Source organism: Pyrus communis, chromosome 1 (assembly GCF_041283825.1).
Source record: "Pyrus communis isolate YQ-2024b chromosome 1, ASM4128382v1, whole genome shotgun sequence".
Classification (NCBI taxonomy): domain Eukaryota; kingdom Viridiplantae; phylum Streptophyta; class Magnoliopsida; order Rosales; family Rosaceae; genus Pyrus; species Pyrus communis.
The window spans coordinates 13,627,852-13,699,411 of NC_142565.1; the positions used below are offsets into that span (position 1 = coordinate 13,627,852).

Sequence of the window (71,560 nt, forward strand, 5' to 3'; positions counted from 1 at the left end):
GGCGTGCCACTGCTATCTCAATATAGCAGATGTAGAACAAGTGTGTTTTAGTCGATTACTTGCGCTCCAAGTTACTCGAACTTCTTGTTATCAAAGGATTGTCGTGGATGGGTTAAGTCCACATTAAGTTCTTTTTCTTGCCTTGTGACCAAGGACTTTTAGTTCGTAGTCTTGTATGTTCAAGTGAAGGAAGTCCAGATCCCCTTAAGTCATCTACTTGGTTATTGATTGGTTTTTAATGAAGGCATATTCATTTAGGTAACCAGATCCGGGCACAAATGAGACTCTTAAAGTAGGAAAGCAGATGGATATGACTTGAATACATGCTGGAGAATACATTAAGCAGTAGATCTATTAACTTATAAAACAAACAAAGAGCTTTGAGCAAGACTTCACCTTGTCGGGTGAGGTTGAACTTCTTACAATCACTTCTTTTTTGAGTTTACAGGGTTTATATGCTAAGAAGGGATGGATGGTAAACAAGTTTACACGAGAGAATCGATATTATGCCACTGGGGGTGCTAGCTGAGCTTCTAAACTAGACAAAAGATGGCTTTTGTGGGGAATGATCCTGAAAAGGATTTAGATCTGGGCTGATTATAGCTTTTAGATGCAAATCTGGCTTGAGAGCAGAGTTTGTATGTTTGTTTGCTTGATTGGTTGCGTGTCATTATCTCTGGGGCTTCTTCCTCATTTTATAGGCAAGTTAGCGGAAGCATTGTTTTCCACAGCTGTGGTAAGGCACCGGTGCTTCTAAACGGAAGCAGCCGTTGCGGGCTTTAGCACCAGTCGAGGATGGTTGAAAACACTGGGAGACAACCGCGGCCACTTGTCACTGTGAAACTTGGCAATGACAAAAAAAACACTTTAACTAGTAGGCGGCGTAGCCTTTAGAAATGCCACATACTCGGGTTCGATTGGTGATATATTGGAAAAGATGAAAACATGCCAGAGGCTCATACATAGAACTCTACAACAGATTGTTGAAAGAGGTCTTAGCTTCAGTAGGGAAAGATATTTGCATACCTTGATCAAAACCCAGTTGTCATCACACTCGAAAATGAGAGTAAACTGCACTCCTTTCTTCACTATCTTCCCTTTTGAAAGGGACCGAGGGAGCCAACATAGCTAATGATTTTTGGCGAGTGAGGGAAAATCCAAATTCTCGAAGAGAGAGATTGATGTCACACTTGGATCATCATCACAGGCAACATCGGTAAAGATCATCACAGAGGCAACACCTTCTAGAACTGACATGTATTGATGAAAAATAAAATTGTTCACATCATCTAGAAGCTCTAAGAAGTCCTGCTTCTTCACCAGAATCTTCCCAAACCAATGATAAGCCAGTGGGAGCTTCTCAGGTAAAAAATAAGCGGAGTCAATAATGTAACGGCTCTTCGCTGCTTCAGAGCGGTAAGGAGTTATCTTCAAACCTTTGATGCACTCCCATAAGAAATTTGAAGAAAGCTAACACAGATAAAACTTTTCAACGAGGCACTACCCGCGACCTACCCCTTTAGGGTGTGAAGCTAGTCCAGTTCGTGGTAGAGGAGCTCGAGAACAGCGAGGCTAGCGGAACCACTTAGCCACGTGCAATTGCCATGGCCCAAAGAATCACTTGGCGACTAAAGGTATCCTTGCTATCACAGAAGATGAAACGGGCTAGCCATAAGCACAACATGGCTTCAAACCTGCAGTTCGATTCTTGCTTCTTCAGCCAAAAATGTTTGATCCATTCATTGAAACGAAAAACTTTGCTCGGAGAAGTAGGAGCACCCTTCTTCAAAACATTAAAAATCTCAATGTCGGCAGAGAGAATAACATAATGGAAGGGACCCGCGTTACTCGCAATTGGAAGATGCATGATATTAGCAACATCTTCCATAGTGAGGGTAAACTTTCCCCAGGCACAGACGAAACTATGGGCCTATGTACTCCACCTCCTAACCAAGTGGCAAAGAAACTCAAGCTCGAGGCGAACAACCTACTTCTTGGTCATGAAGACAGCGTCCAAAACCTTGGCCCTTGTCAAGGTGGCACAATGGTTGGCGAAGCTGAGCTCAACGTCCACCCAATATGCCCAACCGGTGGCCTCACCACAAGAAAATTCAAAATGGATTGGCACAGCAGGAAATAACCCACTCTTGATGCAGCACTAGGAAATACACAAGAGATCAATAAGAGGCACCTCCTTGAAAATCTTGCTTTGGGGGCCAAGAGAAGGTGGCGGCCTACCTCGTCGAAGACGACCCTTAGTAAGAAAAGACTCGTCCACCACAGTTGAGCGTTCTGGTGATTTCGCATCCATAATGCACCTATAGAAAGCAAGTGCCAAGCCATAGGTATTACAAGCCAGTGCATCATGAAAGAAGAAAAGTACAAAGCAAAATACGATAAAGAATCTATCCCGAGAAAGCAAGCGAGCGCGCCCCGGGAAAGCAAAAGGGTACGTGCATAAAATTCAAAGTCTTTGATGCAAAAGTTTAAGACTTCAACATAGGACTATTTTTCCAATATGCTTTCACGCTGAGCACATGCTTCTTTCCCTGCACATGCCATGTTATCAAAGCCCTAAAAGATCTAGCCAAGGAAAGCATGCCATACGCACACCCAAGCAAAATGGCAAGTTATATGTAATCAAGCTAATCATGCCAAGTAGATCAATGCAATTGATCAATCAATCTCACTCAAGCATGCACCAACATGCAAAAAGGCTAGACTAAATGACAATTGCACAAGCATACATGAACAACAAGAGAGAAATCGCAAAGGGGCAAACACACATGATTTTGAAGCAGCAAGGTTGCCCAAAGAGTGGAGTTTGATTTCCCAAAGGAAAGATCCACACCCCTTGTGTGCCCTTGCTAAACCCCAAAATATTTAAAACGCAGAAGAAAGATGCATGCCTAATCTCATCATCATGCCAAACACAGAAGACAAAAGAAAGAAAGAAAAAAATTTGAAAAAAAGGTCAAGGGAAGAATTTCCTTACTTGGACAAAGCTTTGTTGCAGAACTCGAAGAAGTATGAACGAGGTAACATAGCCCAGCGCAGAAAGCAGAGAAGAAGTTAGAGAGAAAATCAATTATGAAAATTTTGAAGAAGGAAGGAGAATTAAAGGAGGAGAAAAAGAGCAAGGACAAATTAAATACTTGTCCTAGGGAGAAGAGTAGTTTGTAACAGTTACCAAGTGGAGGCAGGGGAATACCCAGAGTTTCTTTATGTGATTGGACATGCACGGGAAGTAAGGGCACATAACGGTAGGGAGTGATCAACTGCCATGTGGGAAGAGCAAGAGTCACATCAGGAAGCCCACGTTTAAAATAAAAAAAATAAGGGAAAAAAATCCCTTGGGCCTGAGGTTGTTTATTTAGGGCCCAAAAATGTCACATTCCAACCCAACCAAGTCTCAAGGCCCAATTGTCATGCAAAGCCTATATTCAAGCTCGTCAAGGCACAGGGGTGACAAAGAATATATTTACAAACATGCCATGCTCCAATGATTAAGCCGGAGATTCATGCCATGCTCAAGCTTATTCATCATGCCATGCTTCCTTAGCCACAATTCATGCTAAGCCCAAGTCACATATTCGGTGCTTGCCAAGTGGGTTGTGGTGTGGATGATTACGGAAGGTTATCGAGCCTACGTGGAATCGGGGTCATGGAAGACTTTAGGCTGCTTGGGAGTCCAAAGATCCAAGCCCATACCTTTTGTATTCCGTTTATCCTTTTCCCTAGCAAGCTAACCCCCTTCGTTAGGATTAAACTAGATTCTTGCATTAAATGCATGTTAAGCCCAGCAAGTCAGGAATTTAATGCTAATTCTCACCTACACAGACAGCCAGCGCTCAAAAGCCATGAAGTGTGCTACCAGTTTTAGCGTCTGCGAAATTCGTCTCGAGAAGAAACAATATGCAGCTCTCAACAGTGCATCTAGTTTACACCAAAAGGGGAATAATATGATAACTAGGGAGAAAATGAGGGAAAACCAAGCCACAAAGGGATATTCCCTTGAAATCTAGAAAAGAACCCGTCACCTACATAAGGAGGGAGAGAAGTTATTACAGAGAGATTGAGAGGAACACACAGAGAGAAATAAAGAAAACACAATAAGATAGAACCACCCAGGAAGAAGCTAGGGAGCTCCATTTTTATCCAGAAGCTTACTCCAAGCCTCAAGAATCACCATTCATGTAACCTTAACAATTTCCACAGCCTTCTATCAAACATCTTAACCATTAAAAGCATTGCTATTACCCTAGGAAAGCCCAAAACATGCAGCTAAGAATGCCATGCAACCATGCTAACCTTCTCTCTCATGTAAATTGATAATCTTCTAGCTTCCACACCATGCTTCACTTGGGCAAGTCATTATCTTGATCTTTCACATTATCTTTGAGTCGTTGATGATGTTACCGGGGTATTTTCTAAGATAAGCTATCTCTTTTGAGATATCCCCGAACTTGTTACAAATTTGTACTAAGGGAGACAAGAGGACGTTCTCAAAGCCCAAGTCTACCTTGACCTAAAAGTCTCCTAACAACTTGCAAAGGCATAGAAGAATCATAATCGACATTGATTCACATGCTTTTTGTGAGGACCCATAGTAGCACATTACAGCGGCACAATTAGCACGAAACTTCAGGTTTGTACGTAGTTACCAATTGTAATGCCAATAATAGGATTGGGTGGCATGGTCATCAAACAGACCAACATAGCCGCATGAAGTAGTCCATGTTCCCAAGCAAAGGTCGGAAGTTTGGTACATATAAGCAACGGTTGAGCAATTAAAATGAACGATTCTGCTATGCCATTTTGGGGCGAACATGGGAATTTGATGTTCAATTATAAACTCAAAAGACATCAATACTTATTGAAGCATGTTCGATATAAACCGAGGATTATCTAGTCTTCCAAACTTTATGGGATTTTTAGGTTTGTAAGCCCATAAAATCAGCTAGGAGGTTTCGCAGCAATGTGTGTGGACAAACATGTGACTAGGGTGAGCATGTTTGGAAAGGTACCCTACCAAGTACTAATGTCCTTACTTTTGGTAAATGAATGCCCTATATGGTGCACCACTGGTCAATCTGGATGTCCCAAATGTTCGTGCCACAACAAAAATTCCCTTAGAATCTCGGACTTCTGGCTAGCCACATAGTGGGCCTGAATGGTTATAATCCATTTAGTAGGCATTCTATCTTTTGTAGAATACATTTCTGGCTATATTCCTAGGACGCTAGAGGAATTTTACTCCATTTTCTATAGTCGTTTCAATATGGTAATAGTTCTCTTGAATATTCTCAAAGCTTAAAAGCATTCTTTTGGAACAAAGTAAGTATGAGGATCATTTATGGTAAAATTAGTACCATTGGACAACATGATATAAGCAGTCCAAGGTTGGTTAAGAGAGAGTGATAGACCCAAACTTGGTTTAAGAAGTTTCCAGCTGCAGTTGGAGGGGTCAATTTGGTACACCTCTGACAAAGCAAAGCATACCTTTCAGTGCACCTCTGCCTAAGCAAAGCATGCATGTTGGTGCTTCCCATTTAAAGCAGGGTACCACCATTGGGTAGACTCTAACCGAAACTGGGTCTACACTATTCGGTGTGTCCCATTTAAATCACTAGGGTACCTTTCTTCCATAAGTGAGATAGTAATCAGATCCAAGAGTTTTAGAAGACGTCCACTCTCTACATTGCTGCTTCAAGAGCAAGTTAGAGATAAGGAAGGACGAGAAAAATCTTCTACAATCGAAATTTGATTGGATATAAACTTCAAAATTGTACCGATTCATGAACGTAAAGGTTTCAATCATGTCTTGCTTCGGACAAAAAAATCATCTTTTTATGACTAGAACGGGCCATATAAGCGAGTCAAAGAGTCGTAGAATCCTAATTAGTGAGTTACTTCTATTTGTAATGTTTCAGGTATAAGTCTTTGAATGAAGATTATAGTGAAGGCTTATTCAGCTCTTCCACACCATAGTTGGCTACAATGGTTTCACAACTCTTCATAGTTAAGCGGAGCATCGCATCTTGCATCCATATAAAGTAGTTTTTGTTTGAAACTTCCAAATCAGTGAAATCGAACTTGTTATGGTTCAACAATTCATTGAATGGACGGAACAAGATTGTGATTGGTGCTATTGGAAATAAAACTTCCATAAGTATCAAAGTTAGAATGTTCGGGTACTAGGACATAATTTGGTTTAAACAGATTAATCATGGAGAACTTGTGGTCCCAACATAAGTAGAGCACGTTAAGAAACTTCAGGTTCATAATACATGCAAAGAATTGCAATATATACAGAAAAATATGCAACAAATATATGCATGTAGGTCTTTAAGCCATACACCAATAATTAATGAATCGATAATTTTCGTTATTGAACTTCCGGCCAATAAGGAAAAACACAGGCAAAATTAATAAACCCGATGAACAATGCCTAACAAAAATCAGGCGTTGAAATTTTGGTGGTCCAAAACTAGACCAAAGCCAAAACAAGCCTAGGCCCAAAAGCTGGGTTGGGATGAGGTGCGGCCGAAATAGGGGCTGCAGGCCCTGTTTCACTTGAGTGGCCTGCATGATGCAATCCCGAGTGACAGAGGCCCAAAACTGGGCTCTGTGCATCATAGGCCACGTGCTAAAGGGCAGCAGTAGTGGGTTGCGCTGCAGCGGGCAGTCCAAGGGAGCAACCTAGGTGGGTGCTGCTGCGGGCCGAGTTCATTGGGGCGAGGCATGGGTTTATTTAACTAGAACCCTCGATTTTTGGATGAAAAATTATTTTCAATGACAGGGTGCGAAAACCATATGGACTGGATTGGATCCCTCGAAAAATCAAAGAAATTCTTCCGAAAATTTCTAATAACATCGTCGAAGATGAAGGATTCAGTCCAAAAAATATGACTGCAGTCATGATTTCCAGAGAAATGGCAAGGATGTGGGTTGGGGTTGATGCTAAGAACGGCGTCGTGTTCTTGGTTTTTAGACGGCGCAATTTTGCTCTAGTGCATCCCGACTTGCGGCTCGTGACTCGGGGGTTCATGGCTCTATTCCAACGGCGCAAGCTGCTGGCTCACAAGCTGGCGGCTCGCCAGGGTTTTTCAAACCCTAGTTTTTTTTCCTCTTCATAATATCAATTCGCATAATATGGCAATATTTTGAGTGTGAGGCATGCACAATTTACGTAGAATTTAAAATTCGTAAATCTTAAAGTTAGGTGATGCATTATAGTGAATGTTCATGCAATCAAGACTAAAAAAATATCAAAATAAACACCATTGGTTTGGAAGAACCTGAATTGTATAATGAATATTGTGAACGGGTTTGTAAGAGTTGCTCCTCCGGATTCGAATTTCGATCTTCAAAACTTGTATCACATCAACGCAAGAAAAATAAATTGAATCAATAAAAGTATATGAATTCGATAAAATAAAAATTTATTCAAATAATAATAATTGAAATGTGGTATTCTCTTAATTGAAGATGAACGCATTCTCGTCATCGCAACATCAATAGCATGATGATAACGTGTTGTGGCCTATAATTAGCTGAAGGAAAGAGAGGGGATGCACAACATAGAGAAGAAAGATGGAGGAGGGCTTGAAGAATTCTGTGTTATTCCGCAAACCTTGTGCCTTTATTTATAGTAATAGTGAGGAGAGAAATTTGCTCTCCAAGTAATGCAAAGTTTGATAGGAAAGATCTATAAGATCTCAAAGGATTTCTAATTTATCTCTACTTAGAATTTACACAACTGCACATATATTAGAAGAGTAATGCTAAGGAGACTAAATTTACAAACTAAATGATGCGTCACTAATATGAATAAATACATTTATTAACGTTTAAGTAATAAACTAATCATTAACTTCCATGTCTTTTAGATTTTAAAATTTTTCTTTAAATTTAATCTCCCTAACATTACCTATAATAGAATGTATGTCAAAACAATTATAGCAGTCGTGTCGTCTACATAAGGGAAAATTGTTGTGTTGGCAGAATTTTTTTATATAGTTCCGGAGCAATACTATAACATTTTAATGGTAAGATTTTTGCTTAGATTTTTGTAAGACAAACTATAAGCGCGTCATGCATAATGCTAATTAGGGTTTATTTTGGGGTTTAATTTTCTGATATTATTCTTCTCACCAAGGAGGGAAATATATATTGTACAAGATTAATTGACAAGGAAAGAAACACCAAATAATATCTATCCTAATTACATCCTGATTACAAGGACCCAAACAGGTAACTAAGCTAATTACAAAGGTCAACTCTCCAACACTCCCCCTCAAGTTGGTGTATAAATGTCGTTCATGCCCAACTTGATGAGAGAGTTGTAGAACGCTAGACTGGCAACAACTTTAGTTAAGATGTCCGCTAATTGATCCTTTGACTTTACGAACGGGAATTGAATAATATTCCCATCCAACTTCTCCTTAATGAAGTGTCTGTCAACTTCCACATGTTTTGTGCGATCATGCTGGATTGGGTTGTGTGAGATATCAATCGTTGCTTTATTATCACAAAACAAATTCGAAGCCGACATTGAAGGACACTCGAGTTCTTCGAGTAACCTCCGAAGCCATAATAATTCACATACTCCTTTTGCCATACCTTTGTATTCCGCCTCTGCACTTGATAAAGCAACCATTTTCTGTTTCTTACTTCGCCAAGTCACTAAATTCCTCCCCCCCCCCCCCCACAAATGTAAAGTAACCCGATGTGGACCATCGATCAGTAATATTCCCTGTCCAATATGCATCGGTATAACCTTCTATCTGGCAATGACCATTCTTAGAAAACATGATGCCTCTAACGTATTAATCTTTGCTACCGGAGCAAATGTTTCTGTATAATCAACACCATATGTCTAAGTGTATCCCTTGGCCACCAATCGTCCTTTGTATCGTTCAATCGACGCATCAACTTTGTTCTTGATGGTGTACACCCATCGACATCCCACTTTCTTCTTTCCTCGGGGTAGCAAAACTAAATCCCATGTTTGATTTTTCTGAAGTGCATCCATTTCTTCCTCCATTGCCTTGGTCCATCGATCATCAGATAGTGCCTCCTTCAATGAACTTGGTGTGCTATCATTGGATATTTGTTGTACAAAAGCTTTGCTGGGTTTTGATAATTTATGTGATGACACATAGTTGGTAATGGGATATTTAAAGCCTTTTGTTGTTTCCGGTGAATATCGATTGGGTGGCTTTCCCCAGTTGTGCCTGAAAGGTAATTGATAATTCTAAACATCGGATACATCAATAGACATAGTAAATCTTACCTCAGGAATACTCTATGGAGTATGGTCATCTGAAGGTACTATATTTTGAGACGAGAGGGAAGAGGAGTAGTATTAGTAAAAGTCTCAAGATCGACAAGTGGTAGTACTGTTGCCGTGGGTGAGGATGGCACTACCGTGCCTGTTGCTGTTTCTGTGGGCAGTGATGCTGCTTCTGTTGGCTGGGCTGGCACCGTAGCCACTGCGGCCTCGACTAATAGTGGCAGCGGAAGATCAGTGGTAGCAACCATGGTCCAAACCTGCTCGTCATGTAATGTCTCCCCCTTAAGATGAGGGTTGGAAGAAGCCGGAGAGTAATATATCTCAGACTTAGAAAAAGTAACATCCATGGTAGTATACATCCGACGTGAAGAAGGGTGGTAGCAACGGTACCCTTTCTGATGTAGTCCATACCCCATGAAAACACAATGGAGAACACATGGTTCAAGTTTTGTTCGTTGATTTTTATGTAGATGAACAAAGGCAACACATCCAAAAACTCGCAGTGGGACCACCAAAACGGACGGTAGAGGCACGAATGTAGCAAGAACTTGCAAAGGTGTAAGAAAATTCAATACTTTGGATGGCATGCGGTTGATAAGGTAAGTGGTAAGTTAAAAAGCAACATCCCAAGATGAGCGGGGAACATCCGCCCCAATCAATAACGATTGAGCCGTTTCTAATAGATGGCGATTTTTGCACTCAGCCACCCCATTCTGTTGAGGAGTCTGAGGACAAATAGTTTCGTGGAGTGTTCCGTGATTAGTTAAATAATGTGTAAAATCATTATTAACATATTCACCACCATTATCAGAACGCAAAATCTGGATTTTAGTAGAAAACTGTGTCTGAACCATGGTGTGGAATATCTTAAACGCCAGAAACACATCACTTTTATGCTTAAGAAGGCATAACCATGTCATCTGTATGCAATCATCTATAAACATTACAAACCACCTAAAACCAGATGAAGTAGTAATTGAAGATGGTCCCCAAACATCCGAATGAACAAGACCAAAAGGAATATCACTTTTATTAGAATTCAATGGATAAGAAACATAGTGACTCTTGGCAGGTACGCAAGTGTCACATTTAAAGTCTGAAACCGAACAACCAACAAATAAATCCGGAAACATATGTTGTAAATAACTGAAAGACGGATGACCCAAATAGCGATGCCATAACCATATCTGACGCCGTTTGTGATCAACGGCTCCTTGGGCGAGATTAACCTGTCCTGCACTGACATCATCCAAAAAATAAAGATCCCCCCTCTTAGTACCACGACCAATTATCTCTTTCGTGAGAATATCCTGAATAAGACAAAACTTCGGATACAATAGTACACAACAGTTCAATTGCTCAGTAGCTTGGCCAAGAGACATCAATTTATGCTTTAGTGAAGGTACAAGTAGTGTACGCGGCAAAGAGAGGGTAGGCGTGAGGTGTACAGTGCCAGTTATCGGTGAGATGACACCATTAGCATTAGTAATATTTTGTTGAAGTGGAACAGTATCACAAACTAAATCAGTGGGGTCATAGGTCATATGGTATGTGGTACCAGAGTCAATGATCCAATCAGACCGAGAATCAAAATTATTCATATTAAAAGCATAACCACAATTACCTGAGAACTCCGAAGGCATGTTGCAAGAACTTGAAACATGAGGATTCATGGTAAGGTCAGTTAGGGTAGTAGTGTTTAGTATAGGGGTAGGATCGATTAGGATGAAATTGTTTCCATCGTGGAGTGGTGGTAGGTTCTCCATGGGAGGGCTGAGTTTGTTTGAGGGAACGGGCAGAGCAGAAATCCTAGGATCTCTACTCTGATACCATGCTAATTAGGGCTTATTTTGAGGTTTAATTTTCTGATATTATTCTTCTCACCAAGGAGGGGAAATATATATTGTACAAGATTGATTTACAAGGAAAGAAACACCAAAAAATATCTATCATAATTACATCCTGATTACAAGGACCCAAATAGGTAACTAAGCTAATTATAAAGGTCAACTCTCCAACACATAAGACTGTTGACACGTGGCACTGCTTTATTTTCACGGGCTCGAGCTCATTCCTTTTTCCAGAATTTTTATTTGGAGTGGAACCTTTTTTGTCCAGAGTAATTGTTTCACAGTTGCGGCCAACATATCATAGTAATCAGAAAAGGTTCCTGTGATCGCCGCATAGATTCGTGAGTACAACCAACCTTGTTTTCTTGTGCAGTGGGTTAGTTTGAAGGACGGCTTTGGTAAAGAAAGTTCTTTAAAGCAAAAGAAGATAATTACAATAGCATTGTTTTGGAAAATGGTTGAGTGGCTATCTTTTAGATTGTATTTTATAAATAGAATAGTTGATGGTTAAATTTTATTTTTAATAATTTAACGAAAGAATTCAATTAACAATCACTAGGTTATATTAATTTATAAAATATAAGTTAAAAAAATAATCTTCCTAGCATCATGCGTTTTAGGAAATAAATGCTAAATATTTAATATTTTCATTATTTTGCATTGGTCGTAGAAGGTTTGAGAATATTATTATTCGGGGACATGCATCCATTTAGACTACCTCCAAGTAATTAAAGGCGTTTCAGCTTAAGAAGCGGGTGAGCCCGTGTCAGGAAGGAGTTCTACTGCTGGGATGGGCAATATCCCACTTGAAGCACGTCTTGGGGTTGCAAAGTCTTAAAATTCAGCCCTGTATTTTTAATTACTCACCTATACATATCCGGTTAGACACTTTTTCCTCCAACAGTGCGGAACATATATAATTTGTACTCCCAACTTTATAAATTGTTAAACTTTTATATTTTATTTGTTTTTGCTAATAGTTTTGGAATTAGTTTTTGTCTAGTCTGTCTTGTTTTATAATCTATCTTGTTTTGTTTTCTTAGTAACAATAATGTTGTCAATAAAAAACAAAAATACACCAGCACTTTGGATATTTTTCACTATTTTTGCATTATACCAGCATCATTGTTACTCCAATTATCCAATAGCAGCTCTGATGATTAAATAAAAATTAGTCTATGGTTTTTCTTTTTGGCAGTGGAGAAAGTAGGTTCAGCATTTGAAAATTGGAATGACATAGTTGCATATTTTATTGAACTTCAAGAAATAATTGGGTGTTGAATAAAAAATTAATTCAGTTAGTCAAAAGAGCTAGCTACCTTAACCATAAAGGTAATCTAGCTAGGTTAAAACCAGAAGAGTTGTTATTAAAACCAAAAGGGTTGTTAATAATTAAACAAGATTAGCTGAGGAGTTAGTAGATCAAGTGAGCTCACACTGTTTCAAGTATAAAAGGATAGGAAAATAGTAAATATAGAGAGCTATGTTGTTGAAGGAGCAAGCCCAAAGAAGAACAAGAAGCTAGTGCAAAATGCATGCGTCAATATTATTCCTCTTTATCCATAAACTTTTTAAAAGGTAAACGTCCTTTTCTTTCCTCCCACCATATATAGAAGTTAGAAACCATATGATTAATCCCAACTCCTTTAGCTTTTAGTCCATACTCTCTTGTCTCTCTCCCATTTGGGGTACACATATCAACATTGGAAGCGTGCAAGTGCACCGGGTTGGGAGAGGTAGTTTTTATACAATGTTACAATTAGCATTTCGTATTAATAATGCAGGAACATGCAGAGAAATTAATATAAGTAGTCTTTGTGTATTGACACAGAACGCTTTATGTATTAATAGACGTATGATAGAGTTTGGTTTATGATTGAATGGTGGTGATTGGTCTACTAAGAGTTTGTTAGAATGTTAGAGTTAGTTACTTTGTAGGCTAGTATAAATTGTAAATTCTTTCTCATTTTCTGTAATCTGTTCAACTATCCACACAAGCTTTGATTTCGTTCTAAACCTTCATCTTCCAATGCAGTTAATATTATGTACCATAAAAGTCCTTACAATATTAGGTTGGAGGCCACATATGCAATTATCAAACTACAGATATAAAACATTTATATTCTCATATGCAACATTTGGATCCCAATATTGTTTTAACTTATGTTTTACTGCTACTAGAAATGCATTAAAACTTTCTATTTGAGGGACTACGCATGATATATGCAAAAGTAGTGGTTCAAAGCAAAGTGTGTTCAGATCAATGTCACGGGCGGGGCTTTCTGTGAAACTACATGTACGTGGTTCCCATGTTCAATGTCGTTTGGAGTCACATGAGGGTGGATTTTTTCTCTGATTTGTTATTCCTGACCTGGCGTGTCATAGGCGGATTCTTTGTTGGATTTTTTTCTACGGTTTTGACTGTGTGAGGATATTTTTATTGGGTTTTGGGGTCAAATTATAATGGGGGCGGACTTCAACAAAGGTGAGAAGTAAAGAAATCGAACAACTTAGCAATAAATAATGAAAACTGGATTAGCAACTATGACTTTAGTTGGTTTATTAGTTCCTGGTTTAGAAGTTATTTGACATCGGATTTAAAGGTCTAGGATCACATATTATTGAATTTTTATGTCACTTAGTATTACAGTTTAATAGTATTCTTCTTCATTTGTAAGTGAAAGGTTTTCAGTTCGATTTTCACCAAAAGCAAATTTGAATCACATTAATGTAGATAATATCATTTAATAAAAATTAAAAAAAAATGTGAGAAGATTCGAGAACTGAAATAACTCCATTTTCTTTCGCAATTATTCTTTATATAATAATATGTATGTGTGTAGTTGTATAAACCAACAAGAAAAATAAACCTTTGATCGATCGGTTCTCAAAAATTCAAACGTTGATTTATTATTGGAAAGAGTACTAAAATTGTTTAAGGCACGACAAAATCATTTTACAGGCTTTTTCGAGGTACGCTTTATGTTCTGTATTATACAACACTTGGTCATGGTGTTCTAGAATGTGGCACATATTGCGCCTTAACCGGTTTCAATTTTGACACTGTAGAAATTTTGTTAATCGTGTATTCTATGAGTTGGCTTTTCATAGCCAATAGAAAAATACTGAGGATTTTTGAGTCTCAAGTTTTGACAACCTAACCCAACGTCCAAGTAACAGTATTGAAAACTTGGGAATTGTTCTTTACCAAAAATAAATAAATAATGGGTTGTGTGCTTTGTGACTTCATATGGCTCAAATGCTACATCACATGGGCAATAGATTTTTTATTTTCAAGTGTACACGGAACATTGTCACATGTTATAATTTTTGCCAAATTCTAACATGTGTTTATTTCTATTAATATATTAAGTAGTATCTATCAATCATGTTGTGCACCTATATTATTATGTGAGAAATATACACCATGCAACAAATGACTCATCATACACAAAATTTTTGCCCACTCAAACATCTATTTGCTAGTCATTATTAGAGGCGAAACTAGAAAGTTAGTTCATCAAGATTACAATTAAGTAGTGGTGGGTGCAGAACTATCCTCATTGCATCCTTACAATTGCACTCATAGTGGCAAAAAAAAAAAAAAAAAAAAAAATTCCCACTGTTTTCAGTAAAGTATTTTGTCGAGCACTTGGCTGACCCATGCCCTTGCGTGCTTAGCGTACATTCCCGCCCTTTAATGCTCTTTTAATTATGTCTTTAGGTAAATACTTGTTATAGGTCAAACAAAGAGTAATATCATATATGTATATGGCCCAGAGCTCAAATTTATAAGACAATTGGGAGGAGGGAGGGTTAATGGGTCCTTTATTATTTTAAGAAAAAATGACTAACTTTAAACTTTACAAAAAAAAGGGTGTCGTTGTGCTAAAAACATATATTGTTTTCCTTGGTGGTCTTAGACGAGGATCAAGGTATAGAGTTGCACCAGAAAGATGTCAATGTTGTTTAACTTTTTTTGAACTCATTGGTTTCACACAAAAAAAAAAAAATTTAAAAAAAAATTTTAAAGGTAGTTTTAGCAAGGTGTATATAAACTTAATTAGAAAACTGAGAGGGAGCACGGCCTCCCCCTTCCTCAAATTCGGCCCCGCTAGCCACGGACCCAACCACAAATACTGCCGGAGGTTGAGCTTTCTAGGCGGTAGGGTTAGCGGGATTAGGTTAAGTGCTCAACCTAGTTACGGTGGATACATTTTCTAATCGTAGCACACACCAAAGATAATTACCAGATGTAATGGTATTTCTATTCACTCATAAGTGAGAAGTCTTAAGTTTGATTTTTGCTAAAAGTCAAGTTGAACCACATTATTATAGCTGGCTAGTGTGAACTTAGTTCACCCCTAAATGTAGATACTATTGTTTATTAAAACAAAAAAAAAAATAATAATTAGCAGATGTAAGCAGTCGTTGAAGTGACAAAAACACATCTGGGGGATTAGTTTCACCTGATAACGTGATTGTTAATTACTTCCTAAAAATTAGGCGCACACACTTTGCCACCTTTCTTGACGCCCTTAAACGGAAAATACCCCTCATTATGCTTTTGCTCTACCAAATACCAATAGGAAATTATAATGTCAAACTTTGGTATAACAGCATAAACAGCTCCGTAGAAATAAAACCGAATTGAAAATTCAACAATATTTTAGTTTACAAATCCTCGAAATTTGTCAAAATTTAGGCACAAAATACTCAAATTTGTCAATAATTACAGGTCACCTTACCATCCTGTGCCCACATAACATTATTGCATGACAAAATTGTCCTTTCCTTTCCGAACTAGAATAGTAGGTGGGTTGCCTTAATAGAAGCTGTGATACATAAAGAATCAAGGAGGTGATTGTTGGAAATTCATGCACCAAAATTGCCAAGTGTAACATGCCAAAAGGGAGCAGAACTCATTCTCCACCTGCGGTTATATAAAGCTCATTCATTCACTTGGAGGCATTATATATTTGTTTGTCTGCACGTTTTTGAAGCCTTAAGGATCCAAAAAGGAATTTAGTAATGCCCAGAGAAGAGAGAGAAAGAGAGAGAGAGAGAGATATATATATATAGAGAGAGAGAGAGGGAGAGAGAGAGAGGGAGAGAGGTACGTTCTAACAAGATAAACTCTGTTGTGCTTTGTCCCACTTTATAGTTTTGCTTTTGCTTCCAAAAGAAAAGACGGCCATAAATATATAGGAGTTTATCCTAGAACTCGAATAATTTGCGTTAATCAAGGTGCATAAACCATTTTCTTTGGAACTTTGCTAGCCAGCTCGTGTTTTGTGATTAAATTCTGGTGCAGTTAATTTCCATTAACCATGCATATATTTGTGTCATTAACACAAAAATATGCATATATCTTTTGAATATATGCTGTTTAAAAATTTTCAGGTTGGTCGAAAATGGAGACGGTACGGCAATGGAGTTGGGTCCTTGGGATATTGGCAATGCTCGCTTTGCTCTTCTTCTTGCCTGATGATGGTAACTTCGCGAAGATTTCCGTAAGGTTCGTTCGTCCTCTACCTTCCGCTTTCTTTTTTTCTTTGAATTCGTGGTGATCGGAAAAATTTAGATTCCAAAACTTCGTTGAGAGGAAAAGGCAAGCTCTTTCTGCAAAAGAGAGACAGGGTCGTGCATTGCCTTTTAAATGGTGAGACCTCTCAGAGAGGGCGACCAGCTCTGATCGAGTTGAGTTGCTACCTGTTTTATTTTGTGGCCTATAAATAACGGTCCCTTGAATTTTTTTTGCTCTGTTGAAGAAGCAGATTATTGCTATAGAGAACCGACGACGTCCCAAATAATTTTTTTGTTTTGTTTACAGAAATATTTTATTGAATTTAATGCTTTTGATATTCCCATATTTTTAAAATATAAAGGGTATTCCTATATTTTTAATGCTACGTTCTAATGGTATTTCCCTTTACTTGTAAGTAAGAAGTTTTAAGTTTAATTTTTACTAAACACAAATTTAAACTGCATTATTGCTGACATATTGTGAGGCTAAATTCATCATCTCTCTTAATATATATAATATCGTTTGTTAAAAAGACATATAAACTATAATTTTGTGTTTTTTCTTCGAATTAATTCTAGTTTTTTCTGCGCTTTTTTTCTCACGAGACTTCAAGTCTTACTCAACTCCCCAGTCAACATATATATTCTTTCTCTAGCATAAGCCATCATAATTAAGGCGTTCTCAGATTCAATGTTGTTGTCCATCTCGTGAGTCATAACTCAATAGGATGTTGTAACTCTCTCTCTCTGTCTCTCTCTCTTTCTCTCTGCTGAATGTCACAAAGATCCTTAAATAGTTTCATTCATACCTTTATTTATAGGATGTTTGTAGGACCACTATGTTTTGCCTTTTACCTTCTTGGCAGTCTTTACCAGAGGTCACGGTTAGTACTAGCAATTCACAAGATCAACACACACCACAAAAAAGATTATTTAAAAAAAAAAGTGTGATATCCACGTACCTATTATTATTTCTTACACACTTTTTTAATTCTCACACACCCTTATTTGACATGTATCACACGTAATTCAATAAAATCAAAATCAAAATTAAGATCGAATATTGGCATAATTGATTAAAGATTGACATTTGTCCATTCAACCTGGGACTAGAAACACTTGGCCCACTCTTTGGATTCATTATATTCTTGAAATTGTACTAGTTTACTTAATCGTGACGAAGGTTGCTCAAAATTGGAGCATACCTCAAGGAATTCCTTGTTTTTGAAAGACTACAATTTCTGTTCGATCTTTTTTTCAAGCCGCCGTATGGACTGGGATTCCCCTTTTTCTGGCTTTTTTTCTTTCCTTAAGTTGTGATTTGTCCTTGAAATTTCATGTCAACATCTGCATAACTGAATTAATTTTAAGAAGAATTATTAATGAAATATTTACTGTGTAATTGCAGAAGAGCACTAAGGAGCGTTACTGGATCAAATAATGGGCTCGACCAGATGCTAATAAAGACTAAAAACCAGGTAAACTTGCAGTCACCATTTTGTAAGCTTACTGACCAATAATATCTTCTGATATCATATTCCTAGTGGTTTTGAGGAAATCATATTCCTAATGATTTGAATTTTCTAATTCTGTTATTTGAATCTCCTTTTCCGGGTCCTCTCTAACTTCTTTTTTGTTTTTACATGATTTTTCTTTACATCTGGATGCCATTGTCAAAATATCACATGTCACATTTCATTTCTCTTTCAGGTGGTAATGAATAATGGCATTGTCCGGCTTACGTTTTCTTATCCCGGAGGAGACGTCATCGGAATCAAGTACAAGGGAATCGACAACTTACTTGAAATCAAGAATCAGGAAAATAATAGAGGGTAACACACAAATTTTACAAAAATAGCGGAGTAAATGTGATTTTTTTTATTTTTTATTTTTTTTATTTTTTTTGTATACTAATCATATATTATACAAGTTTGCACATCGTTTGAACTTTAACTGATGCCAAACCTATCATATAGCTATTGGGATGTTGTCTGGAATAACAAAGAGACAGGAGGTATCGACAAGTACGTGCTCGTCATTCTTTCATCTGCATATTTTTTGAGGTTTGAAAAAGAAAATATGTCTCTTAGCTTTTAGCTAAAATTATGTATATCAACCGTGTGCAGACTACAAGGGGGGAGATTTAAAATTATTACTGCGAGGGCAGATCAAACAGAAATTTCTTTTACCAAAAAATACGATATTTCTCGAGGAAATGCAACACTTTCCATGAATGTTGACAAAAGGTACGGTGTCAACCTTTCCCAAATAGAGATAAACAAAGTACAGAGAATGCAATTACAATTATGCCTGAAATTCTCTTAACTTTACTTTAAACTTTGCTGCAGGTACATAATGCAGCGTGGTCGCGCCGGGTTCTATGCATATTCCATATTTGAGCGTCCCAAAGGGTGGCCGGGTTTGGACATTGATCAAATTAGAATTGTGTACAAACTTCAACAAGACAAGTAAGTGTGAAATGGAACAATAATATGGATTTATCGACGCGTTGTGTTAATTTCTGAAACTATGAATCTACTATATTTTTATCAGACTCCGACGAGCTACTTCAGTCTGCCACTTATATTTATTTGTTTCGTTTTATAATGCAGATTTCAATTCATGGCTGTGTCTGACGACAGACAAAGGGTCATGCCAACAGCCGATGACCGTTCAAACGGTATTAAACTTGCCTATCCTGAAGCTGTTCTTTTGACCAATCCAAGCAATCCTGACCTCAGAGGAGAGGTACCACTTAGCCTCTCTCCATTTTTATTGTCAAAATTTGTCTATAGTATGTAGCATAATAATTAGAGTAAAATTTAGAATTTGTCTCTGAACTTACAGCTGAGTTTAGAATTCATTCCAAAACTAAAATTAGGCTAATTTACATCCCTTAATTTAACAATAAGTTTGGGGTTGCAGGTGGACGACAAGTACCAATACTCAAGTGAGGACAAAGATAACAAGGTCCATGGATGGATTTGCAATAAGCCAGCCGTAGGCTTCTGGATCATCACACCTAGTGATGAGTTTCGCACAGCTGGGCCCTTCAAGCAGGACCTCACCTCTCATGTAGGCCCAACCGCCCTCTCAGTAAGTACCCCCATCAAAACTCTTCAGCCACCCATATCCCCCAATATTCATCTTCATCCACCTATATGCCCTGATATTCATAATATTATTGAAAAACTTAAATACTTATCAGATTTACTTGATCCAGATGTTTGTTAGTACTCACTATGCTGGGAAGGAGGTTGGAATGAGATTTGCAAGTGGTGAGGCATGGAAGAAAGTGTTTGGGCCTGTCTTTGTGTATCTCAATTCGGTTCCAAGTTTAAATGAGTCTGCTCTTTGGGAAAACGCTAAAGAGCAGGTACGTAATGTGATAATATATACACACATTTACTATGTTAATAAGGATATACGTCAATTTATATTAACCCTGTAATTGTTATTAGTTGGTTGAAGAAGTCAAGAGCTGGCCATACAGTTTCAGTCAATCAGAAGACATTCCTAGCTCAAGCGGACGCGGATCAGTTGCCGGTCAATTACTAGTACGGGATCGGTATGTTCCTATTTAGAGACTTCAATTCCTTTTAATTCCCTTTTATTCTTCCTCAAAGGGTTCGATCTGTTCCACTGTAATTATAAACGTTCTTCTTGTTTTAGGTACACCAGCAAGAGCCTTGTTTGGGCAAGTTCTGCGTATGTAGGATTGGCTGCACCTGGAAAAGCGGGATCATGGCAAAAGGAAAGCAAGGTAAATTGTGACACTAGTTTTTACTCCCATATGTTTCACAGAAACAGTTTGGTAACGTTTTTGTTATTCGCTTTGTGTTTGTTCTTACCATGAGTATCCAAAAACGCGAAAACAGTACCAAACAGGAGATATCAACATGCTAGAAAATCCAGTCGACATTTTTTGCGCACCAAATACGCACTTAGCAGTGTGAATATTATGGTTCAAATGCAAGTTCTTATAACTTGCTATAAATTTGTTTTAACAGGGTTATCAATTCTGGACTCAAGCTAACGAGCAAGGTCGTTTCCTCATCAAAGATGTTCGACCTGGAAATTATAGTTTGTATGCAACTGTTCCCGGCATTATTGGGGATTACAAATATAAGTCTAACATTACAATTGAACCAGGTGCGTTCTCTGTGCAAATCTTTAATTGACTTTGCCATTTGAAACAGCAAACAAGTATATATTTCCAATACTGAATTATGTATGCAGGAAGTGAAATCAATTTAGCTAATCTTACCTACGTACCTCCAAGAAATGGTCCCACCCTGTGGGAAATTGGCATACCGGATCGATCCGCGGCCGAGTTTTACGTACCGGATCCAAATCCCACCCTTATGAACAAATTGTTCACTACCAATCGCGCAGACAAGTGAGTTTTCATATGGCAGTCATATTTTGTGTTGCTCGTAGTATAATTATGTTCTCAATCTTGATAGATAGTCTTGGCACTATATATTATTAGACTATCAATCTAAACCAAAGTAGATTGCTTGACAAGAGAACACTTCATTCGGTTTAGTTATATAGAAACTCACTACATTTAAAATGCATTTAATTGCTCACAGGTTTAGGCAATATGGCTTGTGGGAACGATATGCAGATTTATACCCTGATGAAGATCTCATCTATAACATTGGTACTGATAATTATAGTGATAACTGGTTTTTCGCTCATGTGACAAGGTATTTGTTTTACCAAACGTTACAATGCCTCTGCTTCTTTAAATTTGTATGTCTTACTAATCTAATCAAGCACTCTAGGAACATCGGAAATCGTACGTATGAAGCAACCACATGGAGAATTCTTTTTGAACTTCAACATTTGACAAATACCGGAAATTATACGCTCCAATTGGCATTGGCCTCAGCCACTAATGCAGAACTGCAGGTACTGTTTCTAACCCTTAAAATGCTAAACATTTTGCAAGTGACATAGCATTGGTATAGTTTTTGGCTGATTGTGTTTGACATTGTGTTCGAACCAGGTTCGATTCAACAATCAGAGCGCCTTCCCACCTCATTTTACGACAGGGCTAATAGGGAAGGACAATGCCATAGCTAGGCATGGAATTCATGGTTTGTACTGGTTGTTCAGTATTGGTGTACCGAGCTACCGACTACGAGAAGGACACAACACCATCTATCTTACTCAGTCAAGAAGCTTGGGCATTTTCGAAGGAGTGATGTACGACTATATCCGACTAGAAGGACCTCCTCCTCGAAAGTGATTATGTTGGTTCCGGTACCAATATGATCACTTTAGTGACATGCTTCTTCAAGAGAAAAGTAGTGTAAAGAGAACCACACAAATTAATCATATATACAAATGTCAATCCCATTCTTCAATTTTTTATTTTTGTTTTTTGGTATTAAAATTAGAGCCTAGGCATGAGTCAATCCCGTTCTTTGCAGTGTTCATATTTAATAGTTCAATCATATTGTTGCTACAGTTAAGGTATTTTTAATAAAGGATTGATTTTTGTCTCCAGCAATTTATTCTTTCAAACATGACAGTGCACAAGATTTTCCTTGTAATTAAGTGGCTTGACTCTTAATTCTCAGGTTTCTTTCAGAAAGAAAAATTAAACATTGGAGGGACAAAGCTCACTTTAATTTGTACTTACGCGCAAAAGATGTTTGTGGATGGGACATACCTCAATTTAATTGATTCACTGAACAAATTTTATTGATCATGAAAAAAAAAAAAAAAAAGTTAACCTTGACACATAAACTTTAGTCCTCATAGGGTAAGAAAAACAAAATACAAGAAAAGAGGAGGGGACATAAACTTACCCTTCTTGAAAAGGAAAATACAAGGAGGGGGGAGGGGGGGTGGTTTGGGGGTGGGGGTTGGCGGCGGAAGGGAAGGACCAAACCCCTCTAAAATAAAACCTAAAAGGTAAGAACTTGCAAAGTAAGCTACAAAACAAGAAGGAAAATCCTAAAGAATTAGGTAAAAAAGAAAATCAGACATTAAGAATGGGAGATAAACCTGTAGGCATGCATGCCCAAGAAATATGAAAGCATAAAAGGAACAATCTCAATAGGAGGAGCTGCGTGCCAAACAAGTGAAGACAAGAGAATCCCTAAATTGGCTAATTTGTCTGCAACTGCATTCCCTTCTCGAAAGGTATGAGACAATGAAAAATCATGTGTTGTAACCGGGAAGTACAGCTTTTCCAACGAAACTAGAGTGACCAATGAGGAGAAAAAGAACTAGAAGCACATCAAGATACTACACTAAGAGTCACTTTCAAGACATAAGTTTTGCTAACCCCACACATGACCTTACTCCACATTAAGGATGATTGCATGAAGTTCCGCATAGAAAGAAGTACGATGCCCAGGCTCATGGAGAAACCACCAAGATAATAACCTACAAAATCTCATAAAACCCCATCACAAGCCGGGAGACCAAAGTTACCTTTAGAAAAGTCATTTGTATTCACTTGGACCCAAGAGAATGCAGAAGGATGCCAAAGAACATGAACTATAGAAGAAGCTTTACAGGTTCAGCTAAGATTCTAAGAGAGACTAAAAGTTGCTTATCTGAAATACCACGTACATGAGCTAGAGTGAAAAGTCCAACCTACCTAATACAGGCCAAAGTAAAACGACAAATAGTGAAAAAGAATAGGGCTTACCTTCAAACTTCATTTTGTTATTGTTGAACCTAAAAACTATCAAGCCTACGTGACATGCAGACCAAGTAATCAATAAGCTAACTACGTCATTCAGTTATGTGCGGGGCGTGTCAACTCGACAGCCGAGCTTGGCCGAGCAGTAAAATGTGTTGATGTTGCGTTGAGCACGCTGCTGACTTTTTGATCTTGTGATTACGGTCGAGGAAGGAACACGCCTCGGCCTTCGGGTTCTAGAGCCTGAAGACAAGGCTACTAATCTTGCGAAGTTCATGGATCGTCGGCACCGGGTTCGATCACAGTGATTATATTCGTAATAGTATAAGTATGCCAAACCGGTACCAAACTATATGGACACAAATACTCAAAAGAGATGTACGTCTTGATGGTAAATGTGGTTCGGCCGTCAGAATGCCGAACTCTAAAACTTACTTGTGAATATCCAATCATAAAACAACTCGGCGTTCAATGTGCTAGCCCAGTAATCTGTAACACTTCACTTCGTCGAGAAAACTAATGAGATGACCTCTGCCAATAAGAACTCGAAAATCCTTCTTGGCCGAGATTTGGATAAATAACCAGTCAGCCTCGACGCAGTGCTGTTTATCCAAACTGAAAGTGCTCCGAGGTCGACTGATTCTACGGCAACAATGTTGTTTATCCAAACTGAAGATGTCATCGGTTGCCTTCACAGTGTTGTTTATCCAAATTGAAGATGTGTTGGCGAAAAGAAATAAAAATCTCAAGGTGTTTAAGAGGTTTCGCATAGAGCGAAAGTTTGCGCATGGCAGTTTGTGCGTTGAATTGGACAACGCTTTCTCGTTGCCACTGCCTCTTTATTTATAGGGATGATGTACTTGCTTGACACGACCAGATAATTTTGTAAAGTCCAACTGTAACTCAATTTCGCGGACTGAAATTAATCCGCGTGAGAGACCAAGACATATCCTTCAGATAGATGTTCGTGATTTTCCAAACCTCAAAAAAGCCTATCCAACTAAAAGTCTTCTTATCGTGATAGCCTAGCCTACCTAGGCTTGTCATCATTATTCAAGATCATTATTTTCTTTTTAATTAGCCCCTTATATGTCTGAGTGCAGCCATGCATGCCACATGCTTTCTTCCAACTTACACGCAATCCGTGCAAATCTTATCACCCATTTACTTGAATGTGCCGTAGCATCCGGCCTCCTTCATTTTCGCTCAGATGCATCCATGTAGCCAAAAAACAAAACATCATCAAAAGGTGCGCATCATTTGCACTTCTATGAAGATCATCCCACTTTGGATGCTTCATTATTTGAATTCAATTGGGATTTAAATAAATATTAGGTTTAGATAATTTAATATATTATTAAGAGACATATCATGATTATCATAATATTATTTTTCAATAATAATTAAAAAAGTAATGTTATTCATACCATGTTTTTATACCATATTTTTATAATACCCTAGGTGGCATTTGACAACCACATTATTTGAATTAATCAGATTTTTAAATTTAGTTCATTATTTAATACAATAATAATTAAGAAAAACTAGTTAATTAAATGATGATTGTGGTATACGAGAAGTTTTTCTCTTTCATTTCCTTGGGTTTTGCAAATTTTTCAAATGATGTGGTTGTCCACATCAAATGCCACCTAAGGTGGGATATAAATATGGTATAAAAATATGATATGAATATCATTACTGTGTTAAAAATTATTTCAACCATTTTATCATCTAACAGTCTAAAATTTTGCTCATTTAATGACCTTGATTACTCGAGCTAGAGTGTAAAATCGGGTCCAAACATTAGCCCCCAGTTTCCTTGAGTTACGGCTCATAAGCCGAATAGTTAAGGAAATTAGCGCAGTCCAAGAACTCCCGATATCATCGAAAATGAAGTCACTCGGTGAAGCAGAGGACTCTCTTTCCCTGACCGCTGAGCACCTCCAAGTGACAAAGAGAAATATATGGTCAAGGAAAAATAAACATCCACCGCCGAATGTACTCGGTAGAAAGTTGTTCCGAATTTCCCCGTCCCCCCTTATTTTCTCAAGTCTCGGCCTGTACAGGCCACAGCCGAATGATTAAGAAAATAATTTATGTATGTGTGTGTATATTACCAAAGGAAAAGAGAAACGGTCGAACAGATATTAGGTGTCGAACAAATATGGATGTCAAACAGATACAAGGTTGGATCTTGGATTAGTTGTCCTCTCGTACACCAACCACAAACTAAGAGGTGAAGCAAAACAATGGACCAACGACCCAATCTTTGAATGAAGCAAAAATGGTGGCATGGCTGGGATCAATAAGGTAAGCGAAAAGGTTGTCAGTAGGCCAGTCCCAGTGTATATGTCTTGGAACCAAACCCCTATCACTGCCGACATAGCCTGCCTTCCACTCTTAATCTCCGTTGTCCTTACCTTGTTGATATTCTCGAGCAAGCCGTATCCCCTCCAAGTGGGCCGAACCAAAGCCCTCCTGGGCACCCTACATCTACCTCGGTGAGCTTGAAGTGTCTCCATAACTAGTCGAAGTTATATCAATAACTGGCCGAATACACCAGTTGAATGACTATACACCGGCCAAATGCACTAGCCGAACGACCATACACCAACTTACCAATGAACAGCATCGTCGAAAAGCCATTCTTTTTTATACACAACTCAGCAGACTAACTGCCAAGCTAGTGTGAAAAAATACCATAAATACCTCGACAAATATAAACCTTTAAGGCCACTTCATTCGATGAAACTTCACCGCTGAGCTCGGTGGGCATCCTTAATGGTATCAGCACACCATCACGCCATGGACAACGCTAGTGTAGACTTGTTGTTCAAATACCTTGGTGCCATGCAAAATTCCTCGGGCTGATTGCTTGTTCACTCTCGGCCTAAACGGCCGAAAGTATTTTATAACCACGCAGCAAATGTGGGAGTTTACTAATATACTCCCATTTTTCCTCTTTTAATGCATCTTGCAATGAGTGGATTGCCTAACGCTTTTCTTGTCTCAATCAGGTGACTAAATGCCCCCAAATGTGCTGAGCGCTAACTCATGCTCATCGAGCTCGGCGAACTATTGGTGTGTGTGTGTGTGTGTGTATATATATCATGCATTTGAAAAGGCTTTTGCATTACCTTTTTCTTTTGTGGTATGCACTTATGTAAATGTTTTAAATTGATGGTCGAATTAGTTTATTGTATTCATATAGGGTTAAGGAGTGTAGCTGTAAAAAATTCACCAAAATTGGAGTTAAAATAACCGTTAAATCATGATTTTTCGTTTATCGCCGTCAAAAAGATTTTTTCCAAGTACTTGATATTTGAATGTTTTTTTTATGTGATTTTTGGCGTATGTGATCTCGAAGCATATACAAACAAGTTTGACGGTTGGATCGTTGAAACTAGTTTCGTACAATGCGTATCACATCAAAACAATACATTCACTAACACTTGGAGTTTATCTGTACTTTTATTAAGTATAACATAAGATTTTGTGGTATCCAATAGTATAAATATTTTAAATTGATGATCGAATTAGTTCATTGTATTCATATAGGATCAAGGAATGTAGCTGTAAAAAATCATTAAAATCGGAGTTAAAATTACCGTTAAATTGTGATTTTTCATTTATAACCGTCGAAAATTTTTGTCCAGTTACTTGATCTCTGAATGTTTTTTTGTTGTGATTTTTGGCGTATGCAATCTCGAATTATGTACAAATAAGTTTGATGGTTGGGTCGTCTAAACTAGTTTCGTACAATGCGTATCCCATCAAAACAATAGATTCACTAACACTTAAGTTTATTTATACTTTCATTAAGTATAACATAAGATTTTGTGGTATCCACTTGTGTAAATGTTTTAAATCGATGATCGAATTAATTCATAAGAAAATGGGGAAAAAAATAAATAAATAAAACACTTTGCGCGACGTAGCAATATCGAATACTTGCGTCTCGCAGAGATTTTTTTTTTTTCCTTTTGCTTTTCTTTTGGGGTTCTTGCATTGCCTTTTTCTTTTATGGTATCCACTTGTATAAACTTTTTAAATTCACGATCGAATTAGTTCATTGTATTCATATAGGGTTAAGGAGTGTAGTTGTAAAAAATCATCAAAATCGGAGTTAAATAACTATTAAATTGTGATTTTTTGTTTATCGCTGTCGAAAAGGTTTGTCCTGTTACTTGATATCTGAATGTTTGTTTTTTGCGATTTTTGGCATATGGGATCTCGAAGCATATACAACCAAATTTGACGGTTGGATCGTTGAAACTAGTTTCATACAATACGTATCCCATCATAACAATAGATTCACTAATACTTAGAGTTTATTTATACTTTCATTAAGTATAACATAAGATTTTATGATATTGTTTGGGCCCAAAATATTGTTGCTGGGCCGAGCAGCAGGATGCGCTCGGCCCAAGGTGATGACAAATAATATGGGCCGAATAATAAGGCCCGGGCCAGCTGGCAGGGTCGGCCAAATCCTATCATAAGTAGTCCAGATAAATAGAAAGGTCGAGGAAGTCCTGGTGCAACTAGGATTCTCGACCAGCAAGGAATGAAGTCCCGAAATGAAGGAAAATTCAGAATCCCAGTAGAAGGAGGTTTGTTCGAGGAAGAGGCGAAATGGGACAAGGACTCCCAATCCAAATCGGAGTCGGTTTCAAGGAATGGGGCACTATAAATACAAGAAATCATGCAAACAGAAAGGACCTTCAAATCAGCATACAATTGCCCTGCGCAAAACCTCTCAAACACCTTGAGATTTTTTCCTTTTCTTTTTCCTGCCGACACACCTTCAGTTTGGATAAACAGCACTGTGGAAGCACCCGGCGAGCACCTTCAGTTTGGATAAACAGCACTGCATCGAGGTCGACCGATTATCTATCCAAGTCTCGGTCGAGAAAGGTTTTCGAACCTTTGTTGGCAGAGGTCACTTTGCTAGCCTTCTCGGCATAGTTAGGTGTTACGAATTACATTGCTCGGCGTACTGGTCGCCGAGTGGTTTTATGATTGGATACTCACAAGTGAGTTTCAGGGTTTGGCATTCCGACGGCCGAACTACGTTTACCATCAAGACATACGTCACGTTCGAGTACCTGTGCCCATACAGTTTGGTCTCGATTCGACGTGCTTATACTCTCACGAATATAATCACAGTGACCAAATCAGGCTCGGACGATCTGTGAACTCAGCAGAATTAGCAGCCTTGTCTTCAGGTTGTAGAACCCAGAGACCGAGAGCGTTCCTTCCTCGGTCGCAACCGCAAGATAGAGAAGTCAGCGACGCGCTCAAAGCGACATCAACAAATTTTACTCCTCGGCCAACCTCGGCCGACGAGTTGGCACGCCCCGCATTCGACCGAAGGACGTAGTTAGCTTATTAGTTACTCGGCCTGCGCGCCACGTAGGTTTTGTAATTTTTAGGGTCAACAGATATCCACTAGTGTAAATATTTTAAATTGATGATCAAATTATTTCACTGTCTTCATATAGGATCAAGGAGTGTAGCTATTAAAAAATCATCAAAATCGGAGTTAAACCTATCGTTAAATGGTGATTTTTTGTTTATAATCGTCGAAAATGTTTGTCTCGTTACATAATCTCTTAATGTTGTTTTTTGTAGGGCTGGGCACGGGCCGGGCCGGGCCCAATTTTGAAGGGACCGGACCGGACCTAGGTTCAAAAAGAACGGGGCGGGCGGGGCCGGGGATTACATTTTTTAATATAAGAACCGGACATTACCCGGCCCGGTTGAAACGGGCCGGTTCGAGCCGGGTCCACGGGTCTTTTTTTTTTTTTTTTTTTGGTTGTTTGAAAAAAAAAAAAAAAAATTTGTACAGATTGCAATCTGCACAAAAACTGCAGATTGCAATATGCACAGATGAACATATTGTAAAAGAAAAACTACAAGAAGGGAACTATCATGACCAAATCCTGGTACTTTTTGAGACATTGATTCAAAACAAAAGATAAACAATATGTACATCCAAAAACATAAAGTTAACTTGTAATGTCATGGTTCCATTAATAAATCATGGCCTCTTTAATCATGCTCTGTTTTAATGGTTTAGTCTCATTAATCATGATCTTTTTCATGTCCACTTACTACTATATTTCCCAGTTTTTTTTCTCGCACACTATGCTATCTTTACCAACCAAACAGCCTAAAAAGTTCGTGACTCATTGCAGCTCTGCAAAACATTCTCCTTCACTTACAGAGCGGCAAGAATAAGGCACCACCCAATTGAACATAGTTAAATAAAAAAGGTATACCACATTGTAAAACCACATGACAATAAAGAAGAAACATGACTGCCCTTTGAAGCCGATTTGCGCACAGTGCACGAATGAAGAAATACACAACAAAAAAGCCACCTCCGTCGAATGACCTGAGAGAGGGAAAAGATCAACTACAAAAACAGACAGAAAAGAGAGGGGAAGGGAAAAAATGTAAGAACAACTCTGAAATCGACACACAGCCCCGGCACAGAGAGAGAGAGAGAGAGAGAGAGAGAGAGAGAGAGAGAGAGAGAGAGAGAGAGAGAGCTCTTAGGACATAAACCTTAACATTTTACCTGCAAGCCCACTTTCTACGATAACAACACCAAATCATTGTATCCCTTCATACATATAACATGATGCTTCACCTTGACCCAGTGGCCAATGAGGCTGGGCAATAACACGTATATATTAGAGAAAATTATACAATAGGTTATAGAGAATATGAAGGAAAAACATACACTGGTTGTGTATTGAAAGCAATCATTACAACCCCTGGCTCTAAATCATTGAAGAAGAAATATCTGCAGTAGTTTGGAAGCGCGAAACTCCACGCAGAAAGTAGATTAACGTGGGTCAACTGCATCTTCATGGTGCCAAGAAAACAACCACAATGGCATTGCTATTCATAGGAATATGGAACATTACATAACACTCCTTTGTACAATATACGAACTGTTAAGGACTGATTCAGTCAATTTTGAACCAAAAGAAAAAATCCAAAACAAAAAGCATTATTAAAAATTCAAGGACACCGTAAAACCTTAAACGTTGAGCAAATGAATGAACGTGCACTTCTGTACCCCGATCCTTCGTCATGAATTTGAAAGATAAAAAAAGGATAACCAAAAATCAAAAGGAATTATTAACTTACGAATTCAGAAGTAAACCTAAATTAAAAAAAAAATATCCAAAACCACCGCTCCATTTTTGTATTGAAAATTCATTTGCTCCTCTTGACAGCTTCTAGTCAAGTTTATGAGGCCACGTTGTTGGAATTTTGTACCCATTTTTTCTGACGGTTTATTTCCTCTTTATAACCATTCCGCTCTGTTTGCAAAGCCAGAGACGTAGAGGAAATACTGATGTGGGAGTGGGAAGTTAGGGGGGAAAGCAATGCTATCAATCATTTCAATAGCTAGATCATCATTCACTAACACCAAAATTCCAGTAATCAATCATCATTTTGTTAATACAATCACTGCGTCGGAGAATCACCTCACTACCACAATTAAAACCCTTAACACTAACCCAACGAGCATAGCAGCGGAGTAATTCAGTCAAGTGGTTGTGAATCTTTACGCAGGGCCATAAAAATGAACAAAAAAAAAAAATCCCAAACTAGAACTCCTTCCATCTTCTTCACAAGTTTTCTCGGGAAATAAAACATATCCTAACCTCAAAAACAATTCCCAAACCCCGAAACTTACAATCCCTGATCAATAATCAAAAACCCCTACCCCTGATCAACACCAAAAAATCCCCAAAACTCCAATATCTCAAACAATCAACCAAAAATCCCAAAACCCTCCATATCAACCTAACAATCATACAAAAATGGACAAGAAAAAACGAATTTTAGCATGAATTTTCAATTGGGGTCAAAACGCAGACTGGGAAAAGCACACAGTCACAGAACCCACATGAATTTTCAATTGGGGTCTTGCTCACTTTGAGAACCCAGAATAGCATCTACAAATCTAAGGAAGCAGAAGAAAATATTTACCTTGCTGGGTACACGAGTTGTTCGACTTCGTTGTTTGTCGGAGGGAGAGAAACTGATTTCTAGAGAGTGAGTCAGGAAAAGAAGATCGAAGCCTGATGATGATGGCAGCGGACGGAGGGTAGCGATGTATGGAGCTAGGACGATCGGAGAGAGTTAGGAGGAGAGAGGTCTGAGTGAACTGTGAAATGAGAGGAGTCGGGAGGACCAGGAGGAAACAATTTCTTGATTTTCTTCTATTATTCATTCTAGAAACGGGCCGGCCCGGGGGCCCGCCCACTTCTATTTCAAGATCCGCTCCGCCCCGCTAATATGGTATACCCGAACCGCCCCGCCCCGTTTTGTGTTTAGAAATTTAGGACCCGGCCCTTACCCGCCCCAAACAACGGGTACCCGCCCCTACCCGCGGGTCCAGGATCCGTTTGCCCAACCCTAGTTTTTTGCGATTTTTTGCATATGCGATCTCGAAGAATATACAAACAAGTTTGACGGTTCGATCGTTGAAATTAGTTTTGTACAATGTGTATCCCATCAAAACGATAGATTCACTAAAGTTTATTTATACTTTCATCAAGTATAACATAAGATTTTAAGGTATCCGCTAGTGTAAATATTTTAAATTGAAGATCGAATTCTTTCATTGTATTCATATAGGATCAAGAAATGTAGCTATAAAAAATCATCAAAATCGGAGTTAAAATAACCGTTAAATCGAGGTTTTTCGTTTATAACCATCGAAAAGGTTTGTCCCATTACTTGATCTCTGAATGTTTGTTTTTTGCAACTTTTTGCATATGCGATCTTGAAGCATATACAAACAACTTTGACGGCTGGATCGTTAAAATTAGTTTCGTATAATGTATATCCCATCAAAATGATAGATTCACTAAAACTTAGAGTTTATTTATACTTTCATTAAGTATAACATAAGATTTTGTGGTATCCACTAGTGTAAATATTTTGAATTGAAGATTGAATTCATTCATTGTATTCATATAGGATCAAGGAGTAGCTATAAAAAATCATCAAAATCGAAGTTAAAATAACCGTTAAATCATGATTTTTCATGTATAACCGTTGAAAAGGTTTGTCCCGTTACTTGATATCTGAATATTTGTTTTTTGCGATGTTTTGCGTATGTGATCTCGAAGCATATATAAACAAGTTTGATGGTTGGATCGTTGAAATTACTTTCGTACAATGTGTATCCCATCAAAACGATAGATTCACTAAAACTTAGAGTTTATTTATACTTTCATTAAGTATAACATAAGATTTTGTGGTATCCACCAATGTAAATATTTTAAATTGAAGATCAAATTCATTAATTGTATTCATATAGGATCAAGGAGTGTAGCTGTAAAAAAATCATCAAAATCGAAGTTAAAATAACCGTTAAATTGTGATTTTTCATTTATAACGTCGAAAAAGTTTGTCCTGTTACTTGATCTCTGAATGTTTGTTTTTTGTTATTTTTGGCGTACGCGATCTTGAAGTATATACAAACAAGTTTGATGGTTGGATATTTGAAACTAGTTTCGTAGAATGCATATCCCATCAAGTTGAATGGTATATGTTAGATCCCATATTGCCTAGGGGAGTGGATCGTGTAAGCCTTATATGTATATTCTTATCTTTACCTAGCACGAGGTCTTTTGGGAGCTCATTGGCTTCGAGTTCCATCAGAACTCCGAAGTTAAGCGAGTTCGGGCGAGAGCATTCCTAGGATGGGTGACCCACTGGGAAGTTCTCGTGTGAGTTCTCAGAAACAAAACCTTGAGAGTGTGGTCAAGGCCCAAAGCGGACAATATCGTGCTACGGTGGAGTTGAGCCCGGGATGTGGTGGGGGCCCTGGCTAGGATGTACCAATTTGGTATCAAAGCCAATCCTTGGCCGGTAGTGTGCCGACGAAGACGTCAGGCCCCTAATGGGGGTGGATTGTTAGATCCCACATCGCCTAGGGGAGTGGATCTTGTAAGCCTTATATGTATATTCTCATCTCTACCTAGCACGAGGCATTTTGGGAACTCACTGGCTTCAGGTTCCATTGGAACTCCGAAGTTAAGCGAGTTCGGGCGAGAGCATTCCCAGGATGGGTGACCCATTGGGAAGTTCTTGTGTGAGTTCCTAGAAACAAAACCGTGAGGACATGGTCGGGGCCCAAAACGGACAATATCGTGCTACAATGAAGTCGAGCTTGGAATGTGGTGGGGGCCCGGGCTGGGATGTGACAATATATATTTATTAAGTAGCTTTAAATTTATTTATTTTGTACGTATAACTCTTAAGAAATTAAGTGGTATATATATTTATTAAGTAGCTTTAAATTTATTATTGTAGTTCGGATCGAGTTTTTGTTAAAAAAATATATTATTGTGGGTTTTATGTAAAAAAAAAAAAAATTAAAATTTGAAGGGAATAAAGTTAAATTTTCAATAATTTTTATAATATATATATATATATATATTTTTTAAATTAACTTGCGCGACCCACTAGCCAATGCGTTGTGCAAATAGCCTTTGCATGACGTATTAGTTGATGCGTCGTGCAAAAACACTTTGCGCGACGCCGTTATTCCGTGGCGCAAACATTCTTTGCGTGATGTATTGGTTGCTGCGTCGTGCAAAGTATGTTTGCATGACGAATATATGCATCGTGCAAGTTGTTAAAATTTTGGCGGTCCACCTGAAAAAATAGGCGCTGTTTTTAAATTTTTATAATGGAGGTGCAATCGGAAGAGTCCAGACACTACCCTCTCTCTCACTCGGTCTCTCTCTTCCCTCTCGCTCATCTCTCCCTCTCTCTCACTCTGTCTCGCTCTTCTCTCCCACTCCGTTAGACGATGACAAAGACGAAGGAAGACGACAACCACTACACACTCCGGTCCAACCTCCGTCGGAATTATCGCCGTTTCCTTGATTCTGAAGGTCCCTTCATATCTATCTCTCTCAATGTTTTGCTTTTTGCTTTAATCGTTCAACATATGATAATTAGGGTTTTATTGGGTGAGTGTTAGAATGACCAATACGTTCTTCCACTATTTTGTGACGAAGAAATTCTGATGGAGTCGATTGCAAAGAAGGGGTTAGAGCAGTACTTGCTTCAGCTTCAGCATCACCCAGAACCAAGGTCAAATTCTATGCCCTTTATCAAATTATCAGTCTCACTTTTATTCTAGGATATCTTGATTTCCTCTGTTTTCTATATTATAACCCTGTTTGGTTCCCGAGAAAGTTGAGGAAACCCCCAAAGATTGAATTTTTTTTTTTGTTTTTGTATGTCTAGATTGTTTTCTCATCTAGGTTTTTTCAAAGATGATGTATTTTCAGCTCATATTCCTTAATTATTATTAGTAGTTAATTAGTTTTTCGAGCTGAATAATATGAGTGTAACAAGTTGTTAATTGGGATTTTTTTTGGTAATCTTCATTTCGTTTGATATCCGAACAGGCAATTACAGCAGGGGTTTTGTCAACGATCTGTGACGTAATGTCACAGAAACTCACCAGCATTCAGAAACTTCAGATAAGATGGCTCCTTCTCAAAATGGTAAGGTCCATTAGGATTCCATATTGACGATTTTATGAAAGTTTGTATATGTGATCTGTGTATGTGTGCATACTGTATATGAAAGAAACAGTGATTTTTGAAAGTAGTAAAGTTGGTTTAAACTCGTTGTTCGATAATTTAAACCTAATTTTACGCTTTTGTCAAAAAAGATGTCTACTAGCATTTGCTATGAAACTGAAGTGTTTGTAGATTCACTTTCTCATAGATGTTCGATCATGCATTCTATTTGAGAAACATTGTCAAACTAATTTCTCTCCCACTCCGTTAGATGAAGACAAAGACGAAGGAATTCCTCTTCGTTTCCTCAATTCTGCTCCACCTTCCGTCGGAATTCCTCCGCTCCACCTTCCGTCGGAATTCCTCTTCGTTTCCTCAATTCCGAAGGTCCCTTCACATCTCGCTCTCAATATTTTGCTAGGTCCAGATTTCAATTTTAGTTTGTGTAATTAGATTTCAATTTTAGGTACATCAAAATCGGAATTCAAATTTCAATTTTAGTTTGTGTAATTAAATTTCAATTTCTGGAAATAGGTTGCTGTAAAATTTACAGATGTTTGTTTTGTGAATTGGGTGTATGAATGATTTGTGGGTTTTGGTTTTGCAAGAGGACGCTTGGGGTGTGGGGAAGTTGCGGCATCGGTGTAAGGTCCCGTATTTTTAGTTGTATTGTGGCTATTATTATTATTTTTATATTTAGAATGAAGCTAAGATAAGTTTTTACATAGCTCATCACGTGTGATGCATGTAGCTATGCATATTTACACCTCACCATTACCATGACTAGGTTTTGAGTTGGAAGGATTAAGGTGGAGGTGTCATTAGTTTGCATTTATAGGACAAGTGTCTTGTAATTCATGTTTTTATTAGTAGGAGCTGCCATTTAAAAATCATGCAAGCAGGAGGTGGAACCTTAATGTTAGAATGAGGGCAAAAGGTCTTCTTTTCATTAGTCTAGCTAGATTGCTTACTGTTGGAAGCTATATTCGAATGTGGCACACCACAGTTTATGGCTATCTCCTTGTATATTTGCTTAGTGAGCACTCTACACAGTGACTATGTGAAGCTACTTACTTGGACGTGTCTTATCTTCTATTTCCACCTGTTATTGGCCAGCCACTTGCCTAAGTCTACTACCTATTTAGATTACCACGCAACATCTTGTAAGAGAAGGTCAATTGATTTGTTATATCTCTAGCCGCTAAGCCAACCAATAAGAAGTTAGCTTGACCTCCTTATTTCTAGTATAAATAGGAAGCCATGCTCCATTGTTTTCACATATCAAGGAAACATGCAGAGCATGCATCAAAGGTTCAACGTAGAGAAACAGAGTGAAGGTAAAGAGAGAAAGAAATAGGGTTTAGGGTTTGTTGTGTGGAGATTCCTTGTGTACTTGTCTTGTCGAGGTTCTAGCTATCGATCAATGTGAGTGGTTTATGTAATGTGTTTTAGGCCTCGTTTGGCAGCTCAGACTGTATTGACTATTTCTGTCGGATAAGATAAATAGCCACCGAATAGTACTGACTAAATTAGTCGGGTGTTTGGTGCAGTATCGGATTAATGACCGTATTATTTATACTGTGTTTGATACTGAACCGGATAGGACAAGAGAAAAAAAAATTAACAAATCTTTCTTTGTTTGTTGAACTTTTCTAATATTTATACCTATTGAAAACCACATCAAATTCAAAATATTTTCCAATAACATAAAAGAAGGTTCACAAAAAACAACTACAATCGTTACGATATATAATCTAACCACATATCCAAGTTCATAAAATATACAAATGCAAGGTGGTTTCAGTAAGAAACAGTTTGTCCAGATAGCCAAAATATATGCATGCTACTTTTAACAAAATATATGCATGCTACAGCTTTTAACAAAATATATTGTTGTTGGTTTGAAATGTCAATTGAGGTTACTTTGTCCAAGTAACATGAGTACAAAGGCTTTTTTCATTGCACCATCCAAAGACGAGAATGTCCTCTCATTCTGTGGCTTTTCAAAAAGGATATTTAGTGCCTTGATTTGATCCTCAATAGACAAATCCATCTTTGACAATTCTGAAACAATCTTAGGTTTTGGATCCACTCCTTTCCCAAAAGCAACTTGTAAAACTTCACCCAACTTATCAACTGATTCAGAAAGCATTTCTTTAAATGCCACAGCAAGATCATTATCATTAGTAGCTCTCTTCCTTTTCCGGGTACTTGAACTACTGGACCGTCGAGCAACATAGGGAGAACTAGTCTCCGCCTCATCTTCATCTTCATTAATGTGCTCAGGCTCATTCATCATCTCAATAGGAGTTGCAACTCCTACTCCAGTTGCTCGGTCTTTCCCAAAAATAACATTCAATCTGTCATACAATGGAAACGATTTTCCTAGCCAGCCTTCTGCTTCTTTGTTAACCTGCAATGCGAAAACAAATCACACTATCCATAAAATACAAACAATCTTATTTTGATCCCTTCAACCTGTCTTGATATAATCAAGCATCCATTAATTTAATTAAGATGTTATAATGAATGGGGCTAAATGATATGGTTTGGTAGAGACAATCATACTATTAAATTGTATGTAAAGGAACATGTTAAAGTAATCAAATATGTAAAGTTAAATTCTAGTATTATGTTAGAGAATTACCTTTACATAGGATTGCCATACTTCAGTGCTATCAACCTCAATACACTTTCGTACATCATTCCATGCAAAACCAGTTTTATTAACCATGTCATAAACTATTGCATAATCTTTTTTCCACCTCCTCATTTTGGACTCAATATGTGGAATTGCCTTTATATTGGCATTAGGACATTTCAAATTAATAGCTGTTTCAAACTGAGCCATTGTTCCGGGTTTGAAACAACCGTTATCACATCACAAATTCTTAACAACTGGCTCCTCAAGTATGGAGAGCAATGCATCTTCTTCATGTTGTTTCCAAACCCTTCTACTTCCTTTTAGTTGACTACTTTGTTCACTTTCCATTCCTACAATTACATACACAACATGTGGAACTCCTTTATATTGGCATTAGGACATATAATCAATAATGCATATAATTAATAGTAAGTGATAAAAACCATAAGCAAATCATACACTTTTTAAATAAATACATAACCAGGTCACACTTTGTTCGAATAAAGTATCATAACTGAATACATAAGAAATCACTATTTGTTCAAATAACAAACCATAACCAAATCACAACATGCATATGTAAAAAAATTTAATCAAATCACACTTGTGCATGCCACTCATTGTACATACTCATAGCCAAAGTGTTTCTCCATGCAATCCATTCTTGTGTAGGTTGAACACTCTCAATCATATCTTCATCATCATCACTACTTTCAGATTCGTCCAAGTTTAGGATTTCATTTTCTATTGGATCAGCTGACATATGCCTTCTAATAAGATTATGTAATAGGCAGCAGGCTATCATAATCCTAAATTGTGTTTTAATTGGGAAAAATGATGGACCTCTTAAGATGCTCCAACGCATCTTAAGTAGTCCAAAACATCTCTCAATGACATTTCTAGCTTGAGCATGTTTCATATTGAACTACTCCTCATGATTAATCGGGAGTCTTCTATTTCTCCACTCCGAGATATGGTAACGCACTCCCCTATACGGTGCAAGGTATCCTGGACCATTTGTGTACCCACCATCCACAAAGTAGTAACACCCTAACACACAAAAAAATGTATATTGCTATATATAAGAAAAATGAGGATTCAAATTACAAATATAAACAAATAATCTATTGTTACCCGTGGGAACTTTTAATCCTGATGGTCTACTTATCGCATCTCGGAGTACTTTAGAATCAGATGCCGACCCTTCCCAACCTGGGTACACAAATATAAAATTCATGTCCACATTACAGACTCCCAACATATTGGTCGCAATCTCTCCCTTCCTTGATCGGTATCTTGGTTTATCTCGCTCAAGGACATGACCGTTAATGTAAGTCCCATCCAATGCCCCCAAGCAATTCTAAAAAAAATCATTAACATTAGTATGCTCAATATATTTAATTACATTAATTTTAGAAGTAATTTTTATAAAATATGAAGAATACCTCAAACCAACTCCATTTAGGATCTGGGTAGGCATTAGGAATGGGTTCTAGCACTTTCAAAAGTGTACCTTGTAGCCTTAACACTCCATGTAGAATGGAATTGAAATACCTACTTATGGTCTCCCCCGATCGACAAAACCTACTCCCAATTGTACGATTCTTGACATGATGTGCAAGTATATGCAAAAACATGCAAACTTGTTCTTCCATTGTCACTACACCATCCAATTTTACTCTACCGTGGTCACGAAGCATTTGACATAAATAATGGAACGTTTTTCTATCCATTCTAATTTGGTTCACACACTGAACATCATCATATCCTATTAGGCTATCTAAATAGGTTGACCCTACCATTCTCCTAACAAATGTGTGATTTCTACGTGCAAGTTGCCGATTCCGCCTTCTAGCTGAATTATGATTCTTGATGAACCACATCATCAACCAAGTCACAATATTCAAGTACCACACGTTAACAATGAAGCATGCCACAATCTTTCTTTGATCCATGTCTAGTGAAAATATAAAATAACATTATTAGATAGTGAAAATATTACCACACAAACACACACACACACACACACACACACACACACACACAATTCAATAACCCTAGTTCGAAAATTTTCAATTCAACAACCCAACTTCGAAATTTTTCACACACACACACACACACACACACACACACACAGAGACACATAACACACACACACACACACACACACACAATTCAACAACCCTAGTTTGAAAATTTTCAATTCAACAACCCTAGTTCGAAATTTTTCTCACACACACACACACACAATTCAACAACCCTACTTCGAAAATTTTCAATTCAACAACCCTACTTCAAAAATTTTCACACACACAAACATAATTCAACAACCCTATTTCGAAATTTTTCACACACACACACACAGAGACACAATTCAACAACCCTAGTTCGAAAATTTTCAATTCAACCACCCTAGTTCGAAATTTTTCACACACACACACAGATATATATATATATATAAAGTAAAATTAACATAAAAATTTTAAAAAAATGGAACGAGATTTGTAGTTTAGGTGTGGTTAAGAGTTGTCACCGTCGTACCCAAGGTCAAGTTTCCGTATGGTTGCATTGCGGCTGCGAGACAGCGAGTGAAACAGGAGCTGCGCCAGAGACAAAGTTTTGTTTAGGTAAGTGAATCAGCACACTCCCACTCTACCCAATCATTAAAATTGTAAGTTCAACACCAACAACAAACCCTAAATTCGACCCCAATAGCAAACCCTAAAATTCAAAAATTCTAATTAAAACACAAAATTACATAATCAATTGCATAATTAGAGAGAAAATAATAACTAGATTCAATCAATTGAAAGAAAATTGCAAGAAAAATAGGAGGAGGGGGAAGAATAGAGGGAGGGGCGGAATCCTAGAAGAAGAAATCTGAAAAGAACTGTGATTCAAACGAAGAAGAAGAAGTTGAGAAGACGAACCTGGGATGAGAGGAAGAGAGAGCGCCTGGAGAGCGCCTGGAGAGGAGGAGAGGAAGAGAGGGCGCGGAAGACTAGTTTCTCGCTGAGCCCAACTAAGTTATACCGTGCATTTGCACGGTATTAGTAAGCGGGTAAGCGTCGGGTAAAAAAGGTGGGCCCGAATTATTTAATCCGGTGCTTATTTAATCCAAACGGTCACCAAACACGGTACACCGTATTATTAGTCCTATCCGGTGCCTTATACGGTGTGCCAAACAGGGCCTCAAAGTATTCTTATTTTCTGATAAATGAAAACCACGAACTATTGTGGGTTTTATCTATTTATAAATCTCTATCTATTTTAAGTCAAGCATGTTGGATTTGTTGAAATGCTTTTGGAATTATAAATATGGTGATATGTGGATTATTTGGATATGTTCATGCAGCATGCAAACTTTAGTGTTGCATTAATCTGAGGGATAAATGTAAACTGCACACGGGGACATTAGGGCAAATGACCATTAGGGGTCATGTGGTGAGTTACAATTTATGAAGGATATCATGAACACGTGAAGGGATGATGTGATATGACATTATGTGTATAATGATTTAATATTATTATCCTATTTTATAGTGTGATTAAAATGGAAAGCTTGACTGGCATATTATATATTCTACTCACTGAGCAACGGTGGTTGTTGCTCACCCCTCACCTATTATTTTATAGATGAGTTATTTGGCAAGACATGTGTTATTTGGCAAGATAAATATTGGAAAAGTCGAGATTGTGATTGAGGAGAAGTTTAAGGATTTTTTATTTATTATTTTTGTACACCCTCTAAGGATTTTGGAGTTATTTTTATAAGAGAAGTTTGTTTTTTGTTTTTTTTTTTTACTTTTACTTTTACTCGCGCATCGAGAGCGGGGTTATTTTTCCATCGACCCCGGGTCTAGGGCGTGACAAACGGGGACTTGAAAATTTGATTGGGTATTGCTGTGATGGGGATGAAAGGCTGCTTGTTGCTGAGTACATGCCTACTGATACTTTGGGCTAAGCATTTGTTGCATTGTATGTCAAACAAAATCTATCTTTATTTACTATTCATCTTTCGACTCCACTTGGTTTTTTAAGAATGCTATTTTTAGCTCAGCTTCTAAGATTTCTCAGTGACCATTTTGTGAAGTACCTCTAAATATATAGCTTTTTAACAAGCAAACATTGAAATGCAAGATGGTATTGACATTAGTTTTCTACAACATGATTCTTATCTAAACGGCTTCTGCTTGAGATATGCTGACTTTACTGGTTGTTTATTTACTTTGTAGGAAGGGTCACTCCAAAAAGTGTTGTTTATAGCTTTGGCATCGTCCTTCTAGATCTGCTTAGTGGGAAGCACATCCCTCCAAGTCATGTAAGTGAACTGCTATAAATGTGTGGCATCTACATTTTTCAGCTAGTGTGTCCTACTCCTTTGCTTACTTATTCAAACTAGAGTCTTTAGTGTTGTGTTATAGTCATGTTGGAGTGTGTCAACTTGTAATTGTTCGCTCAAAGTTGAAGTTAATTGATTACAAATAATCTTTAGTGTATCTATTTATACTAAACTTGTGTAGTTCAAAAATAAATGTTAAACAACGTGGTACTCCTTTTGTTTCGTCTATAATGGCTCTATTTGATAGCTTATTTCAAAGTATTTGGTATGGTATTCATTATAGCTTGTGTATTCGTTTCATGCCAACTGCTCCATTTTGATGATGCAATATTCTTTGGATTTATAGCTTGTGTATATAAGGACAGGTTACCCTGACAGAGGAAGTGGAAACCCTAAAAGATAAGATTGTGGCCCAAGAAGTAGCCAGGGATGCTCGGGAAGCCCAGATTGCTGCTCAGTTTTCGACCTAGGATGAGAAGATGAGCATGATTTTACGGGTCTAACAGATGTCTGGCCTTCAAATCCCGATGCCATCACCTAATCTTGCTCCACCTTCAACCTTCCAACCATTTTGCCCAACTGATACCTAGTAGCTTGATGTATTAAACCTAGAAGACTACTTGTTGTAGTTTTTTCTTTTTTGTTCGGACATCTTGTATGTACATTTTCATATATTTTATAATTAAATAATTTTTCTTGGTTTATTAATTATTGTTTAGAATTTAATTAAAATATTTATTAAAAATTAAATAAAAAATATTTTTGCCAAAAAATAAAAATAAAAAAACAAAGGTTTGCGCGACGAAGAAGTAACATACGTTGCGCAAAGCGTCTTTGCACGATGTAGGTCCCTACGTCGCGCAAGGTAGCTTTGTGTGACGTAGGGACCTGCATCACGCAAAGTACTTTTGCGCGACAAAGGGACTTGCGTCGTGCAAAGTAGTTTTGTGCGACGCATGTTACTTCTTCGTCACGCAAACCCTGCTGTCACGGCCTTGGCTCGACGATTGGTACGCGATGAAGGTTTGTTGGGCTAATTTTTGCGCGACGATTTTTAACTTTGCGCGACGAAGGACATGCGTCGCGCAAAGTATTTTTTGTACTAGTGTAAATAGCCATTACTAAGAAAACCCTTGATGCTAGGTAGACATTACGAAGTTTGTTGAAAACCACTTTGACATAAAAGCAAGCCATGAATTTGAGAAGGAACCGGTAAGCGGAATAATAGTGCGAAAATGAGTTGCAAGCCAAAACCAAGCAAGTTGTGCAAATTTACAACTAAAATATAAATGCTTGATAGATTTATAATTATTGTAACAAAGTTGCCGTATTGGAACCAAACGAATGCCCCGTCACTATAGTTGATCCTTTGCTGGGAGCTTATTGAAAAGAATCCTCCAAACTAAAATAATATAGCGAGGTGGAATGAAAGGATGTCAAATAATGGAAGCCCGACTTTTAATAGGAAACCGATGACGAACAATTTTCTAACCATAAGAAAACCAAAAATAAACTCCAGATGTAGAAGGTTGCCCAATTAACATGTCATTTTCCTCATGAATTGGATGAGGTATCTTTAAAATCTTTTTAGCCAACTTTGGAAAAGTAGAAGAAAAAAAAAAAAAAAAAAGCAATAACTCATTTTCTCATACTACGAATAATGTCAAGACTTCAAAAAGGAGTAAGGACTGTAGCACCAACAACCTCCACAATAAGTGTATCAAACCACTAATCAACCAAAAGAGAAGTACTAGAACCATTTCCAATCACCCAAAGACAATTCTGAAATAAGATATGGAGAATGGAATTAACACCGGGCCATATAGAAGATCTCTTGTAACAAGAAGAGTATGAACGACCATGTAGATGAAATCGCACTCGAAAATAAATACTCCATAGAGAATCAAAAGTAATAATAACCTATCCAAGCTTTAAGAGAGCCGTAATATTTAGAGAGCAAAGATCGCACAACCCCAAACCACTTTATTTTTTCATGCACAAATCTGAAATCAAGAAACTGTGACAATCTTCTTTAAGGTCACGTCACCTGACCATATAAATTTGCAATTACATCGCGAAAGAGACCTTAGTAAGGAAGATGGCCATTGATAAACAGAAACTATGTGTAATCATACTCTGAAAAACTTATTTAATGAGTTGAACTCTTCCTACCATTGTTAAAACGTTCCCCTTCCAACTTGTTAACTTCAGGTTTATCTTCCAAGGCTTGAAGATGAGACCCCTAGACTTGTCACAGAAAAAGTTGAACTCTTAAATAGACAAATGGTACTTTACCTTGTTTGAACCCCAAGTACTGCTCGACCACAACTTTGTGAAGCCTTGAAATAGAGCCCAAGTAGAAAATACTTTTATCCTTATTGATAATTTGACTAGAGTCCCTACTATATATCTATCTAAGAAACCTTGCAGATTAAGCAAAGTGACACCAATATTTATGCAAAAACTAAATAGTTCACTTGCATAAAGTACATGAGAATAAGAAATACAACCTGTTCGAGCGAAATTTGTCTTAGTAAGCCCATCATGTTGAAACCGACTCAGAACCCTTGACGCATTCCCTGAAAACAAAAGAAAAGAGAAAAAATTATGTGGGGAACCATTGATTAAGATGGACAATTTAACACATCTCAAGATATTAGATACTAGTTCATAAAACAAGTGTAAAAACCAAAATTAGTAAGTACCCGTAATAGAAAAGACCAATTTAAAGTATTAAAAACCTAAGTTGTATCCACTTTAACTCCTATGTTACCACCACAAGCCACCCCAACAGTAGTTAGTTTAGGATATTTTACATACATTTTAGTTTAGGATGTTTTACATACATTTGTATGAACATTTTAGTTTTAATATAACCAAATACATTTTTTAAATATTGTGATTTCCCTTGAGATTATTATAATTTAAATTACGAATTATTTAAAAAAATTTAAAACTTTTGCCCGATGATTTCTTTCTTCGAGCTTGTATTCTGTACTCTTTTTTTTTTTTTTGCTTGAAATTAATTGAACGACGACCGTTTTGTTGGGCAAAATATTTTAAATTTTTATTTCTTGAAATATTTGGTTCGTCGGGCCAAGTTAGTCAACACACTTTAAATATTTGCCCAACAAATTTTCAACATTCATGCAAACATTTGAGTGACGGTGTTTGCCCCACTAAAATTGCCCGACAAATTTTCTTCGGACAAAAAACTAGGCGATTGAACCACTTTGGCTCAATGAAATTATTTCGTCTTGAAAAGGTTATTTTTTGTAGTGTTGATTGTCGAGATTTTTTCTTGTGTAGGGTACTCCGCTCCTCATTGTTGGCAAGAGGAGATAGTGTCGTTGTATTTCTTACATGGATTGAAGATTGGTTGTTGTACTCAACATTTTCTGCTCAAACATGGGATGAGGAAGTTAATTGTGGAATCAGATGTGCCAAAGCTTGTTGAGACTATTCAAGATAAAAGGGTGGTTGACGTTACTTTGAAGGTACTTATACATAATTTCCAAACTTTAACTACCATGGTGGAAACTATTAGTTTTCATTTCACACCAAGATCGTGTAATATGTCTGCTCACGCCATGGCCTCTTATGCTTCTACTTGGTGGCCGTCTCCCCAGTTTTGAGGGCGATGTAAACAGATCCATTTGACAAACAAATCTGTCAACTGTTTGACAAAACAAGTAAAATCTTTGTTTGTTTTGTTTTGTTTCCGTTAACCAAGGTAAAACTGTTTCAACCAAAAAAAAAAAAAAAGTTACAACCGTTATTTTTAGAATGTTGCTAGTTGAGTTCCAATAAAAATTTGATGGAAGTTCCATATACCATGCAGTATTTTTGTATTGTTTGTGTTATATATATGTGCATGTCTTTCGGTATTTTTTTTTCTTAAACATTTGCAGTTAATAGAAGATGGAGAAGGTAAGGCAATGGAGTTGGATCATTGGGGCATTAGCAATGCTTGCCATTTTGTTGTTTATGCATGGTGATGGTTTCAAGAAGACCCCAGTAAGGTCCTTCCTCTATCCCTTCTCATTCTTCTTTCTTGTTTAGTGCAACGGTGCAACCCATCTCTGCAATAGAGGCTCATGCATTGTCATTTTAATGTTGATAAGTCTGAGAAAAGGTGATGAGCTCTGAGCAGCCATATATCTGTTATTTCAGAATACTGTACAAATAAACTGTCTCGAAAAAGTTCTGCTTTGGTTTTGTTATAGATACTTAATTTCCATGATGACCGATAAATGATATTTTTTCCGATACATATGCTCTCAAAATTTTATTTGTGGCCCATATTACATTTTCAGGTGCTTTTTTAAGTTTGAATTCTTCATCAACATATTCTTGCAATCTCATTTGAAATTATATCCTCCTAATGTCATTTAGGATGTCCTCTTTTGATGATTCTTATTGTGCTTGATTTGAGTATTAATTCAATCGCCTTCTCTTCAAGAAAATCAACCACTCAATCCTGCCACACTTTCTATTTTACCTTTTTACGAACTACTGCCCCATAGTCAGGCTTTCTCTTTTAGGTTTTATTTTGTTTGGGGTGAAATATTGATTTATAAGAATTATAATGAAATTAATATATTTAGTGTAATTACAGAAGGCTACAAGCGGGTGTTACTGGGGCAGATACCGGGGTCAATCCGATGCTAACAAAGACTAAGAACCAGGTAAAGTGCAATCACTATTTGTTAGCTTGATCAACATTGTTATTGTCTTTCGATGACAAAAGGTTTCTCATAGTTCAGTGAACTCTTTCTCTTGCTTTCCCTATCTTCTTCTTTTTTTCATTTTTCATTTTTTTTTTTTATTTTTTTTTTATTTTATATAAATGTTTTCACGTCAGTTCTCTCAACGATGTTGTCTTGTAGGTGGTGATCGATAATGGCATCGTCCGACTCAACTTTTCTTATCCCGGAGGAGACGTCATTGGAATCAATTACAAGGGAATTAAAAACTTGCTTGAAACCAAGAATGCGCTAGATAATCGAGGGCAAGCACGCAATTTGCACTGATTTCTTTTGTTTACTGAATACATGCATAATTTGCACATTGTTTGAACTTTGATATATGTCAAACCTATAATACAGGTACTGGGACGTTGTCTGGAACAGAGATAGAGGTAAAGATGTGGTGGACAAGTAAGCCCTCTTCCTTCCATTTCTACCTAGCATAGTAGATTATCATTTCGATATTGACTAAAATTACGTCCATAACTCATTTGCAGGCTACAAGGAACTGGATTTAGAGTCATTACAGAGAGGGCCGACCAAATAGAGATTTCTTTTACTAAAACATATAATGTTTCCCTCGGTAATGCTACACTTCCCATGAATACTGACAAAAGGTACGGTTCTAATCTTTCCCAATAAGGAGTTTTATTATGCACTTCTCGCTATTTTTATTTTTTATTTTTTTTACCAATATGAAGTACAATTTTAGAGTGTCAATAACAACTAAAGCAGTTTATCAAACTTTATGCTCAAAGTTCTCTAAACCTAACATTAAATTCTTGTTGCAGATACATAGTGCAACGTGGTCGTGATGGGTTTTATGCCTACGCAATATTTGAGCGTCTTAAGGGGTGGCCCAGAACTAATGTGGATCAAATTAGATTTGTATACAAACTTCAACAAGACAAGTACGTGTGAAAAGTGCAAAAAATCTGTAATACATTAACGTAGTGTGTCAGGTTAACGATAAATGGACACTATATATTGTTATTAGAGTTTGACACAATTCTTCAACCTTATCAAATTGTAAAGGGATTGAAACCTCTTGATTAATTATTATGAAAATTTTCAATTCCAGATTTCCATTCATGGCTATATCAGACGACAGAAAACGAGTCATGCCAACAGCCAGAGACCGTACAAATGGCAAGCCCCTTGCCTACCCTGAAGCTGTCCTTTTAACCAAAACAAGCAATCCTGACCTTCGAGGAGAGGTACCACTTAACCTAGCATCACTTTTACGATTATTTTTCTTCTTTTGCTGAGAATATGATATTTCATTTTTGTTATTTTAATTTTTATGTTTGTTGCAGGTAGATGACAAGTACCAATACTCAACTGAGGACAAAGATAACAAAGTTCATGGTTGGATTTGTAATGAACCACCTGTAGGGTTTTGGATAATTACATCAAGTGATGAGTTTCGTACAGCCGGGCCTTTCAAACAAGACCTTACCTCACATGCGGGTCCAACTGTGCTCTCTGTATGTCCACTCATCTAATCAAATATTTCTTCTTACCATTATTGGCATATCCATATCTTCGGTGACGGAACTTAAGAACTTGTGATCAAATTCACCTGGTCCAATAGATGTTTGCTAGTACTCATTATGGCGGGAAGGAAGTTGGGATGACATTCAAAGATGGGGAGGCATGGAAGAAGGTTTTTGGGCCTGTCTTTGTCTATCTTAATTCAGTTCCAAGTTCAAATAATTCCCTCAGACTCTGGGAAAATGCTAAAGAACAGGTATTTACTAATTAATATTATGTTATAGGCAATCATTGTTGAAAGTAGCAATCCGAAATCAGAAAAGAAGAAACCTTGCATGTACTTATAAGTAATTAGGCTACTCTACCTCAACATTCTTCAACCATTTCTCTTTTCATTTTTCATACGGGTAGTAAATATTCGAACAGTACCTTTCCCAACGTCCAGAAGATAAGAAATAATGCACTAATTGAAGTGCATGATTCATGTAACTATTATTCAACTTGTAACGACTAGAAAATTTTATATTAGATGCTTGAAGAAGTCAAAAGATGGCCTTACAATTTCACTCAATCTGAAGATTTTCCATCATCGGATAAACGTGGATCAGTTGCGGGCCAGTTACTAATACAAGATCGGTATGTTCCTCGTTCGAATATTTACATTTTTTCCCTTCAAGAGTTTGAATGTAACTATAAAAACTGATCTTTTAGGTACATCAACGAGAGCCTTGTTTGGGCAAGTTCCGCTTACGTGGGATTGGCAGCACCTGGAAATGTGGGATCATGGCAAAAGGAAAGCAAGGTAACTTTTGAGATTTTTTCTTTGGTGAAACACAAATGTCTTCTATGGTGTTAATGGACGGGTCTCTCAATATTGAGCAATAAACAAACAAAAAGTACCTCCATTTGTTGTGAACTTATTCCTTTTTTTATTTAACGATATATTTACACTCAAGGCTGTAGGTAATAAATTGGTATCGAACTCGCCATCTACGAGATTTTAATCTAAGACATTTTTTGCGATCATTCCTTAACTGAAACATAACTTTTTTATTGCATACTTTTCGTTTCAGGGTTATCAATTTTGGACTCAAACTAACAAGCAAGGTTATTTCCTCATTAAAGACGTTCGACCTGGGAACTATAGTTTGTATGCAACAGTTCCCGGCGTTGTTGGGGATTACAAATATGAAACTATTATTAAAATTAAACCAAGTAAGTTATCTTTTCAAAATAAATATATATATTTGAAATTATAAACAAAAAATTATAATTATACTTTCGATTTCTAATTTGTTTTTCTTTAGTATAATTTGAAGTGCGGCGGAAATGAAAGAGTATGTCAGAAACCTCTTTCGTATTTTTGTTGGTCCAAAACGTGAATGAAGAAATTCAAGATGCCCAATGATTAATGCAGTACAGAACAGTTAAAAATTTCCGGACTAGATATTCACATCACTGAATTATATATGTAGGACGTGGAATTAATCTGGGCAATATAACTTACGTACCTCCAAGAAATGGTCCGACCCTGTGGGAAATTGGCATCCCAGATCGATCAGCTGCCGAGTTCAATGTACCTGATCCGTCCCCAACTCTTAGGAACCAATTATACACCAATCACACGGACAAGTTAGTCTTCGTATAGCAGTCGTATTTTGTTTTACTAGAGGGGAAATGTTCTCTTGCTAGATAGTTTAGCACATTATCAAACTGCGATTTTTCAAGTACTCTTAGCAATTGGTTTGTATGCTTACATAAGGTTATATTGCTTATAGGTTTAGGCAATACGGCTTGTGGGATCGCTATACAGATTTATACCCTAACCATGATCTCATCTACACCGTTGGTGCTGACGATTACCATGACAAGTGGTTTTTTGCTCATGTGACAAGGTACTTCATTGTTTTAACTTAACCTAACATGAGAACAATGCCTCTGCTTTTTTAGATTTGTAGGTACTCTTAATTTAATCAGGCATTGCAGGAACACTGGAAATAATACGTATGAAGCAACCACATGGCAAATTCTATTTCAACTTAAGAATTTGACTACTACCGGAAATTATACACTCCAATTGGCATTAGCCTCAGCCAACAATGCAGAAGTACAGGTATCGTTTAAATCCACAGAAAATGCTAAACAATGTGCAAATGACAGGGTTTTAGTATAGGTTTTTTTTAGGAAAACTAATAAAAATGACTTGAAAATTTTGAGTTCTAAGGATAAAATAAAGGGTAAAATAGATAGTACCAGGATTGACTTTTTAATGTAACAATATGGTTTTTCGTTAAAATGAACAGTATCGGGAGCTTTTCGTTAAATTTTTCATTTTTGTTTTCCTTGGCTATTTGTGTCTTTGACAATGGGATTCAACTAGGTTCGATTTAACAACCAGAGCGCCAAACCACCTCACTTTACGACAGGACTAATAGGGAAGGACAATGCCATAGCAAGACATGGAATTCATGGTTTGTACTGGTTGTTCAGTATTATTGTACCAAGTTATCGACTACAAGAAGGAAACAACACCATCTTTCTTACACAGTCAAGAAGATTGGGCTCTTTTGACGGCGTCATGTATGACTATATTCGACTAGAAGGACCTCCTCAATGGTGAACATATATTGGTTTTAGTACCAACAGGCAAGTGGTGACTTTTGGTGGTTCCTTCAACGGATATAGTTGTCAATGAGGCCACAGATTACGGCATTGTGCTCCTTTTTTGACGTAGCCATTGCTATATAGATGGCCAATTAGTTATATAGATCTTCACTTGGTCACATAAGTTGTGTAGAATTCAAACTCAGATTACTAGAAATGTAATTCAAATTATAAGCTATGATTCTTGTATGATATGAAAATGAAGAAGGGATCGATGAATACACACAGGGTTTGTTGCAGAGAGAATGTAACTCTTGCTGACATCAGTACAAAAATAACTGTTGGAGGAGAGAGGGAGAGGGAGAGATAACAAACTCAATCAATCTCAGCCCTCCATTGTAACTAGCCAATGAACTAATGACAAGTGGACCATTACATTACTTATGAGCTAATAAAAGAACTCTCCAATAACATAATTGCTCGTGTAAAATCTGTGTGGGATTTTTATTTTTGAAAATTTGACATTACTCCTTGAAATTATATTTTTCTGAAGTAAAATTCATATTCTTTTGTTTTCTTGACTAAAGGCCATTGACTAGGCTTCAACTAAGAAAATTCTTTAATTAAATTGGACTTTTCAAATTGTGTATTTTCTGGATGCCTAAACTACCCTTTTAATACTTGGATTGGGTTTTTGGATCAGTTACTTGTTATATCCATTTAATTAATTATATTTATTTTACAAAATATTTCATGCTCATTGTATATTCAATGTATAAACTTTCAAATTGTTATAAGGTGCCGATTGGAAAATAATAATACTAATTTCGTGATTTTGTACATTAAATATACAAGTTAATTTACCTACAAACACAACAATAGACCTAAAACAACTTCGGTTATTGCATATATACTCCAATCCCTAATGCACAAAACAAAAGCTATATGTTCCACACAAACAGAATAGTCTAATTTACCTATATGATTTATGTGCATTAGATTTCAAGTTTATTTAATTGCCTACAAGCACAAACCCACAACATTCAAACATGATCTATTATCACTAATATTTTTTTTGTTTGGAATAGGTAAATTAAAGTAGTTAAATTAGTATAATATTTTATAAGTAGGTATATTAAATAATATGTAGGTAATTACATGATTCAAACAATATTATTTTTTTCGTACGAGATATGTCTATTTTTTTTAATATGATAAATTCATTTATATATATGTTACTAATATTTATGATACAAGAAAGGTAAATATCCATATGGGTTTAATTGCTCATCATAATTAGGATGAGTAATAACATTTATTGACCAAATGTTGACCTAAAAAATTACAAAGCCTACGTGGCGCGCAGGCCGAGTAACTAATAAGCTAACTATGTCTTTCGGTTGAATGCGGGGCGTGCCAACTCGTCGGCCGAGGAGTAAAATTTGTTGATGTTGCATTAAGCGCGTTGCTGACTTCTTTACCTTGCGACTGCAGCCGAGGAAGGAACAAATCTTGGCCTTTGGATTCTCAAGCCTGAAGACAAGGCTGCTAGTTCTGCGAAGTTCACAAATCATCAGCGTCGGATTCAGTCACAGTGATTGTATTTGTGAGAGTATAAGCACGTCGAATCGACACCAGACTGTACAGACACAAGTATTCAAAGGTGATGTATGTCTTCATGGTGAATGTGGTTCGGCCGTCAGAATGCTGAACTCTGAAACTCACTTGGGAGTATCCAATCATAAAACTACTTGGCGTTTAATGCGCCAAATGTCGTAACTCATAACACCTCACTTCACCGAGAAGGCTAATGAGATGACCTCTACCAATAAGGATTCGAAAATCCTTCTCGACCTAGACTTGGATAGATAGCCAGTCGGCCTCGACGCAGTGCTGTTTATCCAAACTGAAGGTGCTTCTCGGTTGGCTGATTCTACGGCAACAGTGATGTTTATCCAAACTGAAGATGTGTCGACGGAAAAAAGAAAATAAAAAAAACTCAAGATGTTTGAGAGGTTTGCGCAGGGCAATTGTGTGTTGAATTGGAGGTCCCCTGAATTGCACCCTCCTTTCTCTATTTATAGCAACAAATCCTCCTTGAGATCGAGTCAAAATCGTATATGGATTGGGACTTCTTGTTCTGTTCCAACTCTACTTCGACCAATCTTACCCCTATTAGGACTTTGAACTCACCCCCTTTTTTTGGCCATATTCATTGTTGGTCGAGAATCCAAATCGCACTAGGACTTCTTTGACCCCTTTGCTCATCCGACCTACTCCTTCTTCTGATAGGACTCAACCATTCTTGCTGAATGGCCCGGGACCACCAGGCAGCCTATAGTGTATTTGAAAGAGCTTTGGGCCGAACATAAACCTACAGTCGGCCCAACACTATTATTTTGGGTTCGAACGGAAGGCGACGGAAGGCGGTCTTGTGAAGGTCAGCTTCAGCAATAAAGATCTGGTTGTAACCGGCATGGCCGTCCATGAAAGACAACATTTCATGAGGCGTCAATTAATAAATCCGAGATTGGCATTGTGTATTCATCCTTGGGAGTCGCCAGATTTAAATTACGGAAATCGATGCAGATGCGTAGGGCTCCATTTTTCCTTAACACCAGGATGATATTGGCCAACCATTCGACGTACCGTGCGGTCCGAATAAACCCGACTTTCAAAAGTCGAACTAATTCGTCCTTTATGCCGAGCTGTACTTCTGTCGAGAACCGGCGTGGGGGTTGTCAGAAAGGCTTACACCCCTCTTTGATGCGTAACTCATGTTCGATGAGGTTTTGGTCAAGGCCTAGCATCTCATGATAATTCCACGTGAAACAATCTTTAAATTCATGGAGCAGTTTACAAAGCTCGACCTTCATGGAGGGCGGCAATAACGCACTGATAAACAACGGTCGAGGCTCATCGGCTATGCCAACATTTATTTCTTCCAATGGGTCCTTAACCTGGGGCTGATTGTCTTCGAGTTCGGCTGGTGCGGCCTAAATTTTGTCGAATGATAAAACGGGTATGTTATCCACTTCGGCCAAAAATTCTATTAAGTTTATGCCCGAGTGTGGTTGTTTGGCAATGGCATACCAATGAACCAGTAAAAATTCCATGGTGGATGAAACCGCGGCCCGATGCCTTTCTCGTTTGGCGGTGTCAGTCATCAGCGTTGGTAATTAGATTAGCCAAGCCGAGTCTCGCTGAATCCTGTTGTACAGTTTCGGCGCTTGCCTCGATGGCTTTCTGAACTGAAATTCAAGTCGGCCGTTCGTCCTCGTTAAAACCCTATAGGGTGATGTAGCCGACGTGATCGTCATAATAGCGAGCCTGAATTATGTTGGTTTTAAACAGCTGATTATCGGTTGGATGGACTACGACTGATTTGTCGTCCCAAAAGATGAAAACCTGGTACAGCGATGAAGGAATGCAACATGTTTGATGGATCCAATCGCAGCCGAGCAATGCATTATAGTCGGTCTTTGAGTCAATTATAAAGAATGCAATCATGTAGTTGCTACCTGCGACACTGACTTCTAACGGGAGTACTCCTTTGGTTTGAGACTTGTCGCTAATGAAGTTGTTCATCGTAATCCCTGACGGTATGAGCTCATCATTAGAGCGACGTAATGCCTTCATGATGGAGATCGGCAAGATGTTGACTGTGGCTCCACAGTCGACAAACAACTTAGAAATGGGATATCCTTCAATATGAGCCGTGACGTATAACAGCTTTAGATGTTGGAGATTAACAAAAGGAGAGCGGGGAAACAATTCGGCCAGGGCTGCCTTAAGTTTGTCGCCTTTACTGATTTCCCCATCTTCTTCAGTAGTGATGAAATCCACTTGTGTTCCTTCTTCAGCAACCACATCCCCATCCAAAAAATTTAACTGATGGGTTCTCGGTTGAAACTCAGCCGGTAAGACATAGATCATACTGATCTCCATATGCTTGATGACCGAATGACCCATCGAGTCTTGGTCGTCGACTTCCAGAGTAGTAGATGTAGTATCAGTCGTTGAAGTATCTTCAATTAGATTATTTGGCGCTTCAGTATGTACCGGCTCTTGGGGCGTGTGGTCTGAATCTATTTTATTCTGGTCATTTTCCTCGAGCGTGTTTACTGCCGAAGATTGATTTCGTTCTTGTAGTGCATTACAGGCTCGTTCTTCGTAGGCGATTCGAGTGTTCCTTGTGTCCAGGTATGCGTCTAAACGCGCCACACAATTTTTCTCATCGGCCGTAAGGCTGAAAAGAGACATGGTCGAGAAAACTTCGAAATGATATCGCAAATGCTGAAGGTCTTCGAGTGAAAAGGGTAACTCGGCGGTGTCTATATCTGTGTATAGGTCGACCTCAAAGCCGAGGGCTCGAGCCTCACATATACGTTGGAACCTAGCTTTCATTGCTGGATCGGAAGTTTTCTGGATAATTTGCTCAGCATCAGGGCAAGTTAGTGCTAGGTCGAGGGCTTCCTGACATGCCTTGGGTAGTTTGTATCCCGTATGTACTCCAAGGATTCACCGAGGAATAGAGGGTGCAGATTACGCCATACTTTTACTAACGGTTCTTGTGGTGGTAGCGGGGGAAGTTTACTTTCAGCCTCTTGTCTAAAATGCTCGAGACGAGCTCTCATCTCTCCAGGCCGAAGAAGGAGCTTGATGCGTTTCTCGAACTCTTCAATGGTGGTTTCAAAGTCGCGATCAACTGCCTTTTTCTCTTGAAATAATTCAGCCATAATGGTCTGGGTAGGCCGGTCGTCACCGCTTCCTATTGCCTCTTTTGGCTGCCATCGGGTAGTCGAATTAGCCTGTGCTTCTTGTCGTCGAGCCATGCAATCTATCCGCTGGTGACAACGTTTTTTAGACTTAGATAACGCCGTATACAGGCCAGTTGGAGAATTGTAATTGTACCAACGTTGGTCACATGGCTTTGGTGGCTTGAAGGTTTTTCGACTTACTGATGAACTTCGAGCTCCTTGAGTTGTGCGAGTAATAGTCCTCATTATAGAATAGCGCGTTAAAGTCAAGACGTCGTCTGACTGGGGCTGGGTCTTTTGCTTGTACCTGTGGGCCGAGTGTCTAGAACACTTGCCGTCGTGGGCCGGCACCGATTTGCTTCGGCAGTTTTGCTGCCGTTGTGAATGGCAGACATGAAGTTAGCGCCGGAGATGCTATATTTTTAGGTTCAATTCTTGTTTTACAGTGGTCGCATAAAACCATTGATTCATTAGTGTCTTCGAAACTAGAACCTGGCATGGGTTCAACGATGGCTAGCCCTGAAAACTCTGTGGGTGGTGCATTTGAAAATAAATCAATCTTCAGTCTCGGCTGACCATTCTGCTTACAGACATGCTGCACCGGGATGAATTCGGCCGTCCTTTTTCCTTTGTTTTTAGGGAGATGAGCATCCACCATACCAATTGTCATCGAGGGGAAAGGATTGACGTCAACCGCCATCTGTTTCTCCAAGAATTTTAACTTACCCTTCTCAATCCAACTTTGAATCGCATCACGGAACACAACGCAATTATTGGTAGCATGCTTGTTTGAATTATGGTACTTGCAATTCTTCGGCCTTAGGGATGTTATGTCCTGGCCGAAGTTTGATGATCTTTGCTACCAACAACTGGTCAAAAATTGCATCGGCTTTGGTAATATCGAAAGTGTAAACTTTTGATGTTTTAATCATCTCCTCAGAGGCCGAGCGGGTCTTGGCATCTTTGGGACTGATTTGAGCTAATGCCTTGCAAACGTATGGTTTATCTATCACTATTTCAGCCGCGTCTACACTGGCGTATTGGGGGTCCTCGCTTTCAGCCAATGCATAACTGACCGTGGGATTCTTGTATATTGTTTCCCGGGATGGGGACTTCGATATTTTTTTCCTCTCGGAGCAAATAATAATACTACTCAACGTGCTGAGCAAGTTCGTACATATCTCGAATATTTGCCCCCAGGAATTTCTTTTTGTATTCCACATCCAGGCCATTTAGGGCAATTCTGACGAATTCAACTTCAGGGAGAGGTACTCGACACCAATTCCTGGCCGACTTGAACCTTGTTAAGTATTCCATTGGCAATTCGTCTGAAACTTGAGCCATCCTAGCCAACGATGAAACGGACATTTCCATCCCTGTTCGATAAAATTGTTCATGGAATTTCTCAACCAATTCCTCCCAACTCTAGACGGAGTTTGGTGGGAGATTAATGTACTAAGCAAAAGCTGAACATGTCAGTGAAAAGTTGAATAGCCGTAGTTTATGGAAGTCGCTATTGACATCCCCACATTGCGCCGTGAACCAAGCTACATGTTCTAACGAGGATAAGGATAATTCTCCGGCGAAAAGACTGAAGTAGGGGATCTTAAAGCCTTTAGGGTATTCAAACTTTTCCACATAAGTCGGGTACGGATGGATGAATTTGGGAACTTTTGCCCCTTTTTTTAAGGCCGAGTCGATCATTCTTTGGACCTCGGTTATATTGACGGATGCTGTTTCTGCTCCCTGGTCAGGTCCATCAGATCTACTGTTTGATCTGCTTTTCTTTTCCAAGTCAATTGGTTGTAACCAAGCAGATCTTTTCTCGGCTTGTAATGGAACATTCTTAAGGGGAGGTTGTCGAGGTTGGCCGACATGGCCATCTTTGAAGGCTTTACTAACCAATAGTTCAAGCATCCTAGTTTGTGTATCACTATTGCTTCGTATTGCGTCAAGTAAATCATTCATTTTCTAGCCAATCGATTGCTCGACCTGCCGAGATTGTTCATCAAGTTGTCTTCGAAGAAACGACCTAGTTGGTGGATTAGAACCTTCGCCACCATCTTCATCGCAATCTTTCACTATTCCTTCGATGAAAATGCCTGCCGTTTGGTTGGGAATTTCTGGGTTGCGAGGCTGTTCGTTGAGACAAATTTCCTTTTCTCGACGTGTTACACTTGTAGCCTTGGGTGGCGCAACAATGAGGGGATTTTGTGCCTGAGACAAATCTTGTCCAAGGCCTTGCACTGGTAAGTTAGTTGTTGACTTTCCCATGATTGTTTTCTTCTTTACAGACTGTGTGTCAATGGTCATGAACTCCGAAGGTTTAGCACAAGGTCCTACTGGGCGTGCCAAAATGTTGACCCTAAAAATTAAAAAGCCTATGTGGCGCGCAGGCCGAGTAACTAATAAGTTAACTATGTCATTTGGTTGAATATGGGGCGTGCCAACTCATCGGCCGAGCTCGCCCGAGGAGTAAAATTTGTTGATGTTGCGTTGAGCGCGTTGCTGACTTCTTTATCTTGCAACTACATCCGAGGAAGGAACAAATCTCGGCCTTTGGATTCTCGAGCCTGAAGACAAGGCTGCTAGTTCTGCGAAGTTCACAAATCGTTGGCGCCGGATTCGATCACAGTGATTGTATTCGTGAGAGTATAAGCACGTCGAATCGACACCAAACTATACAGACACAAGTATTCAAAGGTGATGTATGTCTTGATGGTGAATGTGGTTCGGCCGTTATAATGCCGAACTCTAAAACTTACTTGGGAGTATCCAATCATAAAATTACTCGGCATTTAATGCACTAAATGTCGTAACTCGTAACACCTCACTTCGCCGAGAAGGCTAATAAGATGACCTCTGCCAATAAGGATTCGAAAATCCTTCACGACCGAGACTTGGATAGATAATCAGTCGACCTCGACGCAGTGTTGTTTATCCAAACTGAAGGTGCTCCTCGGTTGGCTGATTCTACGGCAACAATGCTGTTTATCCAAACTGAAGATGTTGGCTAGTTGCCTTCATAGTGTTGTTTATCCAAATTGAAGATGTGTTGACGGAAAAAAGAAAATAAAAAAATCTCAAGATGTTTGAGAGGTTTGCGCAGGGCAATTGTGTGTTGAATTGGAGGTCCCCTAAATTGCACCCTCCTTTCTCTATTTATAGCAGCAAATCCTCCTTGAGATCGAGTCAAAATCGTATCTGGATTGGGACTTTTTGTTCTGTTCCAACTCCACTTCAACCAATCCTACCCCTATTAGGACTTTGAACTTACCCCCTTTTTGAGGCCATATTCATTGTTGGTCGAGAATCCAAATCGCACTAGAACTTCTTTGACCCCTTTGCTCATTCGACCTACTCCTTCTTGCTATAGGACTCGACCATCCTTGCTGAATGGCCCGGGACCACCAAGCAGCCCATAGTGTATTTGAAATAGCTTTGGGCCGAACATAAACCTACACTTGGCCCATCACTATTATTTTGGGCCTGAACACCAAATTAGGATTTTGTGGCATAAATTGTATATGTGTTGTAATAGTTGGTTACATATTTGTCTACATGGCAGTCTATTTGAAATTTAGGTTTTATTTGAATGTTTAAAATTAGGTGGATTTTTGTTTGGACAATAGGAGTTTCAAGGGCCGATATCAAAAGAACCCTTTTTATTTCAACATCCCCTTTAAGTCGTGCACAGATTTTACCCCAAGTTTCTTCCTCAAGTAACCAAACTTTCTTGATAAGGACTATGTGAAGATGTCTGATATTTGCTCATTTGTATGGCAGTAAAGCAAATCAATTTTCCCTTGCTGTAATGCATCTTTGATGAAATGATACCTTCTATCAATAATGCTTGGTTTTTTTTATGAAAGACAAGATTTTTGGTGATAGCTATAGTAGAAGTGTCATCACACAATAATGGAGTTGCTTCAGTTGTTAACTCCCCAAAGTCCTCCAAAACAAACCTCAGCCATATAGCATGATCACAACACAATCATAATCATCAATAACCAAGATTTGGATGAAAAGTAATTCTCATTACACAAGTAATGCGAGCCAATTTCATGGCTTAATTCCCAATACTCAAAGGTAAAGGTACAAAAGCGTAATACCTAAGCTCTGATACGACTAAAATTGTCACACTCCGGTCCCAAGATACATCAATGATCAACACGTAATGTCATCACGTACCTATTCAACTATCATGCCTCGCTCCCAAGACATGATGAAAATTGACCCAACGGTCCAATAGCGTGTTAACTTTTCCTTTATTTCATGGTTGCTTCTAACCTTTGTGTTAAATTACCTATGTGCCCTAAGATGGGATCCAGCCATTCATCATTTACCTTTTGTTAATTTCGACATTCTAATGTTACTTTATAGCTGAAAATATAGAGTTCTCGAATCACTCAATGGAACTCAACTAGCGTGATTCACTGGATTTCAGACTACTTAGGCCATCTCTAATCGAAGGAGGGCCAGAGGACTCGTTTTAGCCCTCTGGCCCTCTAAGAAATTAATATTTTAATGAACAGTGCATGACCATATTTCTTACCATCTCCAACCGATGGCCCAGAGGATCATAAGCCAAACATAGCCCTGTGATGAAAAATCATCTCCAACTGAGGGCCAAAGGGCTATAGTATGAAATGTGAAGAATTGAAATAAAATGAGGTAAGATAGTATGGAATGGTGAAAAATAAGTGAGAAATAGTGTAGGAAAAAATTAGAAATTAGAAATTAATAAAAAATAAAAAACGTCCCAAAAAAAAAAAAAAAAGTGGGCTAGGCAAAAGAAATAAATAAAGTGAGATGGGCAAAAAAAAGATTCATAAACCCTAAAGTGGGCTGGGCAAATGGAAAAGAACAAAAAAAAAAAAAAAAAAAAAGGGCTAGCTAGCTGGCTAGAGATGGCTAGCTCGTTAGCCAAATTGGCTAGTTTTGGCCCAGTGGGGGCCCACAAGCCTTTGGCCTAGCCCTCAGTTGGAGATAGCTTTAGTGACATTTCGGGCAATTTTCAACCATATGACCCTCTGGTTGGATCGGTTGGCGATGGCCTTACAAAACCACATAACATCCAGGATTGTCACTTCATCTTTTACGCATATCCCCCTATCTTCCAACAACAATTCCACAATCATGACAATTAATCGGTTCAATGATGCGCAATTGACATTTAACTATGTTAATACTTTACTAAGTTTAATAAAGCCAACCTCCATTAATCAACCATTAAAATCATATATTCCCTTACTAAGTTTAATCAAAGATGCGCAATATTGATATTTAACTGTGTTAATCAACCATTAAATAAGATGAAAAAAGGCCGAAAGACCACCATAGTCACAATGTTCCACATAATTAATATAAAATTATAGCAAAAAAATTACAAGGTACGATTACTTTGATACATAATGATGTTACGGTACGTTTTGTAATGTTGATTTAGCACGTACCGGTCTTTAGCACGCATGGTAAGGTTTATTTGAAACATACCAATCATGTGGTCTGTACAACTAGGCCTAGCAATTTCTGACACGACCCGATAACCCGATACGACACGAAATTAACAGGTGTTTAGGTCAACACGATAACGAATCGGATCGTTATCGGGTAACCTGATAAGCACCTGTTAAGATAACGGGTTGATTCGGGTATACACGTGGGTAACACGATACACGATAAGTAGAATATTATTTTTATAATTTTATAACCCTAAAAAAATACTGAAATAATTATATACATTAATTTTACAATTTTATACCCCTAAAAATTATAATATATATATATATACATATATTAAATTAACTATAAAGTTTATTATAATTATAATAATTATATATACTATAATAATTATACCCCCAAAATATTAACAATCTATAATAATTATATATATATATATATATTAAATTTTATAAAAACTATAATAATTATTAATTAATAATTTAATATGCATGATGAATTGCATGATTTTGCATCCATTGATGTGATTTCTTTCCATTCAATTTCTTGCCGTTGCCGCCCTTTTTGAAAAAAAAATGGAGGGAAAATGAAAATGTTAAGAAAAGTTGAAAATGAAACAAAAAAGTGAGGGAATTAGGGAAAGATGTTGAAGGGAAAAGTGAAAATGATAAGAAAAAGTTGAAAAGGAAACAAAAAAGAGAGGGAAAAATGAAAATTAATAGAAGTGGTGAGAATTTTTTTTTTTTTTTTAAAGTTATTAGCTCTTTATCACACACATGACATATCTCACTATTTTTATAATGACACACGTGATGTATGTACTATTCCGTGTACCAGTCAATTATAATTTATACGTACAAAATAAATAGATTTAAATCTACTTAATAAATATATATATACACACACACACACGGAACTTGATTGATGGCATACGAATTCTCCAAAACTAATTTCAACGATCCCAACCGTCAAACTTGTTTGTATATGCTTTGAGATCACATCAACAAAAAATCGTAAAAAATAAACATTCAGAGATCAAGTAACGGGACAAAGCTTTTCGACGGTTATAAACGAAAAATCACGACTTAACGGTTATTTTAACTTCGATTTTGATGATTTTTTATAGCTACACTCCTTGACCCTATATGAAATACAATGAATGAATTCGATCTTCAATTTAAAATATTTACACAAGTGGATACCACAAAATCTTATGTTATACTTGATGAAAGTATAAATAAACTCTAAGAAGTGTTAGTTAATCTATTGTTTTTATGGGATACGAATTCTCTTAAACTAATTTCAACGATCCAAACCGTCAAACTTGTTTGTATATGCTTTGAGATCACATCAGCAAAAAATCACAAAAAACAAACATTCAGAGATCAAGTAACGGGACAAAGCTTTTCAACGGTTATAAATGAAAAATCACGATTTAACGGTTATTTTAACTCCGATTTTGATGATTTTTTATAACTACACTCCTTGACCCTATATGAATACAATGAATGAATTCGATCTTCAATTTAAAATATTTACACAAGTGGATACCACAAAATCTTATGTTATACTTAATGAAAGTATAAATAAACTCTAATTGTTAGTCAATCTATCGTTTTGATGGGATACGAATTCTCCAAAACTAATTTCAATGATCCAAACCGTCAAACTTGTTTGTATATGCTTGGAGATCACATCAGCAAAAAATCACAAAAAAAAATCATTCAGAGCTCAAGTAACGGGACAAAGCTTTTCAACGGTTATAAACGAAAAATCAAGATTTAACGGTTATTTTAACTCCGATTTTGATGATTTTTTACAGCTACACTCCTTGACCCTCTATGAATACAATGAATGAATTCGATCTTCAATTTAAAATATTTACACAAGTGGATACCACAAAATCTTATGTTATACTTAATGAAAGTATAAATAAACTCTAAGTGTTAGTCAATCTATCGTTTTGATTGGATACGAATTCTCCAAAACTAATTTCAACGATCCAAACCGTCAAAATTGTTTGTATATGCTTGGAGATCACATCAGCAAAAAATCACAAAAAAAAAACATTCAGAGATCAAGTAATGGGACAAAGCTTTTCGACGGTTATAAACGAAAAATCAAGATTTAACGGTTATTTTAACTCTGATTTTGATGAATTTTTACAGCTACACTCCTTGACCCTATATGAATACAAAGAATGAATTTGATCTTCAATTTAAAATATTTACACTAGTGGATGTGGATATCACAAAATCTTATGTTATAATTTATATACTTAATAAAAGTATAAATCAACTATAATATTAATAATTATATACATTAATTTAACAATTTTATATCCCTAAAAAGTAAAAACTATAATAATTATATATATTAAATTAAATTTAAAAATTGATGACCATTGGATCGGCTGAGATTAAATCTCAACCGTCCATTTGATAATTATATATATATATATTTTATTAAATTTAAAAAATTGATAACCATTGGATCGGCTGAGATTTAATCTCAGCCGTCCATTGTGTAGGCTATTACTCTTCTTTTCTCTCTCATTAACTCAGCTTAACAGTCTCTGTCTGTCTGTCTCTCTCGAGTCTCGAATCCTCGATCGACTTCGTCTTCGACTCCGAGACCTCATGCCATCACGCGGACGCGGCGCCTCACGGGCCCTCACCTCAGTCTCAGATCAATGACCTCACTCTCCTCGTCGTCCTCGAGTCTCGACCTCACCCAAGTCCCAGACTGTCAGTGTCACCCTCCTCACTCAGTCACTCAGTCAGTTTCCTCACTCCTCACCGGTTCACCCACTCTGTCACCCTCCTCACTCCTCAGTCTGCCCTCCTCCTCACTGCACAAGTTAAGAAATTCCTGTAATAAACTCAAGGGTTTCTGAATTAGGGCTTGTCGAATTAGGAATTTCTTAAATTAGGGTTTCTAAATTGGGGCTTTTGGAATTAGGAATTTCTGAAATTGAAGTTTCTGAATTAGGGATTTTGAATAGGGACTCTGAATTTGGGCTTTTGGAAATCGAAATTTCTTAAATTAGGGTTTCTAAATTGGGGCTTTTGGAATTAGGAATTTCTGAAATTGAAGTTTCTGAATTAGGGATTTTAATTAGGGACTCTGAATTTGGGCTTTTGGAATTCGAAATTTCTGAAATTCATGTTTCTGAATTAGGGATTATGAATAGGGACTCTGAATTAGGGCTTTTGGAATTCGAAATTTCTGAAATTCATGTTTCTGAATTAGGGATTTTGAAATTCATGTTTCTGAATTAGGGATTTTGAAATTCATGTTTCTGAATTACTGAATTAGGGATTTTGAAATTCATGTTTCTGAATTAGGGATTTTGAAATTCATGTTTCTAAATTAGGGATTTTGAATAGGGATTCTGAAGTACAAGAGAGATGACGCACGGGCCGCACACGGCCTCACGCTGCCACGCACACCTGCTATGAAAAATTAGGTTAGAGTTAAAATAGATAATTAAAAATACCCATATTCTCTTAGTCATAGTGGAATGTGGTTACATCTGATCTGAGACATTTCCAGAGAACATGGTTTTCCAGAGAACATGTATTCAAATTTTCAAACAGTCTGTCTCAAAACCATTTACCTAATCCTCATTTTCTAACCCTCAAAAATCTTTCCGAAAGTCACCACTTGCATTGCCAATCATGATGATAATTGATAAAGCATCTTCTCTTGCCATCGTGGTTTATATTATAGGGCCTACTAATTTAGTCAAAATCATTTGATATTCCATTATTTGCTTACTGTTTGCTTACTGTTTGCTTACTGTTTGAGTGCGGTTATAACTTATATATGTGAAATTGAAATAGTTATATATGTGAATTTGAAATGGATATGTGAATTTGAAATGGATATGGTATGAAATTGGTATGAGCAAGATTTTAAAATTTTGTTTTTCTTTCTTGAAGCAATGGATGTTGTAGAGCAAGATTTTACGAATCTTAGTGATGGAGGGTCAGTGGAAGTGACAATGGGAATGCAACCTGATCATGGAAGTGAAAATACAGAAGATACAAATACAAGTCCGGCAAAGAAAAAGGCTAGAGTGATCAAATTAGGTAAGCGAACACTCAGGTTTCCTGTTTGGAAAACTTTCAACAAATTGACTACTGTTTTTGAAGATGGTAAAAGTCGAGCTCAATGCAAAGATTGTAAGAAACTGGTAATAGATGATAGTCATCATAGGACGGGTAATATGAATAGACATTTGAAAACATGCCCTGGACAGACTAGTGGAGTATTGTCGGTGCCTGAGTTTTGTTCCCAAAACTTTGATCTTGTGGTATTCCGTGGGTTATTGGTAGAGGCCATAATCAAGCATAATCTTCCCTTTAGTTTTTCTGAGTACGAGGGAATTAGGGCTTTGTTTGCATATATATCTCCTGATATTAAGTTACCATGTAGAAATACAATTAAAGCTTGTGCGTTAAGGATGTTCAAAAATGAAAAACAAAGGCTTCATAATTTGTTAGCCTCAGTTGAAGGTAGAATTTGTTTGACATCAGACTTATGGACCTCGCAATGCACTGATGGGTATCTTGCTCTTACTGCTCACTTTGTAGACAAAGATTGGAAATTGCATAAGAGAATTTTAAGTTTTTGTCACATGCCTCCTCCTTATACTGGTGTTGCATTATCTGAGAAAATTAATGCATTGGTGACTGAGTGGGGGATTGAGAAGAAGTTATTTTCTATTACTTTGGATAATGCTTCTTCAAATATTTCTTTTGTTAGCATTTTGAAGAATCAATTGAATCTTAGAAGTCTTCTCGTGATGAATGGTGACTTTTTTCATGTGCGTTGTTGTGCTCATGTCTTGAATTTGATAGTTCAAGATGGACTTAAAGAAATTGATTCTTCGGTGATAAAAATTCGTGAATGCATCAAGTATATAAAGGGCTCTGAGGCTAGGAAACTAAAGTTTTGTGAATGTGTTAGACAAGTAGGGATATTGGATAGTAGGAGAGGGTTGAGACAAGATGTCCCTACTAGATGGAACTCAACCTATATTATGCTAGATAGTGCAATTTTCTATCAATATGCTTTGATTCATTTAGGGTTGAGTGATTCCAATTTTACTAGTTGTCCATCTTTTGAAGAGTGGGATAAAATAATGAAGATTTCCTAGTTTTTGGGGTACTTTTATGAGGTTACTTGCTTATTCTCTGGGACAAAGTACCCCACATCAAATTTGTTCTTCCCTAAGGTCTTTGTAATCCAACTTCAAATTAAGGCAGCCATGAATGACTCTGAAAGCTTCATGAAGAAGATGAGATCTTACATGTACATGAAGTTTGAGAAGTATTGGTCTGAGTACAGTTTGATTTTGGCAATCACAATCATCTTAGACCCTCGTTATAAATTGCATTTTGTGGATTGGGCTTACACAAAACTTCATGGTGTGAATTCGGTTGAATTTACAAAGGTTGATGACAAATTGAATGATCTTTTTGGTGTGTACTTGGAAAAACTTTCACATCTTGATAATTCAAATACTGCAGTGAATTCAGTGCCTATTCATCAAACAGAATATGTGGATGTTATCTTTGAGGTAATCTAAGTTTGTTTTTATTTACTTTATATATTTGTAGATTGTAGTATTAGTACTATAATAAGTGTTGAAATTATATTTGAAATTGACATGATGCCTGCTTTTTTATGATGTAGGATTTTGATAATAATTATGATGGTTCAAGTTCGATTGAAAAAAATGAATTGCATAAGTATTTGGAGGATAAAAGAATAGATAGAAAAGTAGACATAGATGTTCTTTCTTGGTGGCAAATGGAGCGTTTTCATTATCCGATACTTTCTCAATTAGTACGAGATGTGTTAACGATTCCCATTTCAACTGTTGCATCAGAATCTGCATTTAGTATTGGGGGTACAGTACTAGATCAATATCGTAGTTCATTATTACCAGAAACAGTTCAAGTTTTGTTGTGCACACGAGATTGGCTATTTGGAAAAGGAGGTAATATATTTTTATATGGTATAGTATTATTATTTTATTTCTTTTCATAATTATTTTGTTTAACTTTTCATAATTTGAATGATTTTTAATGTTTGCTTTTTCTATACTTAATTTATGCGGAAGAGAGTTCTAACGCGGAAAACCTTACTGAAAACATCTTCAACATAACTCTTGAAGGCAATAGATCAAGCCAAAGTTCCAATACAATTTCATGATGATCGATGTAAATTGAAGATTTTGTAAATAGAGGTGTAAACTTTTGAGAAAGACTTACAATCTTAAAAACAAAAACTCTTTATCCTTGCACATTTAATATTTGTAATAGATTAGTAGTGTATGTATTATTTTTTTTATTAGGCTTTTATTTTCGAGTGTAGATATAGTACTTGAACGAGAAATGTTTTAATGTTTTGAAGTAATATTTATGTGGCAATGTGTGGTATGTGCAAATTTTTAAAAAAAATATTTTTTTCTTAACGGGTCATAACGGGTCGGGTCACTTTACCCACCTATTAAGGACCCGTTAAGATAACGGGTGTGACACGACACGACCCGTTAAGATAACAGGTGTTACACGAAAACGACACGAACACGATAGACACGACCCGTTTGCCAAGCCTATGTACAACAGTATTTCGTGAGGCGTACCAAAAGTTGAGGCGTTATATATCTGTCATATTTAATTCGTCTTTGTATTAGTACATTAATGTTCCACATAATTAATTTAAAATTATACCAAAAAAGTTTCGAACTTTTTTTGGTTAAAAAAAAAAAAAAGAGAAGAAAAGAAAAAGCTTTAAAGCCTTTTTGCCTCACGTACCATAGTCGTCAATCATGCGATAGAGCTGAATTGAAAATGAGGAACAAATACACAGCAGTAAAACTGGAGTAAAACCATGTTTGATTATGCTGAAATCTGCAATGATAAATTGATAACTGGGAAAAACTTCACACCAGATCTCAAAAAGTCCGGCAACCACAAAAAAATAAAAAATAAAAAATAAAAAAATCAGAATACTAAAGAAAATTAAACAAAAAATAAATTGTTAACCAACCAAATATAACAAATGTACCTGGGATCATTCAATACGGAAAAGGATCCCCGCCGGATCTTCTTTGTGGGGATCCGGCGGATCAAGCAATCACGATCGTTCATCGTATATCATGCGGTCAGTTTTTGTTAGATATTATTTATATTTAAATTTAAATTTAAATTTTAAAATAATTTTTGACCGCACGATATACAAGAAACGGTCGTGATTGCTTAATCTCCGGATCCCTACAAAGAGGATCTTTTCCATTCAAAAGAATCTTCAACAATTTGATCTGTCTGTCTCCCACTCGCATCCTTCCTTGAAAATGAAACCAAAAAGCCCACAACGCATCAGAGAAACAGAAACCTCAAAAACCAGCGGATAAACCCAAAATCCTCAATAAAAACTTGAGGCCATCCAAATTTCAAATGTGAGAGATAAATCTGAAAAAACACAAGCAAACGTGCAGCAAGCTCTTATAAAAAAGCCGCAGTAAAACAAACCTCGAACTAGAACCACAAACTCGGAAATTACTAATTAGCATTTTAATTTCAATATTTATTTACCCGTACTTTTGTTGCAAATCACAACCGTGAACGCCTACATTTAAAAGGCCGAAATGGTAGTTGAGATGATAATCTAATGTTAAATTAGATCTGGCTATGCGTACTGGCTCTGCCTCCAACTTTTCTATATTTATACCGAAGCTTTAATCACTCTTACCGTGTTGTGGAGCACTCAACATATACACTTGAGAGATTACACTTTCTCCTCCCACTCACTCAGTGCTTCAAAAATGGCAAAGGCTCCGGAACTAGAACACCCTGTGAAGGCCTTTGGATGGGCTGCTAGAGACAAATCTGGCCACCTCTCTCCCTTTAACTTCTCCAGAAGGTAAAATATATATATATATTGCTTAATTTTTCCCTCTAATTTTTTGGCAAATAACCGGTACGTGTGTGTTGATATATGTGTGTGTATGTACAGATCAACAGGTGATGAGGACGTGAGGTTTAAGGTGTTGTATTGTGGGATATGCCACACTGATCTTCACAACATCAAGAATGAATGGGGTATCTCTTTGTACCCTATGGTTCCTGGGTACGTACAAATAACCTCCAAACTTTTGATTATCCTTCTTGTTATTATATATTCTTTTATTTCTTTCTTTTCTTTGGTTTTCTTTATCAATGTATTTTCTGTTAAATTTTAGAAGAGGCACCATAAAAAAAATATGGAAAACAAATAAAAATAAACACAATCACCATCTCTTTATTCGAGTAAACTTAACATAATTAAATGAAGCAAAATGTAGACATAGATGTAGTCACATTTGTTAGAATAAATGTACTTTTTCCTGTGATCTCGAGTTCAAATCTTCGTCTACGCACGTAAATATCGCCTACATAAAAAATGTTTTTGAACACCTATATGTTCAATTTGGCCTTCCCAAACTATCACGCGTATGTGGAAAAAAAAAAAAAAAAAAAAAAAAAAAAAAAAAAAAACACACACACACACACACACACAGCTTGTTTAATCTATAAGTTAGAATATAAATTTTGTTTTAAAACAATAATCCATAAGTTATAGACTGTTGAGTTTTCAATTGATCCGTAAAGGGATCGAAACTGGCTTAATCCGTATTTGATTCGTTTATTATTTGGATTGGCAGATCTAATAGTTGTTCGTATCGAAAATAATACAATTCGAATTCAATGTATTGAAAAACTTATGTTAACTATCAGATTTGAATCCTATTTAAATTATAGGTTGAAAATGTCAAATATAATATTATATATTGGGTACTAATACTTTGAGAATCACCCGTGGATTGAGACTCGTTCATCATCTTGGGTAGTACTATTTTTAGAATCACCTGTGGACTGTGACTCGTTTATTTCCTTATATGAGAGGTCTTTAGGACTCATGAACATATTTGTGATAACATTTTAAGTTAGTTTTGAGGTGATTCAACTTGTATGATACAAATTTGACACCAAAATAAAAAAATAAAAAATCTCAATCCAGAATTTTTTTTTTTTTTTTGAATAATACTAGGGAGACAAAATTGTGTAAACTAAAAGATATGTAAGTTAATGATTGAATTATTACTTAAACGTTGATAAATGTGCTCATTTATATTTGTGACGCATCATATAGCTTGTAAATTTTGTCCACAAATTTAGTCTTTCTAGCATCATCCTCTTTTTTTTTTTTTTTTTTTTTGGTTGAATCCATATCTTGTTAATTACATTGAACTTGGGTCGCATTTTTTTTAGTACAACTATGTATATCATACTAAGGGGAGAGGGGCTCGGTTAAGTTATACAATAGGCAATCTAATTTGGTATTGAATTTACTATCTACAAGATTTGAACATAAAACTCTCACTTACAAATAAAGTGAAATATTACCAAATCGTAGTATTGAATGACAATTTGGCTCGCATTTAGATGACCATCAGTTCAATAAGCCTAGTTTTCAATAATATGGGCGAGCCCAACTGTGAACTGTACCTGACTCCCTAATAAACACACACCATTAATTTCAGCGGTCACCGACTCAACTTCGTCTCGTATATATAATAATTGTACCGTCAATTGCCCTTCAATGTTGTCAACGAACTCAACTACTCAAGGGCATAGCATGTAATGCATGTCAAACTACTGATTAATAGTTGGCCCAGCCGAAATTAAAAGGTATATTGGACTATATTAACTTGATTTGGAACATGTATGTACACATAATTTGGTATGGGCAAATCTCCCTTGTCAACTCTTTTTCATAAATGATTTTTTTTTTTTTTTGTTTTTTGGTACAACGATATATTTTAAATTAAGGAGATGGGGAAGTTTGGTTAAGTCATACAATGGACAACCTATTTTGGTATCGAATTCATCATCCATGAAATTCGAACCTTAGATCTCTCACTTACAAGTGAAGAGGAATACCACTAGACCGTAGTACTAAGTGACTTCATAAATGCTATTTCTATTTTTGTTTTTGTTTTTTTGTTTTTTTTTTTCCATCTTTTTTCAACTAAGCTCTTATTTTACTAAATAAAACAAGAATTGGTAGAAGATATCCACGCACAGAGCAAGAAGGAAAGGATGCCGGTTGCTATTCAATCCGGTGTTATAGACTTGCCAAAATTTAATCATGAAGAACTTAACCAATAAATAAGTTTTTAATATAACTATATATTTACATTAAAGGATAGATGAAAAAATTGAGTTCAAACTCGTCATGTACAAAAATTAAATGTAAGGCCTCTAATATACGAAATACTTCTTTATAAAAAATATAGAGCTATGGTGCGGTACTTAGTGGCCCAAATAAGTTCTTAAAACATTTAAAATTTCTTACAACATTATGGTCTTTGCATTTTTTGTTACAAGGACTGCTCAACACATGCATAATACATGGGCAATTGCTAGTTTTATTTAATTAAACACATCTAAAAAATTTTAATATCAAAACGAAAAGCAAAATTGGAATTTAATTTGGCTAACTTTCAGGCACGAGATTGTGGGGGAAG

General features: G+C 37.2%; 5 protein-coding genes and 2 long non-coding RNA genes across 8 annotated transcripts in view; 4 read left to right on the top strand and 3 right to left on the bottom strand.

The window, feature by feature from the left end:
* Positions 1-16,121: 16,121 nt before the first annotated feature.
* Positions 16,122-22,195, top strand: LOC137720581 (uncharacterized). Its single transcript, XM_068459672.2, has 17 exons — positions 16,122-16,395; positions 16,552-16,666; positions 18,083-18,152; positions 18,385-18,506; positions 18,651-18,698; positions 18,801-18,920; positions 19,023-19,142; positions 19,287-19,422; positions 19,600-19,770; positions 19,898-20,050; positions 20,136-20,242; positions 20,347-20,437; positions 20,685-20,826; positions 20,914-21,073; positions 21,270-21,386; positions 21,465-21,591; positions 21,689-22,195. Exons 2-17 carry the CDS (start codon positions 16,563-16,565, stop codon positions 21,929-21,931), a joined length of 2,031 nt encoding a protein of 676 aa, XP_068315773.1. The 5' UTR covers positions 16,122-16,395; positions 16,552-16,562; the 3' UTR covers positions 21,932-22,195.
* Positions 22,196-29,271: 7,076 nt separating this feature from the next.
* Positions 29,272-31,785, bottom strand: LOC148699213 (uncharacterized). Its single transcript, XR_015965219.1, has 2 exons — positions 31,358-31,785; positions 29,272-29,741 (listed from the first exon to the last, which is right to left on the bottom strand). It is a non-coding gene; the product is annotated as an uncharacterized LOC148699213 (long non-coding RNA).
* A 2,263-nt stretch (positions 31,786-34,048) lies between these two features.
* On the top strand, positions 34,049-35,589 carry LOC148699214 (uncharacterized). Of its 2 annotated transcripts, XR_015965221.1 has the most exons (4): positions 34,049-34,281; positions 34,371-34,483; positions 34,804-34,902; positions 35,192-35,589. It is a non-coding gene; the product is annotated as an uncharacterized LOC148699214 (long non-coding RNA). The 2 variants fall into 2 exon arrangements; XR_015965220.1 differs by lacking the exon at positions 34,049-34,281 and having other exon boundaries at positions 34,296-34,483.
* A 1,013-nt stretch (positions 35,590-36,602) lies between these two features.
* On the bottom strand, positions 36,603-37,880 carry LOC148699215 (uncharacterized). Its single transcript, XM_088698446.1, has 2 exons — positions 37,568-37,880; positions 36,603-37,333 (listed from the first exon to the last, which is right to left on the bottom strand). The coding sequence occupies exons 1-2, from the start codon at positions 37,769-37,771 to the stop codon at positions 36,830-36,832; spliced, it is 708 nt and encodes a 235-aa protein (XP_088554572.1). The 5' UTR covers positions 37,772-37,880; the 3' UTR covers positions 36,603-36,829.
* A 129-nt stretch (positions 37,881-38,009) lies between these two features.
* On the bottom strand, positions 38,010-39,515 carry LOC137719632 (uncharacterized). The gene is made up of 3 exons (XM_088698434.1): positions 39,010-39,515; positions 38,699-38,924; positions 38,010-38,614 (listed from the first exon to the last, which is right to left on the bottom strand). The coding sequence occupies exons 1-3, from the start codon at positions 39,448-39,450 to the stop codon at positions 38,490-38,492; spliced, it is 792 nt and encodes a 263-aa protein (XP_088554560.1). The 5' UTR covers positions 39,451-39,515; the 3' UTR covers positions 38,010-38,489.
* Positions 39,516-45,323: 5,808 nt separating this feature from the next.
* Positions 45,324-51,031, top strand: LOC137719851 (uncharacterized). Its single transcript, XM_068458853.2, has 16 exons — positions 45,324-45,928; positions 46,525-46,594; positions 46,796-46,917; positions 47,015-47,065; positions 47,152-47,271; positions 47,446-47,565; positions 47,736-47,871; positions 47,971-48,141; positions 48,249-48,404; positions 48,678-48,784; positions 48,860-48,950; positions 49,222-49,363; positions 49,624-49,780; positions 49,927-50,043; positions 50,135-50,261; positions 50,529-51,031. The coding sequence occupies exons 1-16, from the start codon at positions 45,828-45,830 to the stop codon at positions 50,766-50,768; spliced, it is 2,028 nt and encodes a 675-aa protein (XP_068314954.2). The 5' UTR covers positions 45,324-45,827; the 3' UTR covers positions 50,769-51,031.
* A 17,418-nt stretch (positions 51,032-68,449) lies between these two features.
* LOC137720082 (8-hydroxygeraniol dehydrogenase) overlaps positions 68,450-71,560 on the top strand; it is a 4,748-nt gene continuing 1,637 nt past the window's right edge. Inside the window, exons 1-3 of the mRNA XM_068459092.2 lie at positions 68,450-68,913; positions 69,007-69,120; positions 71,541-71,560. The exon at positions 71,541-71,560 is cut by the window's right edge and continues 494 nt beyond it. Of these exons, the coding sequence (XP_068315193.1) occupies positions 68,816-68,913; positions 69,007-69,120; positions 71,541-71,560 (232 nt within the window). The 5' untranslated portion in view covers positions 68,450-68,815. The remainder of the gene's footprint in view (positions 68,914-69,006; positions 69,121-71,540) is intronic.

Excerpts from the sequence above, each read along its gene's own strand:
- LOC137719632 (XM_088698434.1), bottom strand. The coding sequence starts at position 39,450 with ATGATGTGGTTCATCAAGAATCATAATTCAGCTAGAAGGCGGAATCGG. Across the intron at positions 38,925-39,009 it reads CTAAATGGAGTTGGTTTGAG|AATTGCTTGGGGGCATTGGA; the intron begins GTATTCTTCATA and ends GATTTTTTTTAG. Across the intron at positions 38,615-38,698 it reads AGGATTAAAAGTTCCCACGG|GGTGTTACTACTTTGTGGAT; the intron begins GTAACAATAGAT and ends TTTGTGTGTTAG.
- LOC137720581 (XM_068459672.2), top strand. The coding sequence starts at position 16,563 with ATGGAGACGGTACGGCAATGGAGTTGGGTCCTTGGGATATTGGCAATG. Across the intron at positions 18,699-18,800 it reads GAGACAGGAGGTATCGACAA|ACTACAAGGGGGGAGATTTA; the intron begins GTACGTGCTCGT and ends AACCGTGTGCAG. Across the intron at positions 20,051-20,135 it reads GGGAAAACGCTAAAGAGCAG|TTGGTTGAAGAAGTCAAGAG; the intron begins GTACGTAATGTG and ends AATTGTTATTAG.
- LOC137719851 (XM_068458853.2), top strand. The coding sequence starts at position 45,828 with ATGGAGAAGGTAAGGCAATGGAGTTGGATCATTGGGGCATTAGCAATG. Across the intron at positions 47,872-47,970 it reads ATCCTGACCTTCGAGGAGAG|GTAGATGACAAGTACCAATA; the intron begins GTACCACTTAAC and ends TGTTTGTTGCAG. Across the intron at positions 50,262-50,528 it reads CCAACAATGCAGAAGTACAG|GTTCGATTTAACAACCAGAG; the intron begins GTATCGTTTAAA and ends GGATTCAACTAG.
- LOC148699215 (XM_088698446.1), bottom strand. The coding sequence starts at position 37,771 with ATGGCTCAGTTTGAAACAGCTATTAATTTGAAATGTCCTAATGCCAAT. Across the intron at positions 37,334-37,567 it reads TATGGCAATCCTATGTAAAG|GTTAACAAAGAAGCAGAAGG; the intron begins GTAATTCTCTAA and ends TTCGCATTGCAG.